The following is a 72,089-nucleotide window of genomic DNA, read 5'->3' on the forward strand; positions in this document are numbered from 1 at the left end:
ACCTCTACCATGAAGCACTCACTGCAGGCATCCATCAGAAGGCAGTTCAATAAAGAAATAGTACAAGCAAGACTGTTGTCCTGTGAGCTCCTAACAGTTTAAATCCTGGGGGAAGGAGTGAAACATTACTGCTGCTCCTCCTGGCCCCACAAGGAAAGTTTTTTAAAAGTATCTTTTTGGACCTCTTCTGGCCCCAATCCTCATGGGAATCTGACTATTGCTTCCTGCTCAGACCACCCATGTTAAAATTGCAGTCAGGTCTTGATGATGTCAGCAAGGCCCAATATGCATGTGTTAAAAAGGACCCCATGGGTGTCGTTGCTGCCTGCTCAGTGGAGCAGGTTAAAATCCCAACTGGTTACCTCCAGCTGGATCGGGGGCCCATCCTGGGGTGGCTAAACATTGCGGATTGACCTAAAATCTCCAGGAATTAAGCATTGGACACTAATGTGAGCAAACTGGGACAAAAAACATAGGGGCGTTAAAAGAATTGTCTTTTTTTTTTATTTTGTTCGGCCAGATTCATTTATTGGTTATAAAAATATTGGAGATGAAAAATGGCTGTATGACTAGGCAGGGCAGTTGGAGGTGAATCATAATGGCACAGAAGGAGGCCATTTGGCCCATCAATTTGATGCCATCTCTCTGTAGAGCAATCCAGTCAGCCCCATTCCCCCCTTTATCCCTGTCGCCCTATAAATTTATTTCCCTCAAGTGCCCCTGTACAATTTGCTTTTGAAATCATTCATTTTATCTGCTTCCACCACCCTCATAGGCAGTGAGTTCCAGGTCATTACCACTCACTGCATTAAAAAGTTCTTCCTCACATCCCCCCTGCATATTTTGCCCAAAACTTTAAATCTGTATCTCCTTGTACCATCAGCTAATGGGAACAGTTTTTCTTTGTCTACCTTATCCAAACCTGTCAGACTCTTGTCAATACCTCTATCAAATCTCCCCTCAACCTCCTTTGCTCTAAGGAGAACAACCCCAGCTTCTCCAACCTAACCTTGTAACTCAAATCCCTCATCCCTGGAACCATTCTGGTAAATCTCCTCTGCACCATCTCAAGGACCGTCACATCCTTCCTAAAATGTGGTGACCAGAACTGGAGGCAACACTCTAGTTGTGGCCTAACCAGAACTTCAGCGTAACCTTCCTGCTTTTATACTCAATACCTCTATTTATGAAGCTCAAGATCCCATATACTTTGCTAATTACTCTCTCAATATGTCCTACCTCCTTCAAAGATTGATGCACATGAACCCCCAGGTCCTTCTGACCCTGCACACTCTGTAGAACCGTGCCATTCGGTCCATATGCCTTTCCCAATCCCTTCTTCCAAAATGCATCACCTCACACTTCTCTGTATTAAATTCCATTTGCCACTCGTCTGCCCATTCTGCTAGTCTATCTATCTCCTGGTGCAGTCGATTGGTATCAACTAGGGGAGGCGGTGGCACACTGGTATTGGCACTGGACTAGTAACCCAGAGACCCAGGTATTGCTCTGAGGACATGGGTTCGAATCCCACCACAGCAGAAGGTGGAATTTGAATTATAATTAATAAATCTGGAATTTAAAAAACGAGTCTAATCGACATGAAACCATTGTCGATTGTTGTTAAAAACCCATCTGGTTCACTAATGTCCTTTAGGGAAGGAAATCTGCTGTCCTTACCTGGTCTGGCCTACATGTGACTCCAGATCTACAGCAATGTGGTTGACTCTTAAATGGCCTAGCAAGCCACTCAGTTCAAGGGCAATTAGGGATGGGCAATAAATGCTGGCCTGGCCAGCGATGCCCACATCCCATGAAAGAATTTTAATAAATCCTCACTGTTTGCCACACCTCCAAGTTTGCTATCATTGGCAAATTTTGAAATTCTACTCTGTATTCCAATATCCAAGTCATTTATATATATCAAAAAAACAGTGGCCCCAGCACTGGGGAACACCACTGTCTACCATCCTCCATTCTGAAAAACAACCATTTACCATGACTTGCTGTTTTCTGTCCTTAAGCCAATCTTTTATCCAAGCTGACACTGACCTTCCTAGTCCATGAGCCTCAATTTTGTTAACCAACCTTTTATGTGGTACTTTGTCAAAGGCTGTCTTAAAATTCATATAAACACCATCCATTGCATTCCCTTCATCAACCTTCTCTGTTACTTCATCAAAAAATTAAATTAGATTAGCCAAGCATGATCTGCCTTCTACAAATCTGTGCTGTCTCTCCTTAATTAACTCAAACCTCTCCAAGTGCCTGTTGATTTTTTTCCCTGAACGTTGATTCTAAAAGCTAATTTTAGCTTTTATTAGTAGGGGGATCGAGTTTCGGAGCCACGAGGTCATGATGCAGCTGTACAAAACTCTGGTGAGGCTGCACCTTGAGTATTGCGTGCAGTTCTGGTCACCGCATTATAGGAAGGATGTGGAAGCTTTGGAAAGGGTGCAGAGGAGATTTACTAGGATGTTGCCTGGTATGGAAGGAAGGTCTTACGAGGAAAGGCTGAGGGACTTGGGGTTGTTTTCGTTCAAGAGAAGGAGGAGGAGAGGTGACAATAGAGACATACAAGATAATCAGAGGGTTAGATAGGGTGGATAGTGAGAGTCTTTTTCCTCGGATGATGATGGCAAACACGAGGGGACATAGCTTTAAGTTGAGGGGTGAAAGATATAGGACAGATGTCAGAGGTAGTTTCTTTACGCAGAGAGTAGTAGGGGCGTGGAACGCCCTGCCTGCAACAGTAGTAGACTCGCCAACTTTAAGGGCATTTAAGTGGTCATTGGATAGACATATGGATGAAAATGGAATAGTGTAGGTCAGATGGTCGGCGCAACATCGAGGGCCGAAGGGCCTGTACTGCGCTGTAATGTTCTAATGTTCTAATGTTCTAAACCTCACCCGCCACTGATGTTACACTGACTGACCTGTAGTTACTAGGAATGTCCTGACACCCTTTTTTGAATAAGGGTGTCACATGTACCACTCTCCAATCCTCTGGCACCTCCCCGTATCTAGGGAAGATTGGAAGGTTATGGCAAGCCCTTCCGCTATCTCCACCCCCTCTTCCTTTAGCAACCTGGGATGCAAGTCATCTGGACCAGGTGATTTAGCCACTCTATGCATAGCCAGTCTTTCCAATACATCCTGCCTATCAATTATCACCCCATCCATTACCTCCTACTGTCGCTGCTTCCACTGATATTTTACCAGCATCCTCTTCCTTAATAAACACTGATACAAAGTACTCATTAAGTATTCTAGCCTTGCCCTGTGCCTCTAGGCAAATATAAGCATGTATTTGTCCCTAATAGGCCCCACCTCTTACTACCTGTTTACTATTTACATGCTGGTAGAATATTTTTGGGTTCCCTTTTATGTTAACTGCCATTCTATTCTCATATTCTCGCTTCGCCAGTCTTACTCTATTTTCCTCTTCACTTCCTTTCAACTTATTGTATTTGGCCTGGTTCATGCTTGAAGAATTCACCTGACATGCAGCATACAGCCTCTTTTTTTTTGTTTCATCATATTCTCTATCTCCCTTGTCATCCAAGGAGCCCTGGCTTTGGTTCCCTTACCTTTCACCCTTGTTGGAATGTACCTAGCCTGTTCGTGAAGCATCTCATCCTTAAAGATCACCCATTGTTCCATTACTGTTTTTCCTGTCAGTCTTTGGTTCCATTTTACCCTGGCTAGATCCCCTCTCATCCCATTGAAGTTAGCCCTCTTCCAATTGAGAAGTTCTACTTTAGATTGTTCCTTGTTTTTCTCCATTACTGGTCTAAACCTTATGATACGATGATCACTCTTACCTAAATGTTCCCACACAGACACTTGGTCCACTTGACCCACCTCATTCCCCAGCACCAGATTCAGCAATGTCTCCTTCCTAGTTGGACCGAGAACATACTGATCAAGGAAGTTCACCTGAACACATTTAAGAAATTCCTCCCTCTCCTTACGCTTTACTCTAAGATTATCCCATTCGATATTTGGGTAATTAAAGTCCCCCAATATCACCATTCTATAGTTCTTGCACATCTCTGTGATTTCCCTGCAGATTTGCTCCTCTGTCACTATTTGGAGGCCTATAGACTACCCCCAGCAGTGTGATCATAGCCTGTTTGTTTCTCAACTGTAACCAAACGGATTCGGTTCTTGCCCCCTCAAGGACATCCTCTATTTCCATCACTACAATGTCTTCCCTAATCAGTACTGCCACCCCACCTCCCTTTTTCCCTTCCCTATCTATTCTGAACACTTTGTATTCTCGAATATTAAATGCCCAGTCCTCAACATTTTTAAGCCACGTTTCTGTTGTTGCCACTACATCATATTCCCACACTTCCTACACACGTGGTTTCCCAAGACACATGCAGCATCTTGAAGTTCCCACATGGTGCAGGAATTGCAGGCACCAAGTCTCAGCTGCCCATCCATCGTCTAAAAAAATCCCCTCTCTTCCCTCTTTTATAAACTAGTTAGTACCTGTTTAAACTATTAATTTTAATTGATGCCTCAGGAACTGCTTTGTGATAATACACTTATTAATTCATTTACTATTATACTCAACCCGATTGAAAATTTTTATTTCCCAAATCCTAGTTTAAATGAATGCCCTAGTTCAGAGAGAGAAAAATATAAATGCTCGCCAACCAATCACTTACCTGCTTTCCTGTGATGTCACACTTTGATTTTTTTTCTCTTAATATTTTTTGAACGCGGTCAGTTTGCGCTTTCTACCCCGCCACCAATCTCGCTCTGCTCCTCTTCTCACTGCTGCTTAAAGGTCTGCTCTGCCAGCATTCTTTATACCCCACTGTCGGTCTCGCTCTCACTGTGAGAGAGACTGGGACAGTGCACTGGTGGGTGAGAGTGAGAGAGACTGGGACAGTGCACTGGTGGGTGAGAGTGAGAGAGACTGGGACAGTGCACTGGTGGGTGAGAGTGAGAGAGACTGGGACAGTGCACTGGTGGGTGAGAATGAGAGAGACTGGGACAGTGCACTGGTGGGTGAGAGTGAGAGAGACTGGGACAGTGCACTGGTGGGTGAGAGTGAGAGAGACTGGGACAGTGCACTGGTGGGTGAGAGTGAGAGAGACTGGGACAGTGCACTGGTGGGTGAGAGTGAGAGAGACTGGGACAGTGCACTGGTGGGTGAGAGTGAGAGAGACTGGAACAGTGCACTGGTGGGTGAGAGTGAGAGAGACTGGGACAGTGCACTGGTGGGTGAGAGTGAGAGAGACTGGAACAGTGCACCGGTGGGTGAGAGTGAGATACACTGGGACAGTGCACTGGTGGGTGAGAGAGAGAGAGACTGGAACAGTGCACTGGTGGGTGAGAGTGAGAGAGACTGGGACAGTGCACTGGTGGGTGAGAGTGAGTGACACTGGGACAGTGCACTGGTGGGTGAGAGTGAGAGAGACTGGGACAGTGCACTGGTGGGTGAGAATGAGAGAGACTGGGACAGTGCACTGGTGGGTGAGAGTGAGAGAGACTGGGACAGTGCACTGGTGGGTGAGAGTGAGAGAGACTGGGACAGTGCACTGGTGGGTGAGAGTGAGAGAGACTGGAACAGTGCACTGGTGGGTGAGAGTGAGAGAGACTGGAACAGTGCACTGGTGGGTGAGAGTGAGAGAGACTGGGACAGTGCACTGGTGGGTGAGAGTGAGAGAGACTGGGACAGTGCACTGGTGGGTGAGAGTGAGAGAGACTGGGACAGTGCACTGGTGGGTGAGAGTGAGAGAGACTGGAACAGTGCACTGGTGGGTGAGAGTGAGTGACACTGGGACAGTGCACTGGTGGGTGAGAGTGAGAGAGACTGGAACAGGGCACTGGTGGGTGAGAGTGAGAGAGACTGGGACAGTGCACTGGTGGGTGAGAGTGAGAGAGACTGGAACAGTGCACTGGTGGGTGAGAGTGAGAGAGACTGGGACAGTGCACTGGAAAAAGTTCCTGACTTCCAGCCTAGTTCTATAATTTCTGACCTGATGCTTTACCTCCAGTCCTGCGTAATCTATCTAACTCAAATAATGTATCCACGTGGTCAGAATCCAATCCTTTCATGATTTTATGGACCTCAGTCAAATCCCCTTGTATTCTACACATTCCTTTGAAGTAAACGGTCCCAGCCCTCTCAACCTATCATGGGACCTAAGGACCTTTATTCTAGATATCAGTCTAGTGCCCCTCCTCTGAATTTTCTATCACTCACTATGTGAGGGGACCAAATCCTGGCACAGTTTTATGTAAGTACAAACCCAATGGCTTTAGGACACCATCCACAGGAGCCAGGAAGGTGTATGCCAAGCTAATCTATCTCAGACGGGGCGGCAGCAGGAGGATTTAATCACAGATCTCCTTAGGTTAGAAAGGTGAAAGACAACAAAGTTTCCCAATCCCGTTCCTGAATCAGTGACCTTTACTGAAACTTCAGAAGAGGCAGATGTTGGCTCGTCCGTGATACCCTCCACAGTTGAATGGCCAATTCACAGTTGAGGATCAAGCTTGAGTGAGGTACAAAACAGCCAGCAGCAATGAGGATGTGGCATCCCAGCACCTTCAGGGAAGCAGAGAAAAGAGCTGAAAATTTTCACCACAATCTGGCTATGTCTTTTATAATGGCTGTCGTGTGAGGCCCCCACCTGCCAAGAATGGGGCACATTAATTTTGTCATGAACATTGATTTTAAACTGTTACTGGAGTGAAGAAAGGACTTGTTAAACAGATCAGCCGTGGCTGGAAAAGATATTTGCATATTAACAGGGGTGTTTGAAAGGACAAAGCAGCCATTCGCTGACATTCAACCCACAAATGGACTTTTGATGACCAGTCGTTGAAGGTGGGGGAGCTCACATTCCAGGTTGACTGCTAAGATGGCCGAATACATAAACGGACATGGTCAAATCAGCTAGTCACATGACTAACCTGCTGAGCAACCTGAGTTTTTTTGAATTTGTACAAACAGTTTGGGCAGAAAGTCTGTTTGCTCCTGGACTGAGTAGATCTCTCCTGTCTGCTCCCATCTCTTTCTCACAAGCCTCTGAATCTACTGAAGACACATGAACCACAAGGGAGAAAAGTCTGTTACAGGGAACAAGGTTTAAGAAGAATACTGGGCCCCAACGAAAAGCAAGATCGACCTACAATCAAGGACTCGACAGTGAGCTCGAAGAACCGTAACAACAACTCTTCACGTATTGCCTCAAACCTTTCCACTTTATTTTTCTTCTCTTTTCTGTCTCTATTTGCATGTTTGTATCGCATATGCATGTAGTGTGGGGCGTAGCGTGTAACCGTAGGCATTAACTGAATTAGAGTTTAAGTTTAATAAAATTTCACCTTTCTGCTTTAAACCAAAGAAAGTCTGTTTGTGCTGATTTCTTTGCCTTATAATTGGAAAGCGGTGAACAAGGATTCACGAAGGGGGAGCTAAAAACAGTGTGCTTAAAAATATAACCCTGTTACAGTAAGATCAGGTGAAGGCTGAAAGGGAACCCTAGACCCCCTTCTCACCTGGTCGTGTGGGAGAAGCAGACATTGATTGCGAGGCAGCAGAATGGGGCTCTGGCAATGACTGCTGAAATACTCACACGTCCACTGTACAAAGGACACAAAGACAAGGTGCATGCTTTGGTCATTCTGGTCTGTTAATAGGAAAAGAGGCCAACAGAAAAATTCTGTCACACAGCCAGGCCTGGACAACTGCCACTCAAAGGCTGCCAACTCCCCACAGGCTTCACCCACAATTCGGATTTGAGCCAACTTGTTAGTCTGCTAATGAGCTGTGGCCGACAGCAAATGTCACATTCAATTGCATTAATGTAACACCAAAAAGTCAGGAGGCAGATAAACAATGGGGGTGGAAATTAACAGAGAGATAGCATTATAACTGAGAGTCTATACTGAGGGTGGGGTGTGTGACAGAGAGAGTGTTATAACTGAGAGTCTATACTGAGGGTGGGGTGTGTGACAGAGAGTGTTATAACTGAGAGTCTATACTGAGGGTGGAGTGTGTAACAGGGAGAGTGTTATAACTGAGAGTCGATACTGAGGGTGGGGTGTGTGTGTGAGAGAGTGTTATAACTGAGAGTCTATACTGAGGGTGGGGGTGTGTAACAGAGAGAGTATTATAACTGAGAGTCTATACTGAGGGTGGGGTGTGTGACAGAGAGTGTTATAACTGAGAGTCTATACTGAGGGTGGAGTGTGTAAAAGGGAGAGTGTTATAACTGAGAGTCTATACTGAGGGTGGGGTGTCTGTGAGAGAGAGTGTTATAACTGAGAGTCTATACTGAGGGTGGGGTGTGTAACAGGGAGAGTGTTATAACTGAGAGTCTATACTGAGGGTGGTGTGTGTGAGAGAGAGTGTTATAACTGGGAGTCTATACTGAGGGTGGTGTGTGTGAGAGAGAGAGTGTTATAACTGAGAGTCTATACTGAGGGTGGAGTGTGTGAGAGAGAGAGTGTTATAACTGAGAGTCTATACTGAGGGTGGGGTGTGTAACAGAGAGAGAGAGTGTTATAACTGAGAGTCTATACTGAGGGTGGGGTGTGTAACAGGGAGAGTGTTATAACTGAGAGTCTATACTGAGGGTGGGGTGTGTAGCAGAGAGAGTGTTATAACTGAGAGTCAATACTGAGGGTGGGGTGTGTAGCAGAGAGAGTGTTATAACTGAGAGTCAATACTGAGGGTGGGGTGTCTGTGAGAGAGAGTGTTATAACTGAGAGTCTATACTGAGGGTGGGGTGTGTAACAGGGAGAGTGTTATAACTGAGAGTCTATACTGAGGGTGGAGTGTGTGACAGAGAGAGTGTTATAACTGAGAGTCTATACTGAGGGTGGAGTGTGTGACAGAGAGAGTGTTATAACTGAGAGTCTATACTGAGGGTGGTGTGTGTGAGAGAGAGAGTGTTATAACTGAGAGTCTATACTGAGGGTGGAGTGTGTGAGAGAGAGAGTGTTATAACTGAGAGTCTATACTGAGGGTGGGGTGTCTGTGAGAGAGAGTGTTATAACTGAGAGTCAATACTGAGGGTGGGGTGTGTGAGAGAGAGAGTGTTATAACTGGGAGTCTATACTGAGGGTGGTGTGTGTGAGAGAGAGAGTGTTATAACTGAGAGTCTATACTGAGGGTGGAGTGTGTGAGAGAGAGAGTGTTATAACTGAGAGTCTATACTGAGGATGGGGTGTGTAACAGAGAGAGAGAGTGTTATAACTGAGAGTCTATACTGAGGGTGGGGTGTGTAACAGGGAGAGTGTTATAACTGAGAGTCTATACTGAGGGTGGAGTGTGTGACAGAGAGAGTGTTATAACTGAGAGTCTATACTGAGGGTGGGGTGTGTAGCAGAGAGAGTGTTATAACTGAGAGTCAATACTGAGGGTGGGGTGTCTGTGAGAGAGAGTGTTATAACTGAGAGTCTATACTGAGGGTGGGGTGTGTAACAGGGAGAGTGTTATAACTGAGAGTCTATACTGAGGGTGGAGTGTGTGACAGAGAGAGTGTTATAACTGAGAGTCTATACTGAGGGTGGAGTGTGTGACAGAGAGAGTGTTATAACTGAGAGTCTATACTGAGGGTGGAGTGTGTAATAGAGAGAGTGTTATAACTGAGAGTCAACACTGAGGGTGGAGTGTGTGACAGAGAGAGTGTTACAACTGAGAGTCTGTACTGAGGGTGGGGTGTGCGACAGAGAGAGTGTTATAACTGAGAGTCTATATTGAGGTTGGAGTGTGTGACAGAGAGAGTGTTATAACTGAGAGTCTATACTGAGGGTGGGGTGTGTGACTGAGAGTGTGTTATAACTGAGAGTCTATACTGAGGATGGGGAGTGTGACAGAGAGAGTGTTATAACTGAGTGTCTATACTGAGGGTGGGGTGTGTGACAGAGAGAGTGTTATAACTGAGTGTCTATACTGAGGGTGGGGTGTCTGTGAGAGAGAGTGTTATAACTGAGTGTCTATACTGAGGGTGGGGTGTGTGACTGAGAGTGTGTTATAACTGAGAGTCCATACTGAGGATGGGGAGTGTGACAGAGAGAGTGTTATAACTGAGAGTCTATACTGAGGATGGAGTGTGTGACAGAGAGAGTGTTATAACTGAGAGTCTATACTGAGGATGGAGTGTGTGACAGAGAGAGTGTTATAACTGAGTGTCTATACTGAGGGTGGGGTGTGTGACAGAGAGAGTGTTATAACTGAGTGTCTATACTGAGGGTGGGGTGTGTGACTGAGAGTGTGTTATAACTGAGAGTCTATACTGAGGGTGGGGTGTGTGACTGAGAGTGTGTTAGAACTGAGAGTCTATACTGAGGATGGAGTGTGTGACAGAGAGAGTGTTATAACTGAGAGCCTATACTGAGGATGGAGTGTGTGACAGAGAGAGTGTTATAACTGAGAGTCTATACTGAGGGTGGGGTGTGTGACAGAGAGAGTGTTTTAACTGAGAGTCTATACTGAGGGTGGGGTGTATAACAGAGAGAGTGTTATAACTGAGAGACTACACTGAGGGTGGGGTGTGTAACAGAGAGAGTGTTATAACTGAGAGTCTATACAGAGGGTGGGGTGTGTAACAGAGAGAGTGTTATAACTGAGAGTCTACACTGAGGGCGGGATGTGTGACTGAGAGTGTGTTATAACTGAGAGTCTATACTGAGGATGGGGTGTGTGACAGAGAGAGTGTTTTAACTGAGTGTCAATACTGAGGGTGGGGTGTGTGACAGAGAGTGTTATAACTGAGTGTCTATACTGAGGGTGGTGTGTGTGAGAGAGAGTGTTATAACTGAGAGTCTATACTGGGGATGGAGTGTGTGACAGAGAGAGTGTTATAACTGAGTGTCTATACTGAGGGTGGGGTGTGTGACAGAGAGTGTTATAACTGAGTGTCTATACTGAGGGTGGAGTGTGTAACAGAGAGAGTGTTATAACTGAGAGTCCATACTGGGGATGGGGTGTGTGACTGAGAGAGTGTTATAACTGAGAGTCTATACTGAGGGTGGGGTGTGTGACAGAGAGAGTGTTATAACTGAGTGTCTATACTGGGGATGGAGTGTGTGACAGAGAGAGTGTTATAACTGAGAGTCTATACTGATGGTGGGGTGTGTGACAGAGAGAGTGTTATAACTGAGTGTCTATACTGGGGATGGAGTGTGTGACAGAGAGAGTGTTATAACTGAGAGTCTATACTGAGGGTGGGGTGTGTGACAGAGAGAGTGTTATAACTGAGTGTCTATACTGGGGATGGAGTGTGTGACAGAGAGAGTGTTATAACTGAGAGTCGATACTGAGGGTGGGGTGTGTGACAGAGAGAGTGTTATAACTGAGTGTCTATACTGGGGATGGAGTGTGTGACAGAGAGAGTGTTATAACTGAGAGTCTATACTGAGGGTGGGGTGTGTGAGAGAGAGAGTGTTATAACTCAATGTCGATACTGAGGGTGGGGTGTGTGACAGAGAGAGTGTTATAACTGAGTGTCTATACTGGGGATGGAGTGTGTGACAGAGAGAGTGTTATAACTGAGAGTCTATACTGAGGGTGGGGTGTGTGACAGAGAGTGTTATAACTGAGAGTCGATACTGAGGGTGGGGTGTGTGACAGAGAGAGTGTTCTAACTGAGTGTCTGTACTGAGGGTGGGGTGTGTGACAGAGAGAGTGTTATAACTGAGAGTCTATACTGAGGGTGGGGTGTGTGACAGAGAGAGTGTTATAACTGAGAGTCTATACTGAGGGTGGGGTGTGTGACAGAGAGAGTGTTATAACTGAGAGTCTATACTGAGGGTGGAGTGTGTGACAGAGAGAGTGTTATAACTGAGAGTCTATACTGAGGGTGGAGTGTGTGACAGAGAGAGTGTTATAACTGAGAGTCTATACTGAGGGTGGGGTGTGTGACAGAGAGTGTTATAACTGAGAGTCGATACTGAGGGTGGGGTGTGTGACAGAGAGTGTTATAACTGAGAGTCGATACTGAGGGTGGGGTGTGTGACAGAGAGAGTGTTCCAACTGAGTGTCTATACTGAGGGTGGGGTGTGTGACAGAGAGAGTGTTATAACTGAGAGTCTATACTGAGGGTGGGGTGTGTGACAGAGAGAGTGTTATAACTGAGAGTCTATACTGAGGGTGGGGTGTGTGACAGAGAGAGTGTTATAACTGAGAGTCTATACTGAGGGTGGAGTGTGTGACAGAGAGAGTGTTATAACTGAGAGTCAACACTGAGGGTGGAGTGTGTGACAGAGAGAGTGTTACAACTGAGAGTCTGTACTGAGGGTGGGGTGTGCGACAGAGAGAGTGTTATAACTGAGAGTCTATATTGAGGTTGGAGTGTGTGACAGAGAGAGTGTTATAACTGAGAGTCTATACTGAGGGTGGGGTGTGTGACTGAGAGTGTGTTATAACTGAGAGTCTATACTGAGGATGGGGAGTGTGACAGAGAGAGTGTTATAACTGAGTGTCTATACTGAGGGTGGGGTGTGTGACAGAGAGAGTGTTATAACTGAGAGTCTATACTGAGGGTGGGGTGTGTGACAGAGAGAGTGTTATAACTGAGAGTCTATACTGAGGGTGGGGTGTGTGACAGAGAGAGTGTTATAACTGAGAGTCTATACTGAGGGTGGAGTGTGTGACAGAGAGAGTGTTATAACTGAGAGTCAACACTGAGGGTGGAGTGTGTGACAGAGAGAGTGTTACAACTGAGAGTCTGTTCTGAGGGTGGGGTGTGCGACAGAGAGAGTGTTATAACTGAGAGTCTATATTGAGGTTGGAGTGTGTGACAGAGAGAGTGTTATAACTGAGAGTCTATACTGAGGGTGGGGTGTGTGACTGAGAGTGTGTTATAACTGAGAGTCTATACTGAGGATGGGGAGTGTGACAGAGAGAGTGTTATAACTGAGTGTCTATACTGAGGGTGGGGTGTGTGACAGAGAGAGTGTTATAACTGAGTGTCTATACTGAGGGTGGGGTGTCTGTGAGAGAGAGTGTTATAACTGAGTGTCTATACTGAGGGTGGGGTGTGTGACTGAGAGTGTGTTATAACTGAGAGTCCATACTGAGGATGGGGAGTGTGACAGAGAGAGTGTTATAACTGAGAGTCTATACTGAGGATGGAGTGTGTGACAGAGAGAGTGTTATAACTGAGAGTCTATACTGAGGATGGAGTGTGTGACAGAGAGAGTGTTATAACTGAGTGTCTATACTGAGGGTGGGGTGTGTGACAGAGAGAGTGTTATAACTGAGTGTCTATACTGAGGGTGGGGTGTGTGACTGAGAGTGTGTTATAACTGAGAGTCTATACTGAGGGTGGGGTGTGTGACTGAGAGTGTGTTAGAACTGAGAGTCTATACTGAGGATGGAGTGTGTGACAGAGAGAGTGTTATAACTGAGAGCCTATACTGAGGATGGAGTGTGTGACAGAGAGAGTGTTATAACTGAGAGTCTATACTGAGGGTGGGGTGTGTGACAGAGAGAGTGTTTTAACTGAGAGTCTATACTGAGGGTGGGGTGTATAACAGAGAGAGTGTTATAACTGAGAGACTACACTGAGGGTGGGGTGTGTAACAGAGAGAGTGTTATAACTGAGAGTCTATACTGAGGGTGGGGTGTGTAACAGAGAGAGTGTTATAACTGAGAGTCTACACTGAGGGCGGGATGTGTGACTGAGAGTGTGTTATAACTGAGAGTCTATACTGAGGATGGAGTGTGTGACAGAGAGAGTGTTATAACTGAGTGTCAATACTGAGGGTGGGGTGTGTGACAGAGAGTGTTATAACTGAGTGTCTATACTGAGGGTGGTGTGTGTGAGAGAGAGTGTTATAACTGAGAGTCTATACTGGGGATGGAGTGTGTGACAGAGAGAGTGTTATAACAGAGTGTCTATACTGAGGGTGGGGTGTGTGACAGAGAGTGTTATAACTGAGTGTCTATACTGAGGGTGGAGTGTGTAACAGAGAGAGTGTTATAACTGAGAGTCCATACTGGGGATGGGGTGTGTGACTGAGAGAGTGTTATAACTGAGAGTCTATACTGAGGGTGGGGTGTGTGACAGAGAGAGTGTTATATCTGAGTGTCTATACTGGGGATGGAGTGTGTGACAGAGAGAGTGTTATAACTGAGAGTCTATACTGATGGTGGGGTGTGTGACAGAGAGAGTGTTATAACTGAGTGTCTATACTGGGGATGGAGTGTGTGACAGAGAGAGTGTTATAACTGAGAGTCTATACTGAGGGTGGAGTGTGTGACAGAGAGAGTGTTATAACTGAGAGTCGATACTGAGGGTGGGGTGTGTGACAGAGAGAGTGTTATAACTGAGTGTCTATACTGGGGATGGAGTGTGTGACAGAGAGAGTGTTATAACTGAGAGTCTATACTGAGGGTGGGGTGTGTGAGAGAGAGAGTGTTATAACTCAATGTCGATACTGAGGGTGGGGTGTGTGACAGAGAGAGTGTTATAACTGAGTGTCTATACTGGGGATGGAGTGTGTGACAGAGAGAGTGTTATAACTGAGAGTCTATACTGAGGGTGGGGTGTGTGACAGAGAGTGTTATAACTGAGAGTCGATACTGAGGGTGGGGTGTGTGACAGAGAGAGTGTTCTAACTGAGTGTCTATACTGAGGGTGGGGTGTGTGACAGAGAGAGTGTTATAACTGAGAGTCTATACTGAGGGTGGGGTGTGTGACAGAGAGAGTGTTATAACTGAGAGTCTATACTGAGGGTGGGGTGTGTGACAGAGAGAGTGTTATAACTGAGAGTCTATACTGAGGATGGAGTGTGTGACAGAGAGAGTGTTATAACTGAGTGTCTATACTGGGGATGGAGTGTGTGACAGAGAGAGTGTTACAACTGAGTGTCTATACTGAGGGTGGGGTGTGTGACAGAGAGAGTGTTATAACTGAGAGTCTATACTGAGGATGGAGTGTGTGACAGAGAGAGTGTTATAACTGAGAGTCTATACTGAGGGTGGGGTGTGTGACAGAGAGAGTGTTATAACTGAGAGTCTATACTGAGGATGGAGTGTGTGACAGAGAGAGTGTTATAACTGAGAGTCTATACTGAGGGTGGGGTGTGTGACAGAGAGAGTGTTATAACTGAGTGTCTATACTGGGGATGGAGTGTGTGACAGAGAGAGTGTTCTAACTGAGTGTCTATACTGGGGATGGAGTGTGTGACAGAGAGAGTGTTATAACTGAGTGTCTATACTGAGGGTGGTGTGTGTGAGAGAGAATGTTATAACTGAGAGTCTATACTGAGGGTGGGGTGTGTGACAGAGAGAGTGTTATAACTGAGAGTCTATACTGAAGATGGAGTGTGTGACAGAGAGAGTGTTATAACATAAGTGTCTATACTGAGGGTGGGGTGTGTGACAGAGAGAGTGTTATAACTGAGTGTCTATACTGAGGGTGGGGTGTGTGACTGAGAGTGTGTTATAACTGAGAGTCTATACTGAGGGTGGGGTGTGTGACTGAGAGTGTGTTAGAACTGAGAGTCTATACTGAGGATGGAGTGTGTGACAGAGAGAGTGTTATAACTGAGAGTCTATACTGAGGATGGAGTGTGTGACAGAGAGAGTGTTATAACTGAGAGTCTATACTGAGGGTGGGGTGTGTGACAGAGAGAGTGTTTTAACTGAGAGTCTATACTGAGGGTGGGGTGTATAACAGAGAGAGTGTTATAACTGAGAGACTACACTGAGGGTGGGGTGTGTAACAGAGAGAGTGTTATAACTGAGAGTCTATACTGAGGGTGGGGTGTGTAACAGAAAGAGTGTTATAACTGAGAGTCTACACTGAGGGCGGGATGTGTGACTGAGAGTGTGTTATAACTGAGAGTCTATACTGAGGATGGAGTGTGTGACAGAGAGAGTGTTATAACTGAGTGTCAATACTGAGGGTGGGGTGTGTGACAGAGAGTGTTATAACTGAGTGTCTATACTGAGGGTGGTGTGTGTGAGAGAGAGTGTTATAACTGAGAGTCTATACTGGGGATGGAGTGTGTGACAGAGAGAGTGTTATAACTGAGTGTCTATACTGAGGGTGGGGTGTGTGACAGAGAGTGTTATAACTGAGTGTCTATACTGAGGGTGGAGTGTGTAACAGAGAGAGTGTTATAACTGAGAGTCCATACTGGGGATGGGGTGTGTGACTGAGAGAGTGTTATAACTGAGAGTCTATACTGAGGGTGGGGTGTGTGACAGAGAGAGTGTTATAACTGAGTGTCTATACTGGGGATGGAGTGTGTGACAGAGAGAGTGTTATAACTGAGAGTCTATACTGATGGTGGGGTGTGTGACAGAGAGAGTGTTATAACTGAGTGTCTATACTGGGGATGGAGTGTGTGACAGAGAGAGTGTTATAACTGAGAGTCTATACTGAGGGTGGGGTGTGTGACAGAGAGAGTGCTATAACTGAGTGTCTATACTGGGGATGGAGTGTGTGACAGAGAGAGTGTTATAACTGAGAGTCGATACTGAGGGTGGGGTGTGTGACAGAGAGAGTGTTATAACTGAGTGTCTATACTGGGGATGGAGTGTGTGACAGAGAGAGTGTTATAACTGAGAGTCTATACTGAGGGTGGGGTGTGTGAGAGAGAGAGTGTTATAACTCAATGTCGATACTGAGGGTGGGGTGTGTGACAGAGAGAGTGTTATAACTGAGTGTCTATACTGGGGATGGAGTGTGTGACAGAGAGAGTGTTATAACTGAGAGTCTATACTGAGGGTGGGGTGTGTGACAGAGAGTGTTATAACTGAGAGTCTATACTGAGGGTGGGGTGTGTGACAGAGAGAGTGTTCTAACTGAGTGTCTATACTGAGGGTGGGGTGTGTGACAGAGAGAGTGTTATAACTGAGAGTCTATACTGAGGGTGGGGTGTGTGACAGAGAGAGTGTTATAACTGAGAGTCTATACTGAGGGTGGGGTGTGTGACAGAGAGAGTGTTATAACTGAGAGTCTATACTGAGGGTGGGGTGTGTGACAGAGAGAGTGTTATAACTGAGAGTCTATACTGAGGATGGAGTGTGTGACAGAGAGAGTGTTATAACTGAGTGTCTATACTGGGGATGGAGTGTGTGACAGAGAGAGTGTTACAACTGAGTGTCTATACTGAGGGTGGGGTGTGTGACAGAGAGAGTGTTATAACTGAGAGTCTCTACTGAGGATGGAGTGTGTGACAGAGAGAGTGTTATAACTGAGAGTCTATACTGAGGGTGGGGTGTGTGACAGAGAGAGTGTTATAACTGAGAGTCTATACTGAGGATGGAGTGTGTGACAGAGAGAGTGTTATAACTGAGAGTCTATACTGAGGGTGGGGTGTGTGACAGAGAGAGTGTTATAACTGAGTGTCTATACTGGGGATGGAGTGTGTGACAGAGAGAGTGTTATAACTGAGTGTCTATACTGCGGATGGAGTGTGTGACAGAGAGAGTGTTATAACTGAGTGTCTATACTGAGGGTGGTGTGTGTGAGAGAGAATGTTATAACTGAGAGTCTATACTGAGGGTGGGGTGTGTAACAGAGAGAGTGTTATAACTGAGAGTCTAAACTGAGGGTGGGGTGTGTGACAGAGAGAGTGTTATAACTGAGTGTCTATACTGGGGATGGAGTGTGTGACAGAGAGAGTGTTCTAACTGAGGGTCTATACTGAGGGTGGGGTGTGTGACAGAGAGAGTGTTATAACTGAGAGTCTATACTGGGGATGGAGTGTGTAACTGAGAGAGTGTTATAACTGAGAGTCTATACTGAGGGTGGGGTGTGTGACAGAGAGAGAGAGTGTTAAAACTGAGAGTCTATACTGAGGGTGGGGTGTGTGACTGAGAGTGTGTTAGAACTGAGAGTCTATACTGAGGATGGAGTGTGTGACAGAGAGAGTGTTATAACTGAGAGTCTATACTGAGGATGGAGTGTGTGACAGAGAGAGTGTTATAACTGAGAGTCTATACTGAGGGTGGGGTGTGTGACAGAGAGAGTGTTTTAACTGAGAGTCTATACTGAGGGTGGGGTGTATAACAGAGAGAGTGTTATAACTGAGAGACTACACTGAGGGTGGGGTGTGTAACAGACAGAGTGTTATAACTGAGAGTCTATACTGAGGGTGGGGTGTGTAACAGAAAGAGTGTTATAACTGAGAGTCTACACTGAGGGCGGGATGTGTGACTGAGAGTGTGTTATAACTGAGAGTCTATACTGAGGATGGAGTGTGTGACAGAGAGAGTGTTATAACTGAGTGTCAATACTGAGGGTGGGGTGTGTGACAGAGAGTGTTATAACTGAGTGTCTATACTGAGGGTGGTGTGTGTGAGAGAGAGTGTTATAACTGAGAGTCTATACTGGGGATGGAGTGTGTGACAGAGAGAGTGTTATAACTGAGAGTCTATACTGATGGTGGGGTGTGTGACAGAGAGAGTGTTATAACTGAGAGTCTATACTGGGGATGGAGTGTGTGACAGAGAGAGTGTTATAACTGAGAGTCTATACTGATGGTGGGGTGTGTGACAGAGAGAGTGTTATAACTGAGTGTCTATACTGGGGATGGAGTGTGTGACAGAGAGAGTGTTATAACTGAGAGTCTATACTGAGGGTGGGGTGTGTGACAGAGAGAGTGCTATAACTGAGTGTCTATACTGGGGATGGAGTGTGTGACAGAGAGAGTGTTATAACTGAGAGTCGATACTGAGGGTGGGGTGTGTGACAGAGAGAGTGTTATAACTGAGTGTCTATACTGGGGATGGAGTGTGTGACAGAGAGAGTGTTATAACTGAGAGTCTATACTGAGGGTGGGGTGTGTGACAGAGAGTGTTATAACTGAGAGTCTATACTGAGGGTGGGGTGTGTGACAGAGAGAGTGTTCTAACTGAGTGTCTATACTGAGGGTGGGGTGTGTGACAGAGAGAGTGTTATAACTGAGAGTCTATACTGAGGGTGGGGTGTGTGACAGAGAGAGTGTTATAACTGAGAGTCTATACTGAGGGTGGGGTGTGTGACAGAGAGAGTGTTATAACTGAGAGTCTATACTGAGGGTGGGGTGTGTGACAGAGAGAGTGTTATAACTGAGAGTCTATACTGAGGATGGAGTGTGTGACAGAGAGAGTGTTATAACTGAGTGTCTATACTGGGGATGGAGTGTGTGACAGAGAGAGTGTTACAACTGAGTGTCTATACTGAGGGTGGGGTGTGTGACAGAGAGAGTGTTATAACTGAGAGTCTCTACTGAGGATGGAGTGTGTGACAGAGAGAGTGTTATAACTGAGAGTCTATACTGAGGGTGGGGTGTGTGACAGAGAGAGTGTTATAACTGAGAGTCTATACTGAGGATGGAGTGTGTGACAGAGAGAGTGTTATAACTGAGAGTCTATACTGAGGGTGGGGTGTGTGACAGAGAGAGTGTTATAACTGAGTGTCTATACTGGGGATGGAGTGTGTGACAGAGAGAGTGTTATAACTGAGTGTCTATACTGCGGATGGAGTGTGTGACAGAGAGAGTGTTATAACTGAGTGTCTATACTGAGGGTGGTGTGTGTGAGAGAGAATGTTATAACTGAGAGTCTATACTGAGGGTGGGGTGTGTAACAGAGAGAGTGTTATAACTGAGAGTCTAAACTGAGGGTGGGGTGTGTGACAGAGAGAGTGTTATAACTGAGTGTCTATACTGGGGATGGAGTGTGTAACTGAGAGAGTGTTATAACTGAGAGTCTATACTGAGGGTGGGGTGTGTGACAGAGAGAGAGAGTGTTAAAACTGAGAGTCTATACTGAGGGTGGGGTGTGTGAGAGTGTTGCAACTGAGAGTCTATACTGGGGATGGAGTGTGTAACTGAGAGAGTGTTATAACTGAGAGTCTATACTGAGGATGGGGTGTGTGACAGAGAGAGTGTTACAACTGAGAGTCTATACTGAGGGTGGGGTGTGTGACAGAGAGAGTGTTATAACTGAGTGTCTATACTGGGGATGGAGTGTGTGACAGAGAGCGTGTTATAACTGAGAGTCTATACTGAGGGTGGAGTGTGTGACAAAGAGAGTGTTATAACTGAGAGTCGATACTGAGGATGGAGTGTGTAACAGAGAGAGTGTTATAACTGAGAGTCTATACTGAGGGTGGGGTGTGTGAGAGAGAGAGTGTTATAACTGAGAGTCTATACTGAGGATGGGGTGTGTGACAGAGAGAGTGTTATAACTGAGAGTCTATACTGAGGGTGGAGTGTGTGACAAAGAGAGTGTTATAACTGAGAGTCTATACTGAGGATGGGGTGTGTGACAGAGAGAGTGTTATAACTGAGAGTCTATACTGAGGGTGGGGTGTGTGACAGAGAGAGAGAGTGTTATAACTGAGAGTCTATACTGAGGGTGGAGTGTGTTACAAAGAGAGTGTTATAACTGAGAGTCTATACTGAGGATGGAGTGTGTGACAGAGAGAGTGTTATAACTGAGAGTCTATACTGAGGGTGGGGTGTGTGACAGAGAGAGTGTTATAACTGAGAGTCTACACTGAGGGCGGGATGTGTGACTGAGAGTGTGTTAAAACTGAGAGTCTATACTGAGGATGGAGTGTGTGACAGAGAGAGTGTTATAACTGAGTGTCAATACTGAGGGTGGGGTGTGTGACAGAGAGTGTTATAACTGAGTGTCTATACTGAGGGTGGTGTGTGTGAGAGAGAGTGTTATAACTGAGAGTCTATACTGGGGATGGAGTGTGTGACAGAGAGAGTGTTATAACTGAGTGTCTATACTGAGGGTGGGGTGTGTGACAGAGAGTGTTATAACTGAGTGTCTATACTGAGGGTGGAGTGTGTAACAGAGAGAGTGTTATAACTGAGAGTCTATACTGAGGGTGGGGTGTGTGACTGAGAGAGTGTTATAACTGAGAGTCTATACTGAGGGTGGGGTGTGTGACAGAGAGAGTGTTATAACTGAGTGTCTATACTGGGGATGGAGTGTGTGACAGAGAGAGTGTTATAACTGAGAGTCTATACTGATGGTGGGGTGTGTGACAGAGAGAGTGTTATAACTGAGTGTCTATACTGGGGATGGAGTGTGTGACAGAGAGAGTGTTATAACTGAGAGTCTATACTGAGGGTGGGGTGTGTGACAGAGAGAGTGTTATAACTGAGTGTCTATACTGGGGATGGAGTGTGTGACAGAGAGAGTGTTATAACTGAGAGTCGATACTGAGGGTGGGGTGTGTGACAGAGAGAGTGTTATAACTGAGTGTCTATACTGGGGATGGAGTGTGTGACAGAGAGAGTGTTATAACTGAGAGTCTATACTGAGGGTGGGGTGTGTGACAGAGAGAGTGTTATAACTGAGTGTCTATACTGAGGGTGGGGTGTGTGACAGAGAGTGTTATAACTGAGTGTCTATACTGAGGGTGGAGTGTGTAACAGAGAGAGTGTTATAACTGAGAGTCCATACTGGGGATGGGGTGTGTGACTGAGAGAGTGTTATAACTGAGAGTCTATACTGAGGGTGGGGTGTGTGACAGAGAGAGTGTTATAACTGAGTGTCTATACTGGGGATGGAGTGTGTGACAGAGAGAGTGTTATAACTGAGAGTCTATACTGATGGTGGGGTGTGTGACAGAGAGAGTGTTATAACTGAGTGTCTATACTGGGGACGGAGTGTGTGACAGAGAGAGTGTTATAACTGAGAGTCTATACTGAGGGTGGGGTGTGTGACAGAGAGAGTGTTATAACTGAGTGTCTATACTGGGGATGGAGTGTGTGACAGAGAGAGTGTTATAACTGAGAGTCGATACTGAGGGTGGGGTGTGTGACAGAGAGAGTGTTATAACTGAGTGTCTATACTGGGGATGGAGTGTGTGACAGAGAGAGTGTTATAACTGAGAGTCTATACTGAGGGTGGGGTGTGTGAGAGAGAGAGTGTTATAACTCAATGTCGATACTGAGGGTGGGGTGTGTGACAGAGAGAGTGTTATAACTGAGTGTCTATACTGGGGATGGAGTGTGTGACAGAGAGAGTGTTATAACTGAGAGTCTATACTGAGGGTGGGGTGTGTGACAGAGAGTGTTATAACTGAGAGTCTATACTGAGGGTGGGGTGTGTGACAGAGAGAGTGTTCTAACTGAGTGTCTATACTGAGGGTGGGGTGTGTGACAGAGAGAGTGTTATAACTGAGAGTCTATACTGAGGGTGGGGTGTGTGACAGAGAGAGTGTTATAACTGAGAGTCTATACTGAGGGTGGGGTGTGTGACAGAGAGAGTGTTATAACTGAGAGTCTATACTGAGGGTGGGGTGTGTGACAGAGAGAGTGTTATAACTGAGAGTCTATACTGAGGATGGAGTGTGTGACAGAGAGAGTGTTATAACTGAGTGTCTATACTGGGGATGGAGTGTGTGACAGAGAGAGTGTTACAACTGAGTGTCTATACTGAGGGTGGGGTGTGTGACAGAGAGAGTGTTATAACTGAGAGTCTCTACTGAGGATGGAGTGTGTGACAGAGAGAGTGTTATAACTGAGAGTCTATACTGAGGGTGGGGTGTGTGACAGAGAGAGTGTTATAACTGAGAGTCTATACTGAGGATGGAGTGTGTGACAGAGAGAGTGTTATAACTGAGAGTCTATACTGAGGGTGGGGTGTGTGACAGAGAGAGTGTTATAACTGAGTGTCTATACTGGGGATGGAGTGTGTGACAGAGAGAGTGTTATAACTGAGTGTCTATACTGGGGATGGAGTGTGTGACAGAGAGAGTGTTATAACTGAGTGTCTATACTGAGGGTGGTGTGTGTGAGAGAGAATGTTATAACTGAGAGTCTATACTGAGGGTGGGGTGTGTAACAGAGAGAGTGTTATAACTGAGAGTCTAAACTGAGGGTGGGGTGTGTGACAGAGAGAGTGTTATAACTGAGTGTCTATACTGGGGATGGAGTGTGTGACAGAGAGAGTGTTCTAACTGAGGGTCTATACTGAGGGTGGGGTGTGTGACAGAGAGAGTGTTATAACTGAGAGTCTATACTGGGGATGGAGTGTGTAACTGAGAGAGTGTTATAACTGAGAGTCTATACTGAGGGTGGGGTGTGTGACAGAGAGAGAGAGTGTTAAAACTGAGAGTCTATACTGAGGGTGGGGTGTGTGAGAGTGTTGCAACTGAGAGTCTATACTGGGGATGGAGTGTGTAACTGAGAGAGTGTTATAACTGAGAGTCTATACTGAGGATGGGGTGTGTGACAGAGAGAGTGTTACAACTGAGAGTCTATACTGAGGGTGGGGTGTGTGACAGAGAGAGTGTTATAACTGAGTGTCTATACTGGGGATGGAGTGTGTGACAGAGAGCGTGTTATAACTGAGAGTCTATACTGAGGGTGGAGTGTGTGACAAAGAGAGTGTTATAACTGAGAGTCGATACTGAGGATGGAGTGTGTAACAGAGAGAGTGTTATAACTGAGAGTCTATACTGAGGGTGGGGTATGTGAGAGAGAGAGTGTTATAACTGAGAGTCTATACTGAGGATGGGGTGTGTGACAGAGAGAGTGTTATAACTGAGAGTCTATACTGAGGGTGGAGTGTAACAGAGAGAGTGTTATAACTGAGAGTCTAAACTGAGGGTGGGGTGTGTGACAGAGAGAGTGTTATAACTGAGTGTCTATACTGGGGATGGAGTGTGTGACAGAGAGAGTGTTCTAACTGAGGGTCTATTCTGAGGGTGGGGTGTGTGACAGAGAGAGTGTTATAACTGAGAGTCTATACTGGGGATGGAGTGTGTAACTGAGAGAGTGTTATAACTGAGAGTCTATACTGAGGGTGGGGTGTGTGACAGAGAGAGAGAGTGTTAAAACTGAGAGTCTATACTGAGGGTGGGGTGTGTGAGGGTGTTGCAACTGAGAGTCTATACTGGGGATGGAGTGTGTAACTGAGAGAGTGTTATAACTGAGAGTCTATACTGAGGATGGGGTGTGTGACAGAGAGAGTGTTACAACTGAGAGTCTAAACTGAGGGTGGGGTGTGTGACAGAGAGAGTGTTATAACTGAGTGTCTATACTGGGGATGGAGTGTGTGACAGAGAGCGTGTTATAACTGAGAGTCTATACTGAGGGTGGAGTGTGTGACAAAGAGAGTGTTATAACTGAGAGTCGATACTGAGGATGGAGTGTGTAACAGAGAGAGTGTTATAACTGAGAGTCTATACTGAGGGTGGGGTGTGTGAGAGAGAGAGTGTTATAACTGAGAGTCTATACTGAGGATGGGGTGTGTGACAGAGAGAGTGTTATAACTGAGAGTCTATACTGAGGGTGGAGTGTGTGACAAAGAGAGTGTTATAACTGAGAGTCTATACTGAGGATGGGGTGTGTGACAGAGAGAGTGTTATAACTGAGAGTCTATACTGAGGGTGGGGTGTGTGACAGAGAGAGAGAGTGTTATAACTGAGAGTCTATACTGAGGGTGGAGTGTGTTACAAAGAGAGTGTTATAACTGAGAGTCTATACTGAGGATGGAGTGTGTGACAGAGAGAGTGTTATAACTGAGAGTCTATACTGAGGGTGGGGTGTGTGACAGAGAGAGTGTTATAACTGAGAGTCTACACTGAGGGCGGGATGTGTGACTGAGAGTGTGTTATAACTGAGAGTCTATACTATGGATGGAGTGTGTGACAGAGAGAGTGTTATAACTGAGTGTCAATACTGAGGGTGGGGTGTGTGACAGAGAGTGTTATAACTGAGTGTCTATACTGAGGGTGGTGTGTGTGAGAGAGAGTGTTATAACTGAGAGTCTATACTGGGGATGGAGTGTGTGACAGAGAGAGTGTTATAACTGAGTGTCTATACTGAGGGTGGGGTGTGTGACAGAGAGTGTTATAACTGAGTGTCTATACTGAGGGTGGAGTGTGTAACAGAGAGAGTGTTATAACTGAGAGTCTATACTGAGGGTGGGGTGTGTGACTGAGAGAGTGTTATAACTGAGAGTCTATACTGAGGGTGGGGTGTGTGACAGAGAGAGTGTTATAACTGAGTGTCTATACTGGGGATGGAGTGTGTGACAGAGAGAGTGTTATAACTGAGAGTCTATACTGATGGTGGGGTGTGTGACAGAGAGAGTGTTATAACTGAGTGTCTATACTGGGGATGGAGTGTGTGACAGAGAGAGTGTTATAACTGAGAGTCTATACTGAGGGTGGGGTGTGTGACAGAGAGAGTGTTATAACTGAGTGTCTATACTGGGGATGGAGTGTGTGACAGAGAGAGTGTTATAACTGAGAGTCGATACTGAGGGTGGGGTGTGTGACAGAGAGAGTGTTATAACTGAGTGTCTATACTGGGGATGGAGTGTGTGACAGATAGAGTGTTATAACTGAGAGTCTATACTGAGGGTGGGGTGTGTGAGAGAGAGAGTGTTATAACTCAATGTCGATACTGAGGGTGGGGTGTGTGACAGAGAGAGTGTTATAACTGAGTGTCTATACTGGGGATGGAGTGTGTGACAGAGAGAGTGTTATAACTGAGAGTCTATACTGAGGGTGGGGTGTGTGACAGAGAGTGTTATAACTGAGAGTCGATACTGAGGGTGGGGTGTGTGACAGAGAGAGTGTTCTAACTGAGTGTCTATACTGAGGGTGGGGTGTGTGACAGAGAGAGTGTTATAACTGAGAGTCTATACTGAGGGTGGGGTGTGTGACAGAGAGAGTGTTATAACTGAGAGTCTATACTGAGGGTGGGGTGTGTGACAGAGAGAGTGTTATAACTGAGAGTCTATACTGAGGATGGAGTGTGTGACAGAGAGAGTGTTATAACTGAGTGTCTATACTGGGGATGGAGTGTGTGACAGAGAGAGTGTTACAACTGAGTGTCTATACTGAGGGTGGGGTGTGTGACAGAGAGAGTGTTATAACTGAGAGTCTATACTGAGGATGGAGTGTGTGACAGAGAGAGTGTTATAACTGAGAGTCTATACTGAGGGTGGGGTGTGTGACAGAGTGAGTGTTATAACTGAGAGTCTATACTGAGGATGGAGTGTGTGACAGAGAGAGTGTTATAACTGAGAGTCTATACTGAGGGTGGGGTGTGTGACAGAGAGAGTGTTATAACTGAGTGTCTATACTGGGGATGGAGTGTGTGACAGAGAGAGTGTTATAACTGAGTGTCTATACTGGGGATGGAGTGTGTGACAGAGAGAGTGTTATAACTGAGAGTCTATACTGAGGGTGGGGTGTGTGACAGAGAGTGTTATAACTGAGAGTCGATACTGAGGGTGGAGTGTGTAACAGAGAGAGTGTTATAACTGAGAGTCCATACTGGGGATGGGGTGTGTGACTGAGAGAGTGTTATAACTGAGAGTCTATACTGAGGGTGGGGTGTGTGACAGAGAGAGTGTTATAACTGAGTGTCTGTACTGGGGATGGAGTGTGTGACAGAGAGAGTGTTATAACTGAGAGTCTATACTGATGGTGGGGTGTGTGACAGAGAGAGTGTTATAACTGAGTGTCTATACTGGGGATGGAGTGTGTGACAGAGAGAGTGTTATAACTGAGAGTCTATACTGAGGGTGGGGTGTGTGACAGAGAGAGTGTTATAACTGAGAGTCTATACTGGGGATGGAGTGTGTGAAAGAGAGAGTGTTATAACTGAGTGTCTATACTGAGGGTGGTGTGTGTGAGAGAGAATGTTATAACTGAGAGTCTATACTGAGGGTGGGGTGTGTGACAGAGAGAGTGTTATAACTGAGAGTCTATACTGAGGATGGAGTGTGTGACAGAGAGAGTGTTATAACTGAGTGTCTATACTGAGGGTGGGGTGTGTGACAGAGAGAGTGTTATAACTGAGTGTCTATACTGAGGGTGGGGTGTGTGACTGAGAGTGTGTTATAACTGAGAGTCTATACTGAGGGTGGGGTGTGTGACTGAGAGTGTGTTAGAACTGAGAGTCTATACTGAGGATGGAGTGTGTGACAGAGAGAGTGTTATAACTGAGAGTCTATACTGAGGATGGAGTGTGTGACAGAAAGAGTGTTATAACTGAGAGTCTATACTGAGGGTGGGGTGTGTGACAGAGAGAGTGTTTTAACTGAGAGTCTATACTGAGGGTGGGGTGTATAACAGAGAGAGTGTTATAACTGAGAGACTACACTGAGGGTGGGGTGTGTAACAGAGAGAGTGTTATAACTGAGAGTCTATACTGAGGGTGGGGTGTGTAACAGAGAGAGTGTTATAACTGAGAGTCTACACTGAGGGTGGGATGTGTGACTGAGAGTGTGTTATAACTGAGAGTCTATACTGAGGATGGAGTGTGTGACAGAGAGAGTGTTATAACTGAGTGTCAATACTGAGGGTGGGGTGTGTGACAGAGAGTGTTATAACTGAGTGTCTATACTGAGGGTGGTGTGTGTGAGAGAGAGTGTTATAACTGAGAGTCTATACTGGGGATGGAGTGTGTGACAGAGAGAGTGTTATAACTGAGTGTCTATACTGAGGGTGGGGTGTGTGACAGAGAGTGTTATAACTGAGTGTCTATACTGAGGGTGGAGTGTGTAACAGAGAGAGTGTTATAACTGAGAGTCCATACTGGGGATGGGGTGTGTGACTGAGAGAGTGTTATAACTGAGAGTCTATACTGAGGGTGGGGTGTGTGACAGAGAGAGTGTTATAACTGAGTGTCTGTACTGGGGATGGAGTGTGTGACAGAGGGAGTGTTATAACTGAGAGTCTATACTGATGGTGGGGTGTGTGACAGAGAGAGTGTTATAACTGAGTGTCTATACTGGGGATGGAGTGTGTGACAGAGAGAGTGTTATAACTGAGAGTCTATACTGAGGGTGGGGTGTGTGACAGAGAGAGTGTTATAACTGAGTGTCTATACTGGGGATGGAGTGTGTGACAGAGAGAGTGTTATAACTGAGAGTCGATACTGAGGGTGGGGTGTGTGACAGAGAGAGTGTTATAACTGAGTGTCTATACTGGGGATGGAGTGTGTGACAGAGAGAGTGTTATAACTGAGAGTCTATACTGAGGGTGGGGTGTGTGAGAGAGAGAGTGTTATAACTCAATGTCGATACTGAGGGTGGGGTGTGTGACAGAGAGAGTGTTATAACTGAGTGTCTATACTGGGGATGGAGTGTGTGACAGAGAGAGTGTTATAACTGAGAGTCTATACTGAGGGTGGGGTGTGTGACAGAGAGTGTTATAACTGAGAGTCTATACTGAGGGTGGGGTGTGTGACAGAGAGAGTGTTCTAACTGAGTGTCTATACTGAGGGTGGGGTGTGTGACAGAGAGAGTGTTATAACTGAGAGTCTATACTGAGGGTGGGGTGTGTGACAGAGAGAGTGTTATAACTGAGAGTCTATACTGAGGGTGGGGTGTGTGACAGAGAGAGTGTTATAACTGAGAGTCTATCCTGAGGATGGAGTGTGTGACAGAGAGAGTGTTATAACTGAGTGTCTATACTGGGGATGGAGTGTGTGACAGAGAGAGTGTTACAACTGAGTGTCTATACTGAGGGTGGGGTGTGTGACAGAGAGAGTGTTATAACTGAGAGTCTATACTGAGGATGGAGTGTGTGACAGAGAGAGTGTTATAACTGAGAGTCTATACTGAGGGTGGGGTGTGTGACAGAGAGAGTGTTATAACTGAGAGTCTATACTGAGGAAGGAGTGTGTGACAGAGAGAGTGTTATAACTGAGAGTCTATACTGAGGGTGGGGTGTGTGACAGAGAGAGTGTTATAACTGAGAGTCTATACTGAGGGTGGGGTGTGTGACAGAGAGAGTGTTATAACTGAGAGTCTATACTGAGGATGGAGTGTGTGACAGAGAGAGTGTTATAACTGAGTGTCTATACTGGGGATGGAGTGTGTGACAGAGAGAGTGTTACAACTGAGTGTCTATACTGAGGGTGGGGTGTGTGACAGAGAGAGTGTTATAACTGAGAGTCTATACTGAGGATGGAGTGTGTGACAGAGAGAGTGTTATAACTGAGAGTCTATACTGAGGGTGGGGTGTGTGACAGAGAGAGTGTTATAACTGAGAGTCTATACTGAGGATGGAGTGTGTGACAGAGAGAGTGTTATAACTGAGAGTCTATACTGAGGGTGGGGTGTGTGACAGAGAGAGTGTTATAACTGAGTGTCTATACTGGGGATGGAGTGTGTGACAGAGAGAGTGTTATAACTGAGTGTCTATACTGGGGATGGAGTGTGTGAAAGAGAGAGTGTTATAACTGAGTGTCTATACTGAGGGTGGTGTGTGTGAGAGAGAATGTTATAACTGAGAGTCTATACTGAGGGTGGGGTGTGTGACAGAGAGAGTGTTATAACTGAGAGTCTATACTGAGGATGGAGTGTGTGACAGAGAGAGTGTTATAACTGAGTGTCTATACTGAGGGTGGGGTGTGTGACAGAGAGAGTGTTATAACTGAGTATCTACACTGAGGGTGGGGTGTGTGACTGAGAGTGTGTTATAACTGAGAGTCTATACTGAGGGTGGGGTGTGTGACTGAGAGTGTGTTAGAACTGAGAGTCTATACTGAGGATGGAGTGTGTGACAGAGAGAGTGTTATAACTGAGAGTCTATACTGAGGATGGAGTGTGTGACAGAGAGAGTGTTATAACTGAGAGTCTATACTGAGGGTGAGGTGTGTGACAGAGAGAGTGTTTTAACTGAGAGTCTATACTGAGGGTGGGGTGTATAACAGAGAGAGTGTTATAACTGAGAGACTACACTGAGGGTGGGGTGTGTAACAGAGAGAGTGTTATAACTGAGAGTCTATACTGAGGGTGGGGTGTGTAACAGAGAGAGTGTTATAACTGAGAGTCTACACTGAGGGTGGGATGTGTGACTGAGAGTGTGTTATAACTGAGAGTCTATACTGAGGATGGAGTGTGTGACAGAGAGAGTGTTATAACTGAGTGTCAATACTGAGGGTGGGGTGTGTGACAGAGAGTGTTATAACTGAGTGTCTATACTGAGGGTGGTGTGTGTGAGAGAGAGTGTTATAACTGAGAGTCTATACTGGGGATGGAGTGTGTGACAGAGAGAGTGTTATAACTGAGTGTCTATACTGAGGGTGGGGTGTGTGACAGAGAGTGTTATAACTGAGTGTCTATACTGAGGGTGGAGTGTGTAACAGAGAGAGTGTTATAACTGAGAATCCATACTGGGGATGGGGTGTGTGACTGAGAGAGTGTTATAACTGAGAGTCTATACTGAGGGTGGGGTGTGTGACAGAGAGAGTGTTATAACTGAGTGTCTGTACTGGGGATGGAGTGTGTGACAGAGAGAGTGTTATAACTGAGAGTCTATACTGATGGTGGGGTGTGTGACAGAGAGAGTGTTATAACTGAGTGTCTATACTGGGGATGGAGTGTGTGACAGAGAGAGTGTTATAACTGAGAGTCTATACTGAGGGTGGGGTGTGTGACAGAGAGAGTGTTATAACTGAGTGTCTATACTGGGGATGGAGTGTGTGACAGAGAGAGTGTTATAACTGAGAGTCGATACTGAGGGTGGGGTGTGTGACAGAGAGAGTGTTATAACTGAGTGTCTATACTGGGGATGGAGTGTGTGACAGAGAGAGTGTTATAACTGAGAGTCAATACTGAGGGTGGGGTGTGTGAGAGAGAGAGTGTTATAACTCAATGTCGATACTGAGGGTGGGGTGTGTGACAGAGAGAGTGTTATAACTGAGTGTCTATACTGGGGGATGGAGTGTGTGACAGAGAGAGTGTTATAACTGAGAGTCTATACTGAGGGTGGGGTGTGTGACAGAGAGTGTTATAACTGAGAGTCTATACTGAGGGTGGGGTGTGTGACAGAGAGAGTGTTCTAACTGAGTGTCTATACTGAGGGTGGGGTGTGTGACAGAGAGAGTGTTATAACTGAGAGTCTATACTGAGGGTGGGGTGTGTGACAGAGAGAGTGTTATAACTGAGAGTCTATACTGAGGGTGGGGTGTGTGACAGAGAGAGTGTTATAACTGAGAGTCTATCCTGAGGATGGAGTGTGTGACAGAGAGAGTGTTATAACTGAGTGTCTATACTGGGGATGGAGTGTGTGACAGAGAGAGTGTTACAACTGAGTGTCTATACTGAGGGTGGGGTGTGTGACAGAGAGAGTGTTATAACTGAGAGTCTATACTGAGGATGGAGTGTGTGACAGAGAGAGTGTTATAACTGAGAGTCTATACTGAGGGTGGGGTGTGTGACAGAGAGAGTGTTATAACTGAGAGTCTATACTGAGGATGGAGTGTGTGACAGAGAGAGTGTTATAACTGAGAGTCTATACTGAGGGTGGGGTGTGTGACAGAGAGAGTGTTATAACTGAGAGTCTATACTGAGGATGGAGTGTGTGACAGAGAGAGTGTTATAACTGAGTGTCTATACTGGGGATGGAGTGTGTGACAGAGAGAGTGTTATAACTGAGTGTCTATACTGGGGATGGAGTGTGTGACAGAGAGAGTGTTATAACTGAGTGTCTATACTGAGGGTGGTGTGTGTGAGAGAGAATGTTATAACTGAGAGTCTATACTGAGGGTGGGGTGTGTAACAGAGAGAGTGTTATAACTGAGAGTCTAAACTGAGGGTGGGGTGTGTGACAGAGAGAGTGTTATAACTGAGTGTCTATACTGGGGATGGAGTGTGTGACAGAGAGAGTGTTCTAACTGAGGGTCTATACTGAGGGTGGGGTGTGTGACAGAGAGAGTGTTATAACTGAGAGTCTATACTGGGGATGGAGTGTGTAACTGAGAGAGTGTTATAACTGAGAGTCTATACTGAGGGTGGGGTGTGTGACAGAGAGAGAGAGTGTTAAAACTGAGAGTCTATACTGAGGGTGGGGTGTGTGAGAGTGTTGCAACTGAGAGTCTATACTGGGGATGGAGTGTGTAACTGAGAGAGTGTTATAACTGAGAGTCTATACTGAGGATGGGGTGTGTGACAGAGAGAGTGTTACAACTGAGAGTCTATACTGAGGGTGGGGTGTGTGACAGAGAGAGTGTTATAACTGAGTGTCTATACTGGGGATGGAGTGTGTGACAGAGAACGTGTTATAACTGAGAGTCTATACTGAGGGTGGAGTGTGTGAGAGAGAGAGTGTTATAACTGAGAGTCTATACTGAGGATGGGGTGTGTGACAGAGAGAGTGTTATAACTGAGAGTCTATACTGAGGGTGGAGTGTGTGACAAAGAGAGTGTTATAACTGAGAGTCTATACTGAGGATGGGGTGTGTGACAGAGAGAGTGTTATAACTGAGAGTCTATACTGAGGGTGGGGTGTGTGACAGAGAGAGAGAGTGTTATAACTGAGAGTCTATACTGAGGGTGGAGTGTGTGACAGAGAGAGTGTTATAACTGAGAGTCTATACTGAGGATGGAGTGTGTGACAGAGAGAGTGTTATAACTGAGAGTCTATACTGAGGGTGGGGTGTGTGACAGAGAGAGTGTTATAACTGAGAGTCTACACTGAGGGCGGGATGTGTGACTGAGAGTGTGTTATAACTGAGAGTCTATACTGAGGATGGAGTGTGTGACAGAGAGAGTGTTACAACTGAGTGTCAATACTGAGGGTGGGGTGTGTGACAGAGAGTGTTATAACTGAGTGTCTATACTGAGGGTGGTGTGTGTGAGAGAGAGTGTTATAACTGAGAGTCTATACTGGGGATGGAGTGTGTGACAGAGAGAGTGTTACAACTGAGTGTCTATACTGAGGGTGGGGTGTGTGACAGAGAGTGTTATAACTGAGTGTCTATACTGAGGGTGGAGTGTGTAACAGAGAGAGTGTTATAACTGAGAGTCTATACTGAGGGTGGGGTGTGTGACTGAGAGAGTGTTATAACTGAGAGTCTATACTGAGGGTGGGGTGTGTGACAGAGAGAGTGTTATAACTGAGTGTCTATACTGGGGATGGAGTGTGTGACAGAGAGAGTGTTATAACTGAGAGTCTATACTGATGGTGTGGTGTGTGACAGAGAGAGTGTTATAACTGAGTGTCTATACTGGGGATGGAGTGTGTGACAGAGAGAGTGTTATAACTGAGAGTCCATACTGAGGGTGGGGTGTGTGACAGAGAGAGTGTTATAACTCAATGTCTATCCTGAGGGTGGGGTGTGTGACAGAGAGAGTGTTATAACTGAGTGTCTATACTGAGGATGGAGTGTGTGACAGAGAGAGTGTTATAACTGAGAGTCTATACTGAGGGTGGGGTGTGTGACAGAGAGAGTGTTCTAACTGAGTGTCTATACTGAGGGTGGGGTGTGTACCAGAGAGAATGTTATAACTGAGTGTCTATACTGGGGATGGAGTGTGTGACAGAGAGAGTGTTACAACTGAGTGTCTATACTGAGGGTGGGGTGTGTGACAGAGAGAGTGTTATAACTGAGAGTCTATACTGAGGGTGGGGTGTGTGACAGAGAGAGTGTTATAACTGAGAGTCTATACTGAGGATGGAGTGTGTGACAGAGAGAGTGTTATAACTGAGAGTCTATACTGAGGGTGGGGTGTGTGACAGAGAGAGTGTTATAACTGAGTGTCTATACTGAGGGTGGGGTGTGTGAGAGAGAATGTTATAACTGAGAGTCTATACTGAGGGTGGGGTGTGTAACAGAGAGAGTGTTATAACTGAGAGTCAATACTGAGGGTGGGGTGTGTGACAGAGAGTGTTATAACTGAGTGTCTATACTGAGGGTGGTGTGTGTGAGAGAGAGTGTTATAACTGAGAGTCTATACTGGGGATGGAGTGTTTGACAGAGAGAGTGTTATAACTGAGTGTCTATACTGAGGGTGGGGTGTGTGACAGAGAGTGTTATAACTGAGTGTCTATACTGAGGGTGGAGTGTGTAACAGAGAGAGTGTTATAACTGAGAGTCCATACTGGGGATGGGGTGTGTGACTGAGAGAGTGTTATAACTGAGAGTCTATACTGAGGGTGGGGTGTGTGACAGAGAGAGTGTTATAACTGAGTGTCTATACTGGGGATGGAGTGTGTGACAGAGAGAGTGTTATAACTGAGAGTCTATACTGATGGTGGGGTGTGTGACAGAGAGAGTGTTATAACTGAGTGTCTATACTGGGGATGGAGTGTGTGACAGAGAGAGTGTTATAACTGAGAGTCTATACTGAGGGTGGGGTGTGTGACAGAGAGAGTGTTATAACTGAGTGTCTATACTGGGGATGGAGTGTGTGACAGAGAGAGTGTTATAACTGAGAGTCGATACTGAGGGTGGGGTGTGTGACAGAGAGAGTGTTATAACTGAGTGTCTATACTGGGGATGGAGTGTGTGACAGAGAGAGTGTTATAACTGAGAGTCTATACTGAGGGTGGCATGTGTGAGAGAGAGAGAGTGTTATAACTCAATGTCGATACTGAGGGTGGGGTGTGTGACAGAGAGAGTGTTATAACTGAGTGTCTACACTGGGGATGGAGTGTGTGACAGAGAGAGTGTTATAACTGAGAGTCTATACTGAGGGTGGGGTGTGTGACAGAGAGTGTTATAACTGAGAGTCTATACTGAGGGTGGGGTGTGTGACAGAGAGAGTGTTCTAACTGAGTGTCTATACTGAGGGTGGGGTGTGTGACAGAGAGAGTGTTATAACTGAGAGTCTATACTGAGGGTGGGGTGTGTGACAGAGAGAGTGTTATAACTGAGAGTCTATACTGAGGGTGGGGTGTGTGACAGAGAGAGTGTTATAACTGAGAGTCTATACTGAGGATGGAGTGTGTGACAGAGAGAGTGTTATAACTGAGTGTCTATACTGGGGATGGAGTGTGTGACAGAGAGAGTGTTACAACTGAGTGTCTATACTGAGGGTGGGGTGTGTGACAGAGAGAGTGTTATAACTGAGAGTCTATACTGAGGATGGAGTGTGTGACAGAGAGAGTGTTATAACTGAGAGTCTATACTGAGGGTGGGGTGTGTGACAGAGAGAGTGTTATAACTGAGAGTCTATACTGAGGATGGAGTGTGTGACAGAGAGAGTGTTATAACTGAGAGTCTATACTGAGGGTGGGGTGTGTGACAGAGAGAGTGTTATAACTGAGAGTCTATACTGAGGATGGAGTGTGTGACAGAGAGAGTGTTATAACTGAGTGTCTATACTGGGGATGGAGTGTGTGACAGAGAGAGTGTTATAACTGAGTGTCTATACTGGGGATGGAGTGTGTGACAGAGAGAGTGTTATAACTGAGTGTCTATACTGAGGGTGGTGTGTGTGAGAGAGAATGTTATAACTGAGAGTCTATACTGAGGGTGGGGTGTGTAACAGAGAGAGTGTTATAACTGAGAGTCTAAACTGAGGGTGGGGTGTGTGACAGAGAGAGTGTTATAACTGAGTGTCTATACTGGGGATGGAGTGTGTGACAGAGAGAGTGTTCTAACTGAGGGTCTATACTGAGGGTGGGGTGTGTGACAGAGAGAGTGTTATAACTGAGAGTCTATACTGGGGATGGAGTGTGTAACTGAGAGAGTGTTATAACTGAGAGTCTATACTGAGGGTGGGGTGTGTGACAGAGAGAGAGAGTGTTAAAACTGAGAGTCTATACTGAGGGTGGGGTGTGTGAGAGTGTTGCAACTGAGAGTCTATACTGGGGATGGAGTGTGTAACTGAGAGAGTGTTATAACTGAGAGTCTATACTGAGGATGGGGTGTGTGACAGAGAGAGTGTTACAACTGAGAGTCTATACTGAGGGTGGGGTGTGTGACAGAGAGAGTGTTATAACTGAGTGTCTATACTGGGGATGGAGTGTGTGACAGAGAGAGTGTTATAACTGAGAGTCTATACTGAGGGTGGGGTGTGTGACAGAGAGTGTTATAACTGAGAGTCTATACTGAGGGTGGGGTGTGTGACAGAGAGAGTGTTCTAACTGAGTGTCTATACTGAGGGTGGGGTGTGTGACAGAGAGAGTGTTATAACTGAGAGTCTATACTGAGGGTGGGGTGTGTGACAGAGAGAGTGTTATAACTGAGAGTCTATACTGAGGGTGGGGTGTGTGACAGAGAGAGTGTTATAACTGAGAGTCTATACTGAGGATGGAGTGTGTGACAGAGAGAGTGTAATAACTGAGTGTCTATACTGGGGATGGAGTGTGTGACAGAGAGAGTGTTACAACTGAGTGTCTATACTGAGGGTGGGGTGTGTGACAGAGAGAGTGTTATAACTGAGAGTCTATACTGAGGATGGAGTGTGTGACAGAGAGAGTGTTATAACTGAGAGTCTATACTGAGGGTGGGGTGTGTGACAGAGAGAGTGTTATAACTGAGAGTCTATACTGAGGATGGAGTGTGTGACAGAGAGAGTGTTATAACTGAGAGTCTATACTGAGGGTGGGGTGTGTGACAGAGAGAGTGTTATAACTGAGAGTCTATACTGAGGATGGAGTGTGTGACAGAGAGAGTGTTATAACTGAGTGTCTATACTGGGGATGGAGTGTGTGACAGAGAGAGTGTTATAACTGAGTGTCTATACTGGGGATGGAGTGTGTGACAGAGAGAGTGTTATAACTGAGTGTCTATACTGAGGGTGGTGTGTGTGAGAGAGAATGTTATAACTGAGAGTCTATACTGAGGGTGGGGTGTGTAACAGAGAGAGTGTTATAACTGAGAGTCTAAACTGAGGGTGGGGTGTGTGACAGAGAGAGTGTTATAACTGAGTGTCTATACTGGGGATGGAGTGTGTGACAGAGAGAGTGTTCTAACTGAGGGTCTATACTGAGGGTGGGGTGTGTGACAGAGAGAGTGTTATAACTGAGAGTCTATACTGGGGATGGAGTGTGTAACTGAGAGAGTGTTATAACTGAGAGTCTATACTGAGGGTGGGGTGTGTGACAGAGAGAGTGTTATAACTGAGAGTCTATACTGGGGATGGAGTCTGTAACTGAGAGAGTGTTATAACTGAGAGTCTATACTGAGGGTGGGGTGTGTGACAGAGAGAGAGAGTGTTAAAACTGAGAGTCTATACTGAGGGTGGGGTGTGTGAGAGTGTTGCAACTGAGAGTCTATACTGGGGATGGAGTGTGTAACTGAGAGAGTGTTATAACTGAGAGTCTATACTGAGGATGGGGTGTGTGACAGAGAGAGTGTTACAACTGAGAGTCTATACTGAGGGTGGGGTGTGTGACAGAGAGAGTGTTATAACTGAGTGTCTATACTGGGGATGGAGTGTGTAACAGAGAGCGTGTTATAACTGAGAGTCTATACTGAGGGTGGAGTGTGTGACAAAGAGAGTGTTATAACTGAGAGTCGATACTGAGGATGGAGTGTGTGACAGAGAGAGTGTTATAACTGAGAGTCTATACTGAGGGTGGGGTGTGTGAGAGAGAGAGTGTTATAACTGAGAGTCTATACTGAGGATGGGGTGTGTGACAGAGAGAGTGTTATAACTGAGAGTCTATACTGAGGGTGGAGTGTGTGACAAAGAGAGTGTTATAACTGAGAGTCTATACTGAGGATGGGGTGTGTGACAGAGAGAGTGTTATAACTGAGAGTCTATACTGAGGGTGGGGTGTGTGACAGAGAGAGAGAGTGTTATAACTGAGAGTCTATACTGAGGGTGGAGTGTGTGACAGAGAGAGTGTTATAACTGAGAGTCTATACTGAGGATGGAGTGTGTGACAGAGAGAGTGTTATAACTGAGAGTCTATACTGAGGGTGGGGTGTGTGACAGAGAGAGTGTTATAACTGAGAGTCTACACTGAGGGCGGGATGTGTGACTGAGAGTGTGTTATAACTGAGAGTCTATACTGAGGATGGAGTGTGTGACAGAGAGAGTGTTATAACTGAGTGTCTATACTGGGGATGGAGTGTGTGACAGAGAGAGTGTTATAACTGAGTGTCTAACTGGGGATGGAGTGTGTGACAGAGAGAGTGTTATAACTGAGTGTCTGTACTGAGGGTGGTGTGTGTGAGAGAGAATGTTATAACTGAGAGTCTATACTGAGGGTGGGGTGTGTAACAGAGAGAGTGTTATAACTGAGAGTCTAAACTGAGGGTGGGGTGTGTGACAGAGAGAGTGTTATAACTGAGTGTCTATACTGGGGATGGAGTGTGTGACAGAGAGAGTGTTCTAACTGAGGGTCTATACTGAGGGTGGGGTGTGTGACAGAGAGAGTGTTATAACTGAGAGTCTATACTGGGGATGGAGTGTGTAACTGAGAGAGTGTTATAACTGAGAGTCTATACTGAGGGTGGGGTGTGTGACAGAGAGAGAGAGTGTTAAAACTGAGAGTCTATACTGAGGGTGGGGTGTGTGAGAGTGTTGCAACTGAGAGTCTATACTCGGGATGGAGTGTGTAACTGAGAGAGTGTTATAACTGAGAGTCTATACTGAGGATGGGGTGTGTGACAGAGAGAGTGTTACAACTGAGAGTCTATACTGAGGGTGGGGTGTGTGACAGAGAGAGTGTTATAACTGAGTGTCTATACTGGGGATGGAGTGTGTGACAGAGAGAGTGTTATAACTGAGAGTCTATACTGAGGGTGGGGTGTGTGACAGAGAGTGTTATAACTGAGAGTCTATACTGAGGGTGGGGTGTGTGACAGAGAGAGTGTTCTAACTGAGTGTCTATACTGAGGGTGGGGTGTGTGACAGAGAGAGTGTTATAACTGAGAGTCTATACTGAGGGTGGGGTGTGTGACAGAGAGAGTGTTATAACTGAGAGTCTATACTGAGGGTGGGGTGTGTGACAGAGAGAGTGTTATAACTGAGAGTCTATACTGAGGATGGAGTGTGTGACAGAGAGAGTGTAATAACTGAGTGTCTATACTGGGGATGGAGTGTGTGACAGAGAGAGTGTTACAACTGAGTGTCTATACTGAGGGTGGGGTGTGTGACAGAGAGAGTGTTATAACTGAGAGTCTATACTGAGGATGGAGTGTGTGACAGAGAGAGTGTTATAACTGAGAGTCTATACTGAGGGTGGGGTGTGTGACAGAGAGAGTGTTATAACTGAGAGTCTATACTGAGGATGGAGTGTGTGACAGAGAGAGTGTTATAACTGAGAGTCTATACTGAGGGTGGGGTGTGTGACAGAGAGAGTGTTATAACTGAGAGTCTATACTGAGGATGGAGTGTGTGACAGAGAGAGTGTTATAACTGAGTGTCTATACTGGGGATGGAGTGTGTGACAGAGAGAGTGTTATAACTGAGTGTCTATACTGGGGATGGAGTGTGTGACAGAGAGAGTGTTATAACTGAGTGTCTATACTGAGGGTGGTGTGTGTGAGAGAGAATGTTATAACTGAGAGTCTATACTGAGGGTGGGGTGTGTAACAGAGAGAGTGTTATAACTGAGAGTCTAAACTGAGGGTGGGGTGTGTGACAGAGAGAGTGTTATAACTGAGTGTCTATACTGGGGATGGAGTGTGTGACAGAGAGAGTGTTCTAACTGAGGGTCTATACTGAGGGTGGGGTGTGTGACAGAGAGAGTGTTATAACTGAGAGTCTATACTGGGGATGGAGTGTGTAACTGAGAGAGTGTTATAACTGAGAGTCTATACTGAGGGTGGGGTGTGTGACAGAGAGAGTGTTATAACTGAGAGTCTATACTGGGGATGGAGTCTGTAACTGAGAGAGTGTTATAACTGAGAGTCTATACTGAGGGTGGGGTGTGTGACAGAGAGAGAGAGTGTTAAAACTGAGAGTCTATACTGAGGGTGGGGTGTGTGAGAGTGTTGCAACTGAGAGTCTATACTGGGGATGGAGTGTGTAACTGAGAGAGTGTTATAACTGAGAGTCTATACTGAGGATGGGGTGTGTGACAGAGAGAGTGTTACAACTGAGAGTCTATACTGAGGGTGGGGTGTGTGACAGAGAGAGTGTTATAACTGAGTGTCTATACTGGGGATGGAGTGTGTAACAGAGAGCGTGTTATAACTGAGAGTCTATACTGAGGGTGGAGTGTGTGACAAAGAGAGTGTTATAACTGAGAGTCGATACTGAGGATGGAGTGTGTGACAGAGAGAGTGTTATAACTGAGAGTCTATACTGAGGGTGGGGTGTGTGAGAGAGAGAGTGTTATAACTGAGAGTCTATACTGAGGATGGGGTGTGTGACAGAGAGAGTGTTATAACTGAGAGTCTATACTGAGGGTGGAGTGTGTGACAAAGAGAGTGTTATAACTGAGAGTCTATACTGAGGATGGGGTGTGTGACAGAGAGAGTGTTATAACTGAGAGTCTATACTGAGGGTGGGGTGTGTGACAGAGAGAGAGAGTGTTATAACTGAGAGTCTATACTGAGGGTGGAGTGTGTGACAGAGAGAGTGTTATAACTGAGAGTCTATACTGAGGATGGAGTGTGTGACAGAGAGAGTGTTATAACTGAGAGTCTATACTGAGGGTGGGGTGTGTGACAGAGAGAGTGTTATAACTGAGAGTCTACACTGAGGGCGGGATGTGTGACTGAGAGTGTGTTATAACTGAGAGTCTATACTGAGGATGGAGTGTGTGACAGAGAGAGTGTTACAACTGAGTGTCAATACTGAGGGTGGGGTGTGTGACAGAGAGAGTGTTATAACTGAGAGTCTATACTGAGGATGGAGTGTGTGACAGAGAGAGTGTTTTAACTGAGAGTCTATACTGAGGGTGGGGTGTGTGACAGAGAGAGTGTTATAACTGAGAGTCTATACTGAGGATGGAGTGTGTGACAGAGAGAGTGTTATAACTGAGAGTCTATACTGAGGGTGGGGTGTGTGACAGAGAGAGTGTTATAACTGAGAGTCTATACTGAGGATGGAGTGTGTGACAGAGAGAGTGTTATAACTGAGTGTCTATACTGGGGATGGAGTGTGTGACAGAGAGAGTGTTATAACTGAGTGTCTATACTGGGGATGGAGTGTGTGACAGAGAGAGTGTTATAACTGAGTGTCTATACTGAGGGTGGTGTGTGTGAGAGAGAATGTTATAACTGAGAGTCTATACTGAGGGTGGGGTGTGTAACAGAGAGAGTGTTATAACTGAGAGTCTAAACTGAGGGTGGGGTGTGTGACAGAGAGAGTGTTATAACTGAGTGTCTATACTGGGGATGGAGTGTGTGACAGAGAGAGTGTTCTAACTGAGGGTCTATACTGAGGGTGGGGTGTGTGACAGAGAGAGTGTTATAACTGAGAGTCTATACTGGGGATGGAGTGTGTAACTGAGAGAGTGTTATAACTGAGAGTCTATACTGAGGGTGGGGTGTGTGACAGAGAGAGAGAGTGTTAAAACTGAGAGTCTATACTGAGGGTGGGGTGTGTGAGAGTGTTGCAACTGAGAGTCTATACTGGGGATGGAGTGTGTAACTGAGAGAGTGTTATAACTGAGAGTCTATACTGAGGATGGGGTGTGTGACAGAGAGAGTGTTACAACTGAGAGTCTATACTGAGGGTGGGGTGTGTGACAGAGAGAGTGTTATAACTGAGTGTCTATACTGGGGATGGAGTGTGTGACAGAGAGAGTGTTATAACTGAGAGTCTATACTGAGGGTGGGGTGTGTGACAGAGAGTGTTATAACTGAGAGTCTATACTGAGGGTGGGGTGTGTGACAGAGAGAGTGTTCTAACTGAGTGTCTATACTGAGGGTGGGGTGTGTGACAGAGAGAGTGTTATAACTGAGAGTCTATACTGAGGGTGGGGTGTGTGACAGAGAGAGTGTTATAACTGAGAGTCTATACTGAGGGTGGGGTGTGTGACAGAGAGAGTGTTATAACTGAGAGTCTATACTGAGGATGGAGTGTGTGACAGAGAGAGTGTTATAACTGAGTGTCTATACTGGGGATGGAGTGTGTGACAGAGAGAGTGTTACAACTGAGTGTCTATACTGAGGGTGGGGTGTGTGACAGAGAGAGTGTTATAACTGAGAGTCTATACTGAGGATGGAGTGTGTGACAGAGAGAGTGTTATAACTGAGAGTCTATACTGAGGGTGGGGTGTGTGACAGAGAGAGTGTTATAACTGAGAGTCTATACTGAGGATGGAGTGTGTGACAGAGAGAGTGTTATAACTGAGAGTCTATACTGAGGGTGGGGTGTGTGACAGAGAGAGTGTTATAACTGAGTGTCTATACTGGGGATGGAGTGTGTGACAGAGAGAGTGTTATAACTGAGTGTCTATACTGGGGATGGAGTGTGTGAAAGAGAGAGTGTTATAACTGAGTGTCTATACTGAGGGTGGTGTGTGTGAGAGAGAATGTTATAACTGAGAGTCTATACTGAGGGTGGGGTGTGTGACAGAGAGAGTGTTATAACTGAGAGTCTATACTGAGGATGGAGTGTGTGACAGAGAGAGTGTTATAACTGAGTGTCTATACTGAGGGTGGGGTGTGTGACAGAGAGAGTGTTATAACTGAGTATCTACACTGAGGGTGGGGTGTGTGACTGAGAGTGTGTTATAACTGAGAGTCTATACTGAGGGTGGGGTGTGTGACTGAGAGTGTGTTAGAACTGAGAGTCTATACTGAGGATGGAGTGTGTGACAGAGAGAGTGTTATAACTGAGAGTCTATACTGAGGATGGAGTGTGTGACAGAGAGAGTGTTATAACTGAGAGTCTATACTGAGGGTGAGGTGTGTGACAGAGAGAGTGTTTTAACTGAGAGTCTATACTGAGGGTGGGGTGTATAACAGAGAGAGTGTTATAACTGAGAGACTACACTGAGGGTGGGGTGTGTAACAGAGAGAGTGTTATAACTGAGAGTCTATACTGAGGGTGGGGTGTGTAACAGAGAGAGTGTTATAACTGAGAGTCTACACTGAGGGTGGGATGTGTGACTGAGAGTGTGTTATAACTGAGAGTCTATACTGAGGATGGAGTGTGTGACAGAGAGAGTGTTATAACTGAGTGTCAATACTGAGGGTGGGGTGTGTGACAGAGAGTGTTATAACTGAGTGTCTATACTGAGGGTGGTGTGTGTGAGAGAGAGTGTTATAACTGAGAGTCTATACTGGGGATGGAGTGTGTGACAGAGAGAGTGTTATAACTGAGTGTCTATACTGAGGGTGGGGTGTGTGACAGAGAGTGTTATAACTGAGTGTCTATACTGAGGGTGGAGTGTGTAACAGAGAGAGTGTTATAACTGAGAATCCATACTGGGGATGGGGTGTGTGACTGAGAGAGTGTTATAACTGAGAGTCTATACTGAGGGTGGGGTGTGTGACAGAGAGAGTGTTATAACTGAGTGTCTGTACTGGGGATGGAGTGTGTGACAGAGAGAGTGTTATAACTGAGAGTCTATACTGATGGTGGGGTGTGTGACAGAGAGAGTGTTATAACTGAGTGTCTATACTGGGGATGGAGTGTGTGACAGAGAGAGTGTTATAACTGAGAGTCTATACTGAGGGTGGGGTGTGTGACAGAGAGAGTGTTATAACTGAGTGTCTATACTGGGGATGGAGTGTGTGACAGAGAGAGTGTTATAACTGAGAGTCGATACTGAGGGTGGGGTGTGTGACAGAGAGAGTGTTATAACTGAGTGTCTATACTGGGGATGGAGTGTGTGACAGAGAGAGTGTTATAACTGAGAGTCAATACTGAGGGTGGGGTGTGTGAGAGAGAGAGTGTTATAACTCAATGTCGATACTGAGGGTGGGGTGTGTGACAGAGAGAGTGTTATAACTGAGTGTCTATACTGGGGGATGGAGTGTGTGACAGAGAGAGTGTTATAACTGAGAGTCTATACTGAGGGTGGGGTGTGTGACAGAGAGTGTTATAACTGAGAGTCTATACTGAGGGTGGGGTGTGTGACAGAGAGAGTGTTCTAACTGAGTGTCTATACTGAGGGTGGGGTGTGTGACAGAGAGAGTGTTATAACTGAGAGTCTATACTGAGGGTGGGGTGTGTGACAGAGAGAGTGTTATAACTGAGAGTCTATACTGAGGGTGGGGTGTGTGACAGAGAGAGTGTTATAACTGAGAGTCTATCCTGAGGATGGAGTGTGTGACAGAGAGAGTGTTATAACTGAGTGTCTATACTGGGGATGGAGTGTGTGACAGAGAGAGTGTTACAACTGAGTGTCTATACTGAGGGTGGGGTGTGTGACAGAGAGAGTGTTATAACTGAGAGTCTATACTGAGGATGGAGTGTGTGACAGAGAGAGTGTTATAACTGAGAGTCTATACTGAGGGTGGGGTGTGTGACAGAGAGAGTGTTATAACTGAGAGTCTATACTGAGGATGGAGTGTGTGACAGAGAGAGTGTTATAACTGAGAGTCTATACTGAGGGTGGGGTGTGTGACAGAGAGAGTGTTATAACTGAGAGTCTATACTGAGGATGGAGTGTGTGACAGAGAGAGTGTTATAACTGAGTGTCTATACTGGGGATGGAGTGTGTGACAGAGAGAGTGTTATAACTGAGTGTCTATACTGGGGATGGAGTGTGTGACAGAGAGAGTGTTATAACTGAGTGTCTATACTGAGGGTGGTGTGTGTGAGAGAGAATGTTATAACTGAGAGTCTATACTGAGGGTGGGGTGTGTAACAGAGAGAGTGTTATAACTGAGAGTCTAAACTGAGGGTGGGGTGTGTGACAGAGAGAGTGTTATAACTGAGTGTCTATACTGGGGATGGAGTGTGTGACAGAGAGAGTGTTCTAACTGAGGGTCTATACTGAGGGTGGGGTGTGTGACAGAGAGAGTGTTATAACTGAGAGTCTATACTGGGGATGGAGTGTGTAACTGAGAGAGTGTTATAACTGAGAGTCTATACTGAGGGTGGGGTGTGTGACAGAGAGAGAGAGTGTTAAAACTGAGAGTCTATACTGAGGGTGGGGTGTGTGAGAGTGTTGCAACTGAGAGTCTATACTGGGGATGGAGTGTGTAACTGAGAGAGTGTTATAACTGAGAGTCTATACTGAGGATGGGGTGTGTGACAGAGAGAGTGTTACAACTGAGAGTCTATACTGAGGGTGGGGTGTGTGACAGAGAGAGTGTTATAACTGAGTGTCTATACTGGGGATGGAGTGTGTGACAGAGAACGTGTTATAACTGAGAGTCTATACTGAGGGTGGAGTGTGTGAGAGAGAGAGTGTTATAACTGAGAGTCTATACTGAGGATGGGGTGTGTGACAGAGAGAGTGTTATAACTGAGAGTCTATACTGAGGGTGGAGTGTGTGACAAAGAGAGTGTTATAACTGAGAGTCTATACTGAGGATGGGGTGTGTGACAGAGAGAGTGTTATAACTGAGAGTCTATACTGAGGGTGGGGTGTGTGACAGAGAGAGAGAGTGTTATAACTGAGAGTCTATACTGAGGGTGGAGTGTGTGACAGAGAGAGTGTTATAACTGAGAGTCTATACTGAGGATGGAGTGTGTGACAGAGAGAGTGTTATAACTGAGAGTCTATACTGAGGGTGGGGTGTGTGACAGAGAGAGTGTTATAACTGAGAGTCTACACTGAGGGCGGGATGTGTGACTGAGAGTGTGTTATAACTGAGAGTCTATACTGAGGATGGAGTGTGTGACAGAGAGAGTGTTACAACTGAGTGTCAATACTGAGGGTGGGGTGTGTGACAGAGAGTGTTATAACTGAGTGTCTATACTGAGGGTGGTGTGTGTGAGAGAGAGTGTTATAACTGAGAGTCTATACTGGGGATGGAGTGTGTGACAGAGAGAGTGTTACAACTGAGTGTCTATACTGAGGGTGGGGTGTGTGACAGAGAGTGTTATAACTGAGTGTCTATACTGAGGGTGGAGTGTGTAACAGAGAGAGTGTTATAACTGAGAGTCTATACTGAGGGTGGGGTGTGTGACTGAGAGAGTGTTATAACTGAGAGTCTATACTGAGGGTGGGGTGTGTGACAGAGAGAGTGTTATAACTGAGTGTCTATACTGGGGATGGAGTGTGTGACAGAGAGAGTGTTATAACTGAGAGTCTATACTGATGGTGTGGTGTGTGACAGAGAGAGTGTTATAACTGAGTGTCTATACTGGGGATGGAGTGTGTGACAGAGAGAGTGTTATAACTGAGAGTCCATACTGAGGGTGGGGTGTGTGACAGAGAGAGTGTTATAACTCAATGTCTATCCTGAGGGTGGGGTGTGTGACAGAGAGAGTGTTATAACTGAGTGTCTATACTGAGGATGGAGTGTGTGACAGAGAGAGTGTTATAACTGAGAGTCTATACTGAGGGTGGGGTGTGTGACAGAGAGAGTGTTCTAACTGAGTGTCTATACTGAGGGTGGGGTGTGTACCAGAGAGAATGTTATAACTGAGTGTCTATACTGGGGATGGAGTGTGTGACAGAGAGAGTGTTACAACTGAGTGTCTATACTGAGGGTGGGGTGTGTGACAGAGAGAGTGTTATAACTGAGAGTCTATACTGAGGGTGGGGTGTGTGACAGAGAGAGTGTTATAACTGAGAGTCTATACTGAGGATGGAGTGTGTGACAGAGAGAGTGTTATAACTGAGAGTCTATACTGAGGGTGGGGTGTGTGACAGAGAGAGTGTTATAACTGAGTGTCTATACTGAGGGTGGGGTGTGTGAGAGAGAATGTTATAACTGAGAGTCTATACTGAGGGTGGGGTGTGTAACAGAGAGAGTGTTATAACTGAGAGTCAATACTGAGGGTGGGGTGTGTGACAGAGAGTGTTATAACTGAGTGTCTATACTGAGGGTGGTGTGTGTGAGAGAGAGTGTTATAACTGAGAGTCTATACTGGGGATGGAGTGTTTGACAGAGAGAGTGTTATAACTGAGTGTCTATACTGAGGGTGGGGTGTGTGACAGAGAGTGTTATAACTGAGTGTCTATACTGAGGGTGGAGTGTGTAACAGAGAGAGTGTTATAACTGAGAGTCCATACTGGGGATGGGGTGTGTGACTGAGAGAGTGTTATAACTGAGAGTCTATACTGAGGGTGGGGTGTGTGACAGAGAGAGTGTTATAACTGAGTGTCTATACTGGGGATGGAGTGTGTGACAGAGAGAGTGTTATAACTGAGAGTCTATACTGATGGTGGGGTGTGTGACAGAGAGAGTGTTATAACTGAGTGTCTATACTGGGGATGGAGTGTGTGACAGAGAGAGTGTTATAACTGAGAGTCTATACTGAGGGTGGGGTGTGTGACAGAGAGAGTGTTATAACTGAGTGTCTATACTGGGGATGGAGTGTGTGACAGAGAGAGTGTTATAACTGAGAGTCGATACTGAGGGTGGGGTGTGTGACAGAGAGAGTGTTATAACTGAGTGTCTATACTGGGGATGGAGTGTGTGACAGAGAGAGTGTTATAACTGAGAGTCTATACTGAGGGTGGCATGTGTGAGAGAGAGAGAGTGTTATAACTCAATGTCGATACTGAGGGTGGGGTGTGTGACAGAGAGAGTGTTATAACTGAGTGTCTACACTGGGGATGGAGTGTGTGACAGAGAGAGTGTTATAACTGAGAGTCTATACTGAGGGTGGGGTGTGTGACAGAGAGTGTTATAACTGAGAGTCTATACTGAGGGTGGGGTGTGTGACAGAGAGAGTGTTCTAACTGAGTGTCTATACTGAGGGTGGGGTGTGTGACAGAGAGAGTGTTATAACTGAGAGTCTATACTGAGGGTGGGGTGTGTGACAGAGAGAGTGTTATAACTGAGAGTCTATACTGAGGGTGGGGTGTGTGACAGAGAGAGTGTTATAACTGAGAGTCTATACTGAGGATGGAGTGTGTGACAGAGAGAGTGTTATAACTGAGTGTCTATACTGGGGATGGAGTGTGTGACAGAGAGAGTGTTACAACTGAGTGTCTATACTGAGGGTGGGGTGTGTGACAGAGAGAGTGTTATAACTGAGAGTCTATACTGAGGATGGAGTGTGTGACAGAGAGAGTGTTATAACTGAGAGTCTATACTGAGGGTGGGGTGTGTGACAGAGAGAGTGTTATAACTGAGAGTCTATACTGAGGATGGAGTGTGTGACAGAGAGAGTGTTATAACTGAGAGTCTATACTGAGGGTGGGGTGTGTGACAGAGAGAGTGTTATAACTGAGAGTCTATACTGAGGATGGAGTGTGTGACAGAGAGAGTGTTATAACTGAGTGTCTATACTGGGGATGGAGTGTGTGACAGAGAGAGTGTTATAACTGAGTGTCTATACTGGGGATGGAGTGTGTGACAGAGAGAGTGTTATAACTGAGTGTCTATACTGAGGGTGGTGTGTGTGAGAGAGAATGTTATAACTGAGAGTCTATACTGAGGGTGGGGTGTGTAACAGAGAGAGTGTTATAACTGAGAGTCTAAACTGAGGGTGGGGTGTGTGACAGAGAGAGTGTTATAACTGAGTGTCTATACTGGGGATGGAGTGTGTGACAGAGAGAGTGTTCTAACTGAGGGTCTATACTGAGGGTGGGGTGTGTGACAGAGAGAGTGTTATAACTGAGAGTCTATACTGGGGATGGAGTGTGTAACTGAGAGAGTGTTATAACTGAGAGTCTATACTGAGGGTGGGGTGTGTGACAGAGAGAGAGAGTGTTAAAACTGAGAGTCTATACTGAGGGTGGGGTGTGTGAGAGTGTTGCAACTGAGAGTCTATACTGGGGATGGAGTGTGTAACTGAGAGAGTGTTATAACTGAGAGTCTATACTGAGGATGGGGTGTGTGACAGAGAGAGTGTTACAACTGAGAGTCTATACTGAGGGTGGGGTGTGTGACAGAGAGAGTGTTATAACTGAGTGTCTATACTGGGGATGGAGTGTGTGACAGAGAGAGTGTTATAACTGAGAGTCTATACTGAGGGTGGGGTGTGTGACAGAGAGTGTTATAACTGAGAGTCTATACTGAGGGTGGGGTGTGTGACAGAGAGAGTGTTCTAACTGAGTGTCTATACTGAGGGTGGGGTGTGTGACAGAGAGAGTGTTATAACTGAGAGTCTATACTGAGGGTGGGGTGTGTGACAGAGAGAGTGTTATAACTGAGAGTCTATACTGAGGGTGGGGTGTGTGACAGAGAGAGTGTTATAACTGAGAGTCTATACTGAGGATGGAGTGTGTGACAGAGAGAGTGTAATAACTGAGTGTCTATACTGGGGATGGAGTGTGTGACAGAGAGAGTGTTACAACTGAGTGTCTATACTGAGGGTGGGGTGTGTGACAGAGAGAGTGTTATAACTGAGAGTCTATACTGAGGATGGAGTGTGTGACAGAGAGAGTGTTATAACTGAGAGTCTATACTGAGGGTGGGGTGTGTGACAGAGAGAGTGTTATAACTGAGAGTCTATACTGAGGATGGAGTGTGTGACAGAGAGAGTGTTATAACTGAGAGTCTATACTGAGGGTGGGGTGTGTGACAGAGAGAGTGTTATAACTGAGAGTCTATACTGAGGATGGAGTGTGTGACAGAGAGAGTGTTATAACTGAGTGTCTATACTGGGGATGGAGTGTGTGACAGAGAGAGTGTTATAACTGAGTGTCTATACTGGGGATGGAGTGTGTGACAGAGAGAGTGTTATAACTGAGTGTCTATACTGAGGGTGGTGTGTGTGAGAGAGAATGTTATAACTGAGAGTCTATACTGAGGGTGGGGTGTGTAACAGAGAGAGTGTTATAACTGAGAGTCTAAACTGAGGGTGGGGTGTGTGACAGAGAGAGTGTTATAACTGAGTGTCTATACTGGGGATGGAGTGTGTGACAGAGAGAGTGTTCTAACTGAGGGTCTATACTGAGGGTGGGGTGTGTGACAGAGAGAGTGTTATAACTGAGAGTCTATACTGGGGATGGAGTGTGTAACTGAGAGAGTGTTATAACTGAGAGTCTATACTGAGGGTGGGGTGTGTGACAGAGAGAGTGTTATAACTGAGAGTCTATACTGGGGATGGAGTCTGTAACTGAGAGAGTGTTATAACTGAGAGTCTATACTGAGGGTGGGGTGTGTGACAGAGAGAGAGAGTGTTAAAACTGAGAGTCTATACTGAGGGTGGGGTGTGTGAGAGTGTTGCAACTGAGAGTCTATACTGGGGATGGAGTGTGTAACTGAGAGAGTGTTATAACTGAGAGTCTATACTGAGGATGGGGTGTGTGACAGAGAGAGTGTTACAACTGAGAGTCTATACTGAGGGTGGGGTGTGTGACAGAGAGAGTGTTATAACTGAGTGTCTATACTGGGGATGGAGTGTGTAACAGAGAGCGTGTTATAACTGAGAGTCTATACTGAGGGTGGAGTGTGTGACAAAGAGAGTGTTATAACTGAGAGTCGATACTGAGGATGGAGTGTGTGACAGAGAGAGTGTTATAACTGAGAGTCTATACTGAGGGTGGGGTGTGTGAGAGAGAGAGTGTTATAACTGAGAGTCTATACTGAGGATGGGGTGTGTGACAGAGAGAGTGTTATAACTGAGAGTCTATACTGAGGGTGGAGTGTGTGACAAAGAGAGTGTTATAACTGAGAGTCTATACTGAGGATGGGGTGTGTGACAGAGAGAGTGTTATAACTGAGAGTCTATACTGAGGGTGGGGTGTGTGACAGAGAGAGAGAGTGTTATAACTGAGAGTCTATACTGAGGGTGGAGTGTGTGACAGAGAGAGTGTTATAACTGAGAGTCTATACTGAGGATGGAGTGTGTGACAGAGAGAGTGTTATAACTGAGAGTCTATACTGAGGGTGGGGTGTGTGACAGAGAGAGTGTTATAACTGAGAGTCTACACTGAGGGCGGGATGTGTGACTGAGAGTGTGTTATAACTGAGAGTCTATACTGAGGATGGAGTGTGTGACAGAGAGAGTGTTATAACTGAGTGTCTATACTGGGGATGGAGTGTGTGACAGAGAGAGTGTTATAACTGAGTGTCTAACTGGGGATGGAGTGTGTGACAGAGAGAGTGTTATAACTGAGTGTCTGTACTGAGGGTGGTGTGTGTGAGAGAGAATGTTATAACTGAGAGTCTATACTGAGGGTGGGGTGTGTAACAGAGAGAGTGTTATAACTGAGAGTCTAAACTGAGGGTGGGGTGTGTGACAGAGAGAGTGTTATAACTGAGTGTCTATACTGGGGATGGAGTGTGTGACAGAGAGAGTGTTCTAACTGAGGGTCTATACTGAGGGTGGGGTGTGTGACAGAGAGAGTGTTATAACTGAGAGTCTATACTGGGGATGGAGTGTGTAACTGAGAGAGTGTTATAACTGAGAGTCTATACTGAGGGTGGGGTGTGTGACAGAGAGAGAGAGTGTTAAAACTGAGAGTCTATACTGAGGGTGGGGTGTGTGAGAGTGTTGCAACTGAGAGTCTATACTCGGGATGGAGTGTGTAACTGAGAGAGTGTTATAACTGAGAGTCTATACTGAGGATGGGGTGTGTGACAGAGAGAGTGTTACAACTGAGAGTCTATACTGAGGGTGGGGTGTGTGACAGAGAGAGTGTTATAACTGAGTGTCTATACTGGGGATGGAGTGTGTGACAGAGAGAGTGTTATAACTGAGAGTCTATACTGAGGGTGGGGTGTGTGACAGAGAGTGTTATAACTGAGAGTCTATACTGAGGGTGGGGTGTGTGACAGAGAGAGTGTTCTAACTGAGTGTCTATACTGAGGGTGGGGTGTGTGACAGAGAGAGTGTTATAACTGAGAGTCTATACTGAGGGTGGGGTGTGTGACAGAGAGAGTGTTATAACTGAGAGTCTATACTGAGGGTGGGGTGTGTGACAGAGAGAGTGTTATAACTGAGAGTCTATACTGAGGATGGAGTGTGTGACAGAGAGAGTGTAATAACTGAGTGTCTATACTGGGGATGGAGTGTGTGACAGAGAGAGTGTTACAACTGAGTGTCTATACTGAGGGTGGGGTGTGTGACAGAGAGAGTGTTATAACTGAGAGTCTATACTGAGGATGGAGTGTGTGACAGAGAGAGTGTTATAACTGAGAGTCTATACTGAGGGTGGGGTGTGTGACAGAGAGAGTGTTATAACTGAGAGTCTATACTGAGGATGGAGTGTGTGACAGAGAGAGTGTTATAACTGAGAGTCTATACTGAGGGTGGGGTGTGTGACAGAGAGAGTGTTATAACTGAGAGTCTATACTGAGGATGGAGTGTGTGACAGAGAGAGTGTTATAACTGAGTGTCTATACTGGGGATGGAGTGTGTGACAGAGAGAGTGTTATAACTGAGTGTCTATACTGGGGATGGAGTGTGTGACAGAGAGAGTGTTATAACTGAGTGTCTATACTGAGGGTGGTGTGTGTGAGAGAGAATGTTATAACTGAGAGTCTATACTGAGGGTGGGGTGTGTAACAGAGAGAGTGTTATAACTGAGAGTCTAAACTGAGGGTGGGGTGTGTGACAGAGAGAGTGTTATAACTGAGTGTCTATACTGGGGATGGAGTGTGTGACAGAGAGAGTGTTCTAACTGAGGGTCTATACTGAGGGTGGGGTGTGTGACAGAGAGAGTGTTATAACTGAGAGTCTATACTGGGGATGGAGTGTGTAACTGAGAGAGTGTTATAACTGAGAGTCTATACTGAGGGTGGGGTGTGTGACAGAGAGAGTGTTATAACTGAGAGTCTATACTGGGGATGGAGTCTGTAACTGAGAGAGTGTTATAACTGAGAGTCTATACTGAGGGTGGGGTGTGTGACAGAGAGAGAGAGTGTTAAAACTGAGAGTCTATACTGAGGGTGGGGTGTGTGAGAGTGTTGCAACTGAGAGTCTATACTGGGGATGGAGTGTGTAACTGAGAGAGTGTTATAACTGAGAGTCTATACTGAGGATGGGGTGTGTGACAGAGAGAGTGTTACAACTGAGAGTCTATACTGAGGGTGGGGTGTGTGACAGAGAGAGTGTTATAACTGAGTGTCTATACTGGGGATGGAGTGTGTAACAGAGAGCGTGTTATAACTGAGAGTCTATACTGAGGGTGGAGTGTGTGACAAAGAGAGTGTTATAACTGAGAGTCGATACTGAGGATGGAGTGTGTGACAGAGAGAGTGTTATAACTGAGAGTCTATACTGAGGGTGGGGTGTGTGAGAGAGAGAGTGTTATAACTGAGAGTCTATACTGAGGATGGGGTGTGTGACAGAGAGAGTGTTATAACTGAGAGTCTATACTGAGGGTGGAGTGTGTGACAAAGAGAGTGTTATAACTGAGAGTCTATACTGAGGATGGGGTGTGTGACAGAGAGAGTGTTATAACTGAGAGTCTATACTGAGGGTGGGGTGTGTGACAGAGAGAGAGAGTGTTATAACTGAGAGTCTATACTGAGGGTGGAGTGTGTGACAGAGAGAGTGTTATAACTGAGAGTCTATACTGAGGATGGAGTGTGTGACAGAGAGAGTGTTATAACTGAGAGTCTATACTGAGGGTGGGGTGTGTGACAGAGAGAGTGTTATAACTGAGAGTCTACACTGAGGGCGGGATGTGTGACTGAGAGTGTGTTATAACTGAGAGTCTATACTGAGGATGGAGTGTGTGACAGAGAGAGTGTTACAACTGAGTGTCAATACTGAGGGTGGGGTGTGTGACAGAGAGAGTGTTATAACTGAGAGTCTATACTGAGGATGGAGTGTGTGACAGAGAGAGTGTTTTAACTGAGAGTCTATACTGAGGGTGGGGTGTGTGACAGAGAGAGTGTTATAACTGAGAGTCTATACTGAGGATGGAGTGTGTGACAGAGAGAGTGTTATAACTGAGAGTCTATACTGAGGGTGGGGTGTGTGACAGAGAGAGTGTTATAACTGAGAGTCTATACTGAGGATGGAGTGTGTGACAGAGAGAGTGTTATAACTGAGTGTCTATACTGGGGATGGAGTGTGTGACAGAGAGAGTGTTATAACTGAGTGTCTATACTGGGGATGGAGTGTGTGACAGAGAGAGTGTTATAACTGAGTGTCTATACTGAGGGTGGTGTGTGTGAGAGAGAATGTTATAACTGAGAGTCTATACTGAGGGTGGGGTGTGTAACAGAGAGAGTGTTATAACTGAGAGTCTAAACTGAGGGTGGGGTGTGTGACAGAGAGAGTGTTATAACTGAGTGTCTATACTGGGGATGGAGTGTGTGACAGAGAGAGTGTTCTAACTGAGGGTCTATACTGAGGGTGGGGTGTGTGACAGAGAGAGTGTTATAACTGAGAGTCTATACTGGGGATGGAGTGTGTAACTGAGAGAGTGTTATAACTGAGAGTCTATACTGAGGGTGGGGTGTGTGACAGAGAGAGAGAGTGTTAAAACTGAGAGTCTATACTGAGGGTGGGGTGTGTGAGAGTGTTGCAACTGAGAGTCTATACTGGGGATGGAGTGTGTAACTGAGAGAGTGTTATAACTGAGAGTCTATACTGAGGATGGGGTGTGTGACAGAGAGAGTGTTACAACTGAGAGTCTATACTGAGGGTGGGGTGTGTGACAGAGAGAGTGTTATAACTGAGTGTCTATACTGGGGATGGAGTGTGTGACAGAGAGAGTGTTATAACTGAGAGTCTATACTGAGGGTGGGGTGTGTGACAGAGAGTGTTATAACTGAGAGTCTATACTGAGGGTGGGGTGTGTGACAGAGAGAGTGTTCTAACTGAGTGTCTATACTGAGGGTGGGGTGTGTGACAGAGAGAGTGTTATAACTGAGAGTCTATACTGAGGGTGGGGTGTGTGACAGAGAGAGTGTTATAACTGAGAGTCTATACTGAGGGTGGGGTGTGTGACAGAGAGAGTGTTATAACTGAGAGTCTATACTGAGGATGGAGTGTGTGACAGAGAGAGTGTAATAACTGAGTGTCTATACTGGGGATGGAGTGTGTGACAGAGAGAGTGTTACAACTGAGTGTCTATACTGAGGGTGGGGTGTGTGACAGAGAGAGTGTTATAACTGAGAGTCTCTACTGAGGATGGAGTGTGTGACAGAGAGAGTGTTATAACTGAGAGTCTATACTGAGGGTGGGGTGTGTGACAGAGAGAGTGTTATAACTGAGAGTCTATACTGAGGATGGAGTGTGTGACAGAGAGAGTGTTATAACTGAGAGTCTATACTGAGGGTGGGGTGTGTGACAGAGAGAGTGTTATAACTGAGAGTCTATACTGAGGATGGAGTGTGTGACAGAGAGAGTGTTATAACTGAGTGTCTATACTGGGGATGGAGTGTGTGACAGAGAGAGTGTTATAACTGAGTGTCTATACTGGGGATGGAGTGTGTGACAGAGAGAGTGTTATAACTGAGTGTCTATACTGAGGGTGGTGTGTGTTAGAGAGAATGTTATAACTGAGAGTCTATACTGAGGGTGGGGTGTGTAACAGAGAGAGAGTTATAACTGAGAGTCTAAACTGAGGGTGGGGTGTGTGACAGAGAGAGTGTTATAACTGAGTGTCTATACTGGGGATGGAGTGTGTGACAGAGAGAGTGTTCTAACTGAGGGTCTATACTGAGGGTGGGGTGTGTGACAGAGAGAGTGTTATAACTGAGAGTCTATACTGGGGATGGAGTGTGTAACTGAGAGAGTGTTATAACTGAGAGTCTATACTGAGGGTGGGGTGTGTGACAGAGAGAGAGAGTGTTAAAACTGAGAGTCTATACTGAGGGTGGGGTGTGTGAGAGTGTTGCAACTGAGAGTCTATACTGGGGATGGAGTGTGTAACTGAGAGAGTGTTATAACTGAGAGTCTATACTGAGGATGGGGTGTGTGACAGAGAGAGTGTTACAACTGAGAGTCTATACTGAGGGTGGGGTGTGTGACAGAGAGAGTGTTATAACTGAGTGTCTATACTGGGGATGGAGTGTGTAACAGAGAGCGTGTTATAACTGAGAGTCTATACTGAGGGTGGAGTGTGTGACAAAGAGAGTGTTATAACTGAGAGTCGATACTGAGGATGGAGTGTGTGACAGAGAGAGTGTTATAACTGAGAATCTATACTGAGGGTGGGGTGTGTGAGAGAGAGAGTGTTATAACTGAGAGTCTATACTGAGGATGGGGTGTGTGACAGAGAGAGTGTTATAACTGAGAGTCTATACTGAGGGTGGAGTGTGTGACAAAGAGAGTGTTATAACTGAGAGTCTATACTGAGGATGGGGTGTGTGACAGAGAGAGTGTTATAACTGAGAGTCTATACTGAGGGTGGGGTGTGTGACAGAGAGAGAGAGTGTTATAACTGAGAGTCTATACTGAGGGTGGAGTGTGTGACAGAGAGAGTGTTATAACTGAGAGTCTATACTGAGGATGGAGTGTGTGACAGAGAGAGTGTTATAACTGAGAGTCTATACTGAGGGTGGGGTGTGTGACAGAGAGAGTGTTATAACTGAGAGTCTACACTGAGGGCGGGATGTGTGACTGAGAGTGTGTTATAACTGAGAGTCTATACTGAGGATGGAGTGTGTGACAGAGAGAGTGTTACAACTGAGTGTCAATACTGAGGGTGGGGTGTGTGACAGAGAGTGTTATAACTGAGTGTCTATACTGAGGGTGGTGTGTGTGAGAGAGAGTGTTATAACTGAGAGTCTATACTGGGGATGGAGTGTGTGACAGAGAGAGTGTTATAACTGAGTGTCTATACTGAGGGTGGGGTGTGTGACAGAGAGTGTTATAACTGAGTGTCTATACTGAGGGTGGAGTGTGTAACAGAGAGAGTGTTATAACTGAGAGTCTATACTGAGGGTGGGGTGTGTGACTGAGAGAGTGTTATAACTGAGAGTCTATACTGAGGGTGGGGTGTGTGACAGAGAGAGTGTTATAACTGAGTGTCTATACTGGGGACGGAGTGTGTGACAGAGAGAGTGTTATAACTGAGAGTCTATACTGATGGTGGGGTGTGTGACAGAGAGAGTGTTATAACTGAGTGTCTATACTGGGGATGGAGTGTGTGACAGAGAGAGTGTTATAACTGAGAGTCCATACTGAGGGTGGGGTGTGTGACAGAGAGAGTGTTATAACTCAATGTCTATCCTGAGGGTGGGGTGTGTGACAGAGAGAGTGTTATAACTGAGTGTCTATACTGAGGATGGAGTGTGTGACAGAGAGAGTGTTATAACTGAGAGTCTATACTGAGGGTGGGGTGTGTGACAGAGAGAGTGTTCTAACTGAGTGTCTATACTGAGGGTGGGGTGTGTAACAGAGAGAATGTTATAACTGAGTGTCTATACTGGGGATGGAGTGTGTGACAGAGAGAGTGTTACAACTGAGTGTCTATACTGAGGGTGGGGTGTGTGACAGAGAGAGTGTTATAACTGAGAGTCTATACTGAGGGTGGGGTGTGTGACAGAGAGAGTGTTATAACTGAGAGTCTATACTGAGGATGGAGTGTGTGACAGAGAGAGTGTTATAACTGAGAGTCTATACTGAGGGTGGGGTGTGTGACAGAGAGAGTGTTATAACTGAGTGTCTATACTGGAGATGGAGTGTGTGACAGAGAGAGTGTTATAACTGAGAGTCTATACTGAGGGTGGGGTGTGTGAGAGAGAGAGTGTTATAACTGAGTGTCTATACTGGGGATGGAGTGTGTGACAGAGAGAGTGTTATAACTGAGAGTCTATACTGAGGGTGGGGTGTGTGACAGAGAGTGTTATAACTGAGAGTCTATACTGAGGGTGGGGTGTGTGACAGAGAGAGTGTTCTAACTGAGTGTCTATACTGAGGGTGGGGTGTGTGACAGAGAGAGTGTTATAACTGAGAGTCTATACTGAGGGTGGGGTGTGTGACAGAGAGAGTGTTATAACTGAGAGTCTATACTGAGGGTGGGGTGTGTGACAGAGAGAGTGTTATAACTGAGAGTCTATACTGAGGATGGAGTGTGTGACAGAGAGAGTGTAATAACTGAGTGTCTATACTGGGGATGGAGTGTGTGACAGAGAGAGTGTTACAACTGAGTGTCTATACTGAGGGTGGGGTGTGTGACAGAGAGAGTGTTATAACTGAGAGTCTCTACTGAGGATGGAGTGTGTGACAGAGAGAGTGTTATAACTGAGAGTCTATACTGAGGGTGGGGTGTGTGACAGAGAGAGTGTTATAACTGAGAGTCTATACTGAGGATGGAGTGTGTGACAGAGAGAGTGTTATAACTGAGAGTCTATACTGAGGGTGGGGTGTGTGACAGAGAGAGTGTTATAACTGAGAGTCTATACTGAGGATGGAGTGTGTGACAGAGAGAGTGTTATAACTGAGTGTCTATACTGGGGATGGAGTGTGTGACAGAGAGAGTGTTATAACTGAGTGTCTATACTGGGGATGGAGTGTGTGACAGAGAGAGTGTTATAACTGAGTGTCTATACTGAGGGTGGTGTGTGTGAGAGAGAATGTTATAACTGAGAGTCTATACTGAGGGTGGGGTGTGTAACAGAGAGAGAGTTATAACTGAGAGTCTAAACTGAGGGTGGGGTGTGTGACAGAGAGAGTGTTATAACTGAGTGTCTATACTGGGGATGGAGTGTGTGACAGAGAGAGTGTTCTAACTGAGTGTCTATACTGGGGATGGAGTGTGTGACAGAGAGAGTGTTATAACTGAGAGTCTATACTGAGGGTGGGGTGTGTGACAGAGAGTGTTATAACTGAGAGTCTATACTGAGGGTGGGGTGTGTGACAGAGAGAGTGTTCTAACTGAGTGTCTATACTGAGGGTGGGGTGTGTGACAGAGAGAGTGTTATAACTGAGAGTCTATACTGAGGGTGGGGTGTGTGACAGAGAGAGTGTTATAACTGAGAGTCTATACTGAGGGTGGGGTGTGTGACAGAGAGAGTGTTATAACTGAGAGTCTATACTGAGGATGGAGTGTGTGACAGAGAGAGTGTAATAACTGAGTGTCTATACTGGGGATGGAGTGTGTGACAGAGAGAGTGTTACAACTGAGTGTCTATACTGAGGGTGGGGTGTGTGACAGAGAGAGTGTTATAACTGAGAGTCTCTACTGAGGATGGAGTGTGTGACAGAGAGAGTGTTATAACTGAGAGTCTATACTGAGGGTGGGGTGTGTGACAGAGAGAGTGTTATAACTGAGAGTCTATACTGAGGATGGAGTGTGTGACAGAGAGAGTGTTATAACTGAGAGTCTATACTGAGGGTGGGGTGTGTGACAGAGAGAGTGTTATAACTGAGAGTCTATACTGAGGATGGAGTGTGTGACAGAGAGAGTGTTATAACTGAGTGTCTATACTGGGGATGGAGTGTGTGACAGAGAGAGTGTTATAACTGAGTGTCTATACTGGGGATTGAGTGTGTGACAGAGAGAGTGTTATAACTGAGTGTCTATACTGAGGGTGGTGTGTGTGAGAGAGAATGTTATAACTGAGAGTCTATACTGAGGGTGGGGTGTGTAACAGAGAGAGAGTTATAACTGAGAGTCTAAACTGAGGGTGGGGTGTGTGACAGAGAGAGTGTTATAACTGAGTGTCTATACTGGGGATGGAGTGTGTGACAGAGAGAGTGTTCTAACTGAGGGTCTATACTGAGGGTGGGGTGTGTGACAGAGAGAGTGTTATAACTGAGAGTCTATACTGGGGATGGAGTGTGTAACTGAGAGAGTGTTATAACTGAGAGTCTATACTGAGGGTGGGGTGTGTGACAGAGAGAGAGAGTGTTAAAACTGAGAGTCTATACTGAGGGTGGGGTGTGTGAGAGTGTTGCAACTGAGAGTCTATACTGGGGATGGAGTGTGTAACTGAGAGAGTGTTATAACTGAGAGTCTATACTGAGGATGGGGTGTGTGACAGAGAGAGTGTTACAACTGAGAGTCTATACTGAGGGTGGGGTGTGTGACAGAGAGAGTGTTATAACTGAGTGTCTATACTGGGGATGGAGTGTGTAACAGAGAGCGTGTTATAACTGAGAGTCTATACTGAGGGTGGAGTGTGTGACAAAGAGAGTGTTATAACTGAGAGTCGATACTGAGGATGGAGTGTGTGACAGAGAGAGTGTTATAACTGAGAGTCTATACTGAGGGTGGGGTGTGTGAGAGAGAGAGTGTTATAACTGAGAGTCTATACTGAGGATGGGGTGTGTGACAGAGAGAGTGTTATAACTGAGAGTCTATACTGAGGGTGGAGTGTGTGACAAAGAGAGTGTTATAACTGAGAGTCTATACTGAGGATGGGGTGTGTGACAGAGAGAGTGTTATAACTGAGAGTCTATACTGAGGGTGGGGTGTGTGACAGAGAGAGAGAGTGTTATAACTGAGAGTCTATACTGAGGGTGGAGTGTGTGACAGAGAGAGTGTTATAACTGAGAGTCTATACTGAGGATGGAGTGTGTGACAGAGAGAGTGTTATAACTGAGAGTCTATACTGAGGGTGGGGTGTGTGACAGAGAGAGTGTTATAACTGAGAGTCTACACTGAGGGCGGGATGTGTGACTGAGAGTGTGTTATAACTGAGAGTCTATACTGAGGATGGAGTGTGTGACAGAGAGAGTGTTACAACTGAGTGTCAATACTGAGGGTGGGGTGTGTGACAGAGAGTGTTATAACTGAGTGTCTATACTGAGGGTGGTGTGTGTGAGAGAGAGTGTTATAACTGAGAGTCTATACTGGGGATGGAGTGTGTGACAGAGAGAGTGTTATAACTGAGTGTCTATACTGAGGGTGGGGTGTGTGACAGAGAGTGTTATAACTGAGTGTCTATACTGAGGGTGGAGTGTGTAACAGAGAGAGTGTTATAACTGAGAGTCTATACTGAGGGTGGGGTGTGTGACTGAGAGAGTGTTATAACTGAGAGTCTATACTGAGGGTGGGGTGTGTGACAGAGAGAGTGTTATAACTGAGTGTCTATACTGGGGACGGAGTGTGTGACAGAGAGAGTGTTATAACTGAGAGTCTATACTGATGGTGGGGTGTGTGACAGAGAGAGTGTTATAACTGAGTGTCTATACTGGGGATGGAGTGTGTGACAGAGAGAGTGTTATAACTGAGAGTCCATACTGAGGGTGGGGTGTGTGACAGAGAGAGTGTTATAACTCAATGTCTATCCTGAGGGTGGGGTGTGTGACAGAGAGAGTGTTATAACTGAGTGTCTATACTGAGGATGGAGTGTGTGACAGAGAGAGTGTTATAACTGAGAGTCTATACTGAGGGTGGGGTGTGTGACAGAGAGAGTGTTCTAACTGAGTGTCTATACTGAGGGTGGGGTGTGTAACAGAGAGAATGTTATAACTGAGTGTCTATACTGGGGATGGAGTGTGTGACAGAGAGAGTGTTACAACTGAGTGTCTATACTGAGGGTGGGGTGTGTGACAGAGAGAGTGTTATAACTGAGAGTCTATACTGAGGGTGGGGTGTGTGACAGAGAGAGTGTTATAACTGAGAGTCTATACTGAGGATGGAGTGTGTGACAGAGAGAGTGTTATAACTGAGAGTCTATACTGAGGGTGGGGTGTGTGACAGAGAGAGTGTTATAACTGAGTGTCTATACTGGAGATGGAGTGTGTGACAGAGAGAGTGTTATAACTGAGAGTCTATACTGAGGGTGGGGTGTGTGACAGAGAGAGTGTTATAACTGAGTGTCTATACTGAGGGTGGGGTGTGTGAGAGAGAATGTTATAACTGAGAGTCTATACTGAGGGTGGGGTGTGTAACAGAGAGAGTGTTATAACTGAGAGTCTAAACTGAGGGTGGGGTGTGTGACAGAGAGAGTGTTATAACTGAGTGTCTATACTGGGGATGGAGTGTGTGACAGAGAGAGTGTTATAACTGAGAGTGTATACTGAGGATGGAGTGTGTGACAGAGAGAGTGTTCTAACTGAGTGTCTATACTGAGGGTGGGGTGTGTGACAGAGAGAGTGTTATAACTGAGAGTCTATACTGGGGATGGAGTGTGTAACTGAGAGAGTGTTATAACTGAGAGTCTATACTGAGGGTGGGGTGTGTGACAGAGAGAGAGAGTGTTAAAACTGAGAGTCTATACTGAGGGTGGGGTGTGTGAGAGTGTTGCAACTGAGAGTCTATACTGGGGATGGAGAGTGTAACTGAGAGAGTGTTATAACTGAGAGTCTATACTGAGGATGGGGTGTGTGACAGAGAGAGTGTTACAACTGAGAGTCTATACTGAGGGTGGGGTGTGTGACAGAGAGAGTGTTATAACTGAGTGTCTATACTGGGGATGGAGTGTGTGACAGAGAGCGTGTTATAACTGAGAGTCTAAACTGAGGGTGGAGTGTGTGACAAAGAGAGTGTTATAACTGAGAGTCGATACTGAGGATGGAGTGTGTAACAGAGAGAGTGTTATAACTGAGAGTCTATACTGAGGGTGGGGTGTGTGTGAGAGAGAGTGTTATAACTTAGAGTCTATACTGAGGATGGGGTGTGTGACAGAGAGAGTGTTATAACTGAGAGTCTATACTGAGGGTGGAGTGTGTGACAAAGAGAGTGTTATAACTGAGAGTCTATACTGAGGATGGGGTGTGTGACAGAGAGAGTGTTATAACTGAGAGTCTATACTGAGGGTGGAGTGTGTGACAAAGAGAGTGTTATAACTGAGAGTCTATACTGAGGATGGGGTGTGTGACAGAGAGAGTGTTATAACTGAGAGTCTATACTGTTGGTGGGGTGTGTGACAGAGAGAGAGAGTGTTATAACTGAGAGTCTATACTGAGGGTGGAGTGTGTTACAAAGAGAGTGTTATAACTGAGAGTCTATACTGAGGATGGAGTGTGTGACAGAGAGAGTGTTATAACTGAGAGTCGATACTGAGGGTGGAGTGTGTGACAAAGAGAGTGTTATAACTGAGAGTCTATACTGAGGATGGGGTGTGTGACAGAGAGAGTGTTATAACTGAGAGTCTATACTGAGGGTGGGGTGTGTGACAGAGAGAGAGAGTGTTATAACTAAGAGTCTATACTGAGGGTGGAGTGTGTTACAAAGAGAGTGTTATAACTGAGAGTCTATACTGAGGATGGAGTGTGTGACAGAGAGAGTGTTATAACTGAGAGTCTATACTGAGGGTGGGGTGTGTGACAGAGAGAGTGTTATAACTGAGAGTCTGTACTGAGGGTGGAGTGTGTAACAGAGAGAGTGTTATAACTGAGTGTCTATACTGAGGGTGGGGTGTGTAACAGAGATAGTGTTATAACTGAGAGTCTATACTGAGGGTGGGGTGTGTGACAGAGAGAGTGTTATAACTGAGTGTCTATACTGAGGATGGAGTGTGTGACAGAGAGAGTGTTATAACTGAGAGTCTATACTGAGGGTGGGGTGTGTGAGAGAGAGAGTGTTATAACTGAGAGTCTATACTGAGGGTGGGGTGTGTAACAGAGAGAGTGTTATAACTGAGAGTCTATACTGAGGGTGGAGTGTGTGAGAGAGAGAGTGTTATAACTGAGAGTCTATACTGAGGGTGGGGTGTGTGAGAGAGAGAGTGTTATAACTGAGAGTCGATACTGAGGATGGAGTGTGTGACAGAGAGAGTGTTATAACTGAGAGTCTATACTGAGGGTGGGGTGTGTGACAGAGAGTGTTATAACTGAGAGTCTGTACTGAGGGTGGGGTGTGTGACAGAGAGTGTTATAACTGAGAGTCTATACTGAGGGTGGGGTGTGTGACAGAGAGTGTTATAACTGAGAGTCTATACTGAGGGTGGGGTGTGTGACAGAGAGAGTGTTATAACTGAGAGTCTATACTGAGGATGGAGTGTGTGACAGAGAGAGTGTTATAACTGAGTGTCTATACTGAGGATGGAGTGTGTGACAGCGAGAGTGTTATCACTGAGAGTCTATACTGAGGGTGGGGTGTGTGACAGAGAGAGTGTTATAACTGAGAGTCTATACTGAGGGTGGGGTGTGTGACAGAGAGTGTTATAACTGAGAGTCTATACTGTGGATGGGGTGTGTGACAGAGAGAGTGTTATAACTGAGTGTCTATACTGAGGATGGAGTGTGTGAGAGAGTGTTATAACTGAGTGTCTATACTGAGGATGGAGTGTGCAACAGAGAGAGTGTTCTATCTGAGAGTCTATAGTGAGGGTGGAGTGTGTGAGAGAGAGAGTGTTATAACTGAGTGTCTATACTGAGGATGGGGTGTGTAACAGAGAGAGTGTTTTTACTGAGAGTCTATACTGAGGGTGGAGTGTGTGAGAGAGAGAGTGTTATAACTGAGTGTCTATACTGAGGATGGAGTGTGTGACAGAGAGAGTGTTATAACTGAGTGTCTATACTGAGGGTGGGGTGTGTAACAGAGAGAGTGTTATAACTGAGAGTCTATACTGAGGGTGGAGTGTGTGAGAGAGAGAGTGTTATAACTGAGTGTCTATACTGAGGGTGGGGTGTGTAACAGAGAGAGTGTTATAACTGAGAGTCTATACTGAGGGTGGAGTGTGTAACAGAGAGAGTGTTATAACTGAGAGTGTATACTGAGGATGGAGTGTGTGACAGAGAGAGTGTTATAGCTGAGAGTCTATACTGAGGGTGGAGTGTGTGAGAGAGAGAGTGTTATAACTGAGTGTCTATACTGAGGGTGGGGTGTGTGACAGAGAGAGTGTTATAACTGAGAGTCTATTCTGAGGATGGAGTGTGTGACAGAGAGAGTGTTATAACTGAGGGTCTATACTGAGGGTGGAGTGTGTGAGAGAGAGAGTGTTATAACTGAGTGTCTATACTGAGGGTGGAGTGTGTGCGAGAGTGAGTGTTATAACTGAGTGTCTATACTGAGGATGGAGTGTGTGACAGAGAGAGTGTTATAACTGAGTGTCTATACTGAGGATGGAGTGTGTGACAGAGAGAGTGTTATAACTGAGAGTCTATACTGAGGATGGAGTGTGTGACAGAGAGAGTGTTATAACTGAGAGTCTGTACTGGGGATGGAGTGTGTAACTGAGAGAGTGTTATAACTGAGAGTCTATACTGAGGGTGGGGTGTGTGACAGAGAGAGAGAGTGTTAAAACTGAGAGTCTATACTGAGGGTGGGGTGTGTGAGAGTGTTGCAACTGAGAGTCTATACTGGGGATGGAGTGTGTGACAGAGAGAGTGTTACAACTGAGAGTCTATACTGAGGATGGGGTGTGTGACAGAGAGAGTGTTACAACTGAGAGTCTATACTGAGGGTGGGGTGTGTGACAGAGAGAGTGTTATAACTGAGTGTCTATACTGGGGATGGAGTGTGTGACAGAGAGCGTGTTATAACTGAGAGTCTATACTGAGGGTGGAGTGTGTGACAAAGAGAGTGTTATAACTGAGAGTCGATACTGAGGATGGAGTGTGTGACAGAGAGAGTGTTATAACTGAGAGTCTATACTGAGGGTGGGGTGTGTGTGAGAGAGAGTGTTATAACTGAGAGTCTATACTGAGGATGGGGTGTGTGACAGAGAGAGTGTTATAACTGAGAGTCTATACTGAGGGTGGAGTGTGTGACAAAGAGAGTGTTATAACTGAGAGTCTATACTGAGGATGGGGTGTGTGACAGAGAGAGTGTTATAACTGAGAGTCTATACTGAGGGTGGAGTGTGTGACAAAGAGAGTGTTATAACTGAGAGTCTATACTGAGGATGGGGTGTGTGACAGAGAGAGTGTTATAACTGAGAGTCTATACTGTTGGTGGGGTGTGTGACAGAGAGAGAGAGTGTTATAACTGAGAGTCTATACTGAGGGTGGAGTGTGTTACAAAGAGAGTGTTATAACTGAGAGTCTATACTGAGGATGGAGTGTGTGACAGAGAGAGTGTTATAACTGAGAGTCTATACTGAGGGTGGGGTGTGTGACAGAGAGAGTGTTATAACTGAGAGTCTGTACTGAGGGTGGAGTGTGTAACAGAGAGAGTGTTATAACTGAGTGTCTATACTGAGGGTGGGGTGTGTAACAGAGATAGTGTTATAACTGAGAGTCTATACTGAGGGTGGGGTGTGTGACAGAGAGAGTGTTATAACTGAGTGTCTATACTGAGGATGGAGTGTGTGACAGAGAGAGTGTTATAACTGAGAGTCTATACTGAGGGTGGGGTGTGTGAGAGAGAGAGTGTTATAACTGAGAGTCTATACTGAGGGTGGGGTGTGTAACAGAGAGAGTGTTATAACTGAGAGTCTATACTGAGGGTGGAGTGTGTGAGAGAGAGAGTGTTATAACTGAGAGTCTATACTGAGGGTGGGGTGTGTGAGAGAGAGAGTGTTATAACTGAGAGTCTATACTGAGGATGGAGTGTGTGACAGAGAGAGTGTTATAACTGAGAGTCTATACTGAGGGTGGGGTGTGTGACAGAGAGTGTTTTAACTGAGAGTCTGTACTGAGGGTGGGGTGTGTGACAGAGAGTGTTATAACTGAGAGTCTATACTGAGGGTGGGGTGTGTGACAGAGAGAGTGTTATAACTGAGAGTCTATCCTGAGGGTGGGGTGTGTGACAGAGAGTGTTATAACTGAGAGTCTATACTGAGGGTGGGGTGTGTGACAGAGAGAGTGTTATAACTGAGAGTCTATACTGAGGATGGAGTGTGTGACAGAGAGAGTGTTATAACTGAGTGTCTATACTGAGGATGGAGTGTGTGACAGCGAGAGTGTGATCACTGAGAGTCTATACTGAGGGTGGGGTGTGTGACAGAGAGAGTGTTATAACTGAGAGTCTATACTGAGGGTGGGGTGTGTGACAGAGAGTGTTATAACTGAGAGTCTATACTGAGGATGGGGTGTGTGACAGAGAGAGTGTTATAACTGAGTGTCTATACTGAGGATGGAGTGTGTGAGAGAGTGTTATAACTGAGTGTCTATACTGAGGATGGAGTGTGCAACAGAGAGAGTGTTCTATCTGAGAGTCTATACTGAGGGTGGAGTGTGTGAGAGAGAGAGTGTTATAACTGAGTGTCTATACTGAGGATGGGGTGTGTAACAGAGAGAGTGTTTTTACTGAGAGTCTATACTGAGGGTGGAGTGTGTGAGAGAGAGAGTGTTATAACTGAGTGTCTATACTGAGGATGGAGTGTGTGACAGAGAGAGTGTTATAACTGAGTGTCTATACTGAGGGTGGGGTGTGTAACAGAGAGAGTGTTATAACTGAGAGTCTATACTGAGGGTGGAGTGTGTGAGAGAGAGAGTGTTATAACTGAGTGTCTATACTGAGGGTGGGGTGTGTAACAGAGAGAGTGTTATAACTGAGAGTCTATACTGAGGGTGGAGTGTGTAACAGAGAGAGTGTTATAACTGAGAGTGTATACTGAGGATGGAGTGTGTGACAGAGAGAGTGTTATAGCTGAGAGTCTATACTGAGGGTGGCGTGTGTGAGAGAGAGAGTGTTATAACTGAGTGTCTATACTGAGGGTGGGGTGTGTGACAGAGAGAGTGTTATAACTGAGAGTCTATTCTGAGGATGTAGTGTGTGACAGAGAGAGTGTTATAACTGAGGGTCTATACTGAGGGTGGAGTGTGTGAGAGAGAGAGTGTTATAACTGAGTGTCTATACTGAGGGTGGAGTGTGTGCGAGAGTGAGTGTTATAACTGAGTGTCTATACTGAGGATGGAGTGTGTGACAGAGAGAGTGTTATAACTGAGTGTCTATACTGAGGATGGAGTGTGTGACAGAGAGAGTGTTATAACTGAGAGTCTATACTGAGGATGGAGTGTGTGACAGAGAGAGTGTTATAACTGAGAGTCTATACTGGGGATGGAGTGTGTAACTGAGAGAGTGTTATAACTGAGAGTCTATACTGAGGGTGGGGTGTGTGACAGAGAGAGAGAGTGTTAAAACTGAGAGTCTATACTGAGGGTGGGGTGTGTGAGAGTGTTGCAACTGAGAGTCTATACTGGGGATGGAGTGTGTAACTGAGAGAGTGTTATAACTGAGAGTCTATACTGAGGATGGGGTGTGTGACAGAGAGAGTGTTACAACTGAGAGTCTATACTGAGGGTGGGGTGTGTGACAGAGAGAGTGTTATAACTGAGTGTCTATACTGGGGATGGAGTGTGTGACAGAGAGCGTGTTATAACTGAGAGTCTATACTGAGGGTGGAGTGTGTGACAAAGAGAGTGTTATAACTGAGAGTCGATACTGAGGATGGAGTGTGTAACAGAGAGAGTGTTATAACTGAGAGTCTATACTGAGGGTGGGGTGTGTGAGAGAGAGAGTGTTATAACTGAGAGTCTATACTGAGGATGGGGTGTGTGACAGAGAGAGTGTTATAACTGAGAGTCTATACTGAGGGTGGAGTGTGTGACAAAGAGAGTGTTATAACTGAGAGTCTATACTGAGGATGGGGTGTGTGACAGAGAGAGTGTTATAACTGAGAGTCTATACTGAGGGTGGGGTGTGTGACAGAGAGAGAGAGTGTTATAACTGAGAGTCTATACTGAGGGTGGAGTGTGTTACAAAGAGAGTGTTATAACTGAGAGTCTATACTGAGGATGGAGTGTGTGACAGAGAGAGTGTTATAACTGAGAGTCGATACTGAGGGTGGGGTGTGTGACAGAGAGAGTGTTATAACTGAGAGTCTGTACTGAGGGTGGAGTGTGTAACAGAGAGAGTGTTATAACTGAGTGTCTATACTGAGGGTGGGGTGTGTAACAGAGATAGTGTTATAACTGTGAGTCTATACTGAGGGTGGGGTGTGTGACAGAGAGAGTGTTATAACTGAGTGTCTATACTGAGGATGGAGTGTGTGACAGAGAGAGTGTTATAACTGAGAGTCTATACTGAGGGTGGGGTGTGTGAGAGAGAGAGTGTTATCACTGAGAGTCTGTACTGAGGGTGGGGTGTAACAGAGAGAGTGTTATAACTGAGAGTCTATACTGAGGGTGGAGTGTGTGAGAGAGAGAGTGTTATAACTGAGAGTCTACACTGAGGATGGGGTGTGTGACAGAGAGAGTGTTATAACTGAGTGTCTATACTGAGGATGGAGTGTGTGAGAGAGTGTTATAACTGAGTGTCTATACTGAGGATGGAGTGTGTGACAGAGAGAGTGTTATAACTGAGAGTCTATACTGCGGGTGGAGTGTGTGAGAGAGAGAGTGTTATAACTGAGTGTCTATACTGAGGATGGGGTGTGTAACAGAGAGAGTGTTTTTACTGAGAGTCTATACTGAGGGTGGAGTGTGTGAGAGAGAGAGTGTTATAACTGAGTGTCTATACTGAGGATGGAGTGTGTGACAGAGAGAGTGTTATAACTGAGTGTCTATACTGAGGGTGGAGAGTGTGACAGAGAGAGTGTTATAACTGAGTGTCTATACTGAGGGTGGGGTGTGTAACAGAGAGAGTGTTATAACTGAGAGTCTATACTGAGGGAGGAGTGTGTAACAGAGAGAGTGTTATAACTGAGAGTGTATACTGAGGATGGAGTGTGTGACAGAGAGAGTGTTATAACTGAGAGTCTATACTGAGGGTGGAGTGTGTGAGAGAGAGAGTGTTAGAACTGAGTGTCGATACTGAGGGTGGGGTGTGTGACAGAGAGAGTGTTATAACTGAGAGTCTATACTGAGGATGGAGTGTGTGACAGAGAGAGTGTTATAACTGAGAGTCTATACTGAGGGTGGAGTGTGTGAGAGCGAGAGTGTTATAACTGAGTGTCTATACTGAGGGTGGAGTGTGTGCGAGAGTGAGTGTTATAACTGAGTGTCTATACTGAGGATGGAGTGTGTGACAGAGAGAGTGTTATACCTGAGTGTCTATACTGAGGATGGAGTGTGTGACAGAGAGAGTGTTATAACTGAGAGTCTATACTGAGGATGGAGTGTGTGACAGAGAGAGTGTTATAACTGAGAGTCTATACTGAGGGTGGGGTGTGTGACAGAGAGAGAGAGTGTTAAAACTGAGAGTCTATACTGAGGGTGGGGTGTGTGAGAGTGTTGCAACTGAGAGTCTATACTGGGGATGGAGTGTGTAACTGAGAGAGTGTTATAACTGAGAGTCTATACTGAGGATGGGGTGTGTGACAGAGAGAGTGTTACAACTGAGAGTCTATACTGGGGATGGAGTGTGTGACAGAGAGAGTGTTATAACTGAGAGTCGATACTGAGGATGGAGTGTGTAACAGAGAGAGTGTTATAACTGAGAGTCTATACTGAGGGTGGGGTGTGTGAGAGAGAGAGTGTTATAAATGAGAGTCTGTACTGAGGGTGGGGTGTAACAGAGAGAGTGTTATAACTGAGAGTCTATACTGAGGGTGGAGTGTGTGAGAGAGAGAGTGTTATAACTGAGAGTCTATACTGAGGGTGGGGTGTGTGACAGAGAGTGTTATAACTGAGAGTCTATACTGAGGATGGGGTGTGTGACAGAGAGAGTGTTATAACTCAGTGTCTATACTGAGGATGGAGTGTGTGAGAGAGTGTTATAACTGAGTGTCTATACTGAGGATGGAGTGTGTAACAGAGAGAGTGTTATAACTGAGAGTCTATACTGCGGGTGGAGTGTGTGAGAGAGAGAGTGTTATAACTGACTGTCTATACTGAGGATGGGGTGTGTAACAGAGAGAGTGTTTTTACTGAGAGTCTATACTGAGGGTGGAGTGTGTGAGAGAGAGAGTGTTATAACTGAGTGTCTATACTGAGGATGGAGTGTGTGACAGAGAGAGTGTTATAACTGAGTGTCTATACTGAGGGTGGAGTGTGTGACAGAGAGAGTGTTATAACTGAGTGTCTATACTGAGGGTGGGGTGTGTAACAGAGAGAGTGTTATAACTGAGAGTCTATACTGAGGGAGGAGTGTGTAACAGAGAGAGTGTTATAACTGAGAGTGTATACTGAGGATGGAGTGTGTGACAGAGAGAGTGTTATAACTGAGAGTCTATACTGAGGGTGGAGTGTGTGAGAGAGAGAGTGTTAGAACTGAGTGTCGATACTGAGGGTGGGGTGTGTGACAGAGAGAGTGTTATAACTGAGAGTCTATACTGAGGATGGAGTGTGTGACAGAGAGAGTGTTATAACTGAGAGTCTATACTGAGGGTGGAGTGTGTGAGAGAGAGAGTGTTATAACTGAGTGTCTATACTGAGGGTGGAGTGTGTGCGAGAGTGAGTGTTATAACTGAGTGTCTATACTGAGGATGGAGTGTGTGACAGAGAGAGTGTTATAACTGAGTGTCTATACTGAGGATGGAGTGTGTGACAGAGAGAGTGTTATAACTGAGAGTCTATACTGAGGATGGAGTGTGTGACAGAGAGAGTGTTATAACTGAGAGTCTATACTGAGGGTGGGGTGTGTGACAGAGAGAGAGAGTGTTAAAACTGAGAGTCTATACTGAGGGTGGGGTGTGTGAGAGTGTTGCAACTGAGAGTCTATACTGGGGATGGAGTGTGTAACTGAGAGAGTGTTATAACTGAGAGTCTATACTGAGGATGGGGTGTGTGACAGAGAGAGTGTTACAACTGAGAGTCTATACTGGGGATGGAGTGTGTGACAGAGAGAGTGTTATAACTGAGAGTCGATACTGAGGATGGAGTGTGTAACAGAGAGAGTGTTATAACTGAGAGTCTATACTGAGGGTGGGGTGTGTGAGAGAGAGAGTGTTATAACTGAGAGTCTATACTGAGGGTGGGGTGTGTGACAGAGAGAGAGAGAGTGTTATAACTGAGAGTCTATACTGAGGGTGGAGTGTGTGAGAGAGAGAGTGTTATAACTGAGAGTCTATACTGAGGGTGGGGTGTGTGACAGAGAGAGTGTTATAACTGAGAGTCTATACTGAGGGTGGGGTGTGTGACAGAGAGAGAGAGTGTTAGAACTGAGAGTCTATACTGAGGGTGGAGTGTGTGACAAAGAGAGTGTTATAACTGAGAGTCTATACTGAGGATGGGGTGTGTGACAGAGAGAGTGTTATAACTGAGAGTCTATACTGGGGATGGAGTGTGTGACAGAGAGAGTGTTGGAACTGAGAGTCTATACTGAGGGTGGGGTGTGTGACAGAGAGAGTGTGATAACTGAGAGTCTATACTGAGGGTGGGGTGTGTGACAGAGAGAGAGAGAGTGTTATAACTGAGAGTCTATTCTGAGGATGGAGTGTGTAACAGAGAGAGTGTTATAACTGAGAGTCTATACTGCGGGTGGAGTGTGTGAGAGAGAGAGTGTTATAACTGACTGTCTATACTGAGGATGGGGTGTGTAACAGAGAGAGTGTTTTTACTGAGAGTCTATACTGAGGGTGGAGTGTGTGAGAGAGAGAGTGTTATAACTGAGTGTCTATACTGAGGATGGAGTGTGTGACAGAGAGAGTGTTATAACTGAGTGTCTATACTGAGGATGGAGTGTGTAACAGAGAGAGTGTTATAACTGAGAGTCTATACTGCGGGTGGAGTGTGTGAGAGAGAGAGTGTTATAACTGACTGTCTATACTGAGGATGGGGTGTGTAACAGAGAGAGTGTTTTTACTGAGAGTCTATACTGAGGGTGGAGTGTGTGAGAGAGAGAGTGTTATAACTGAGTGTCTATACTGAGGATGGAGTGTGTGAC

Source organism: Heterodontus francisci, chromosome X (assembly GCF_036365525.1).
Source record: "Heterodontus francisci isolate sHetFra1 chromosome X, sHetFra1.hap1, whole genome shotgun sequence".
Lineage (NCBI taxonomy): Eukaryota > Metazoa > Chordata > Chondrichthyes > Heterodontiformes > Heterodontidae > Heterodontus > Heterodontus francisci.